The following is a 63,614-nucleotide window of genomic DNA, read 5'->3' as shown; positions in this document are numbered from 1 at the left end:
CCAGCATGATAAGGGTTGGAATGCACTTTTTACCTCCACTATTCGGAGAATAGGGGGACTATTCTACTCGCCCCGGTGTCGGCGTCGGCGTAAGCTTTCTAGGTTAAAGTTTTTCGGCAACCTTTGTTTTTCTGTCATATCTTTGTTACTATTGCTATATCTTACTGTACCTTCATATAAACATTGTCCAGCATACAAACAAAGTATGTGCAGGGGCTAGGCCCATTATACATAAGGTCAAGGTCACCAAGGTGTTATATTTAGAATATTTTTAAGGTTAAAGTTTTTCGGCAACCCTTGTTTTTCTGTCATATCTTTGTTACTATTGCTTATATTTTAGTGTAAGTTCACATAAACATTGTCCGGCATACAAACAAAGTATGTGCAGGGGCTGGGCACATTATACCCAAGGTCAAGGTCACCAAGGAGTTATACTTAGGTTATTTTTAAGGTTTAAGTTTTTCGGCAACCTTTGTCTTTCTGTCATATCTTTGTTACTATTGCTTATATCTTACTATAAGTTCGAACAAACATTCTAGCATAAAACTGCTGTTATTGTCACTTTTCGGGGGTGTTGTAACAGGAGAGAAAACAGGTGTTAACAGAGAGATTCTCGCGCTCACGTGCTGTTATAACACCTTTTTATATATGCGCGTTCCGTGGTAAAGCGTAAACGTATAACGGCCCCAAAACGGATAATTCAAAAGGAAATGACGTCAACGTGAAAAAACAATGTAGACTTTCCCGCGCATTTCATGGAAATTCAATGACGTTGAGGGACAATATATTCATTTACTTGGTATTTATGCGTTTTATGCTAGAATAGCGTTAGCACATGTCCTTTTCGTGTTACAATTAACAAATAATCAAGGCCTTCGAGTGGTTTATCGTCTGATTTACCACGGTTCAGAGTTCAGATGCGTAGGAATTGAACCACGAGGGCGTTAGCCCGAGTGGTTAAATACTGAAGCATCCGAACGATGAAACGTGGAAAATAAGACGATAAATCACAAGAAGGCCTTGATTGTTTTCATTCTGACATGCTAATTGAAATATCTTAATAGATATTATGCTTGACTTCATTTACCCGAGGCGTAATGTATCGGACGTGATGCGGCAATCTGACGTCATAATTGACGTCATAATGCTCTCTTACCGGTCCGCGCGTCAACCGTTGTTTATCGCAGAATATACAGAGCTGGCACCCGAGTCCGTTAGGGCGGCGGTACCAACGATTCTGAGGGATTCTGAAGATGTTATAACACGAAAAGAACATGCGCTAACGCTATTCTAGCACAAAACGCGTTAAAAACATGAAAATGAATATACTGTCCCTCAACGTCATTGAATTTCCATGAAATGCGCGGTAAAGTCTACGTTGTTTTGTCACGCTGACGTCATTTCATTTTGAATTATCCGTTTTGGGGCCGTAATGCGTTTACGCTCTGCCATGGAACGTGCATATATAAAAAGGTGTTATAACAGCACGTGAGCGCGAGAATCTCTCTGTTAATACACGTTTTCTCTTCTGTTAAAACACCCCCGAAAAGTGACAAAAACAGCACCTTTATGCTAGAACATCTTCAGAATCCCTCGGGAATCGTTGGTAACTCGCCCTACCGGGCTCGGGTACCAACCAATCCCTCGGGATTCTGCAGCTGTTATAACACGAAAAAACATGCGCTATCCCTGCATTGACCAACATACAAACAAAATATGTACAGGTGTTGGGCCTTTATACCCAAGGACAAGGTCACAAATGTGTTATACTTAGGTTACTTTTAAGGTTAAAGTTTTTCGGCCACTTTATTTTTCTGTCATATCTTTTATTACTATTGCTTATTTCTTACTGTAAGTTCATATAAACATTGCCCAGTATACAAACAAAGTATGTACAAATATTAAGGTAACCTACCTCCTTAAAGACAATGACTTGATATTAAAAAATATTTCTTTATAATCATCATCTGCATGTGTATTTACAATCCCCATAACTCTAATTGTATTTTTGACATAATTATGCTCCTTTCACACTTAAAGTTTTTTGGAAATCTTCGCTTTCTTGATATAACTTTAGCACAATATAAGATAAAGGCTTGAAACTTAAAATATATCTTTATCATCATCATCTGCATGTGTGGTAACAATCCCTATAACTCTGATTTGTATTTTTGACCAAATTATGCCCCTTTCATATTTAATGTTTTTGACAAACTTCTTTTTCTGGACATAACATTGGTACTATATAAGATAGTGGCTGAAAACTCAAAATATATCTTTACCATCGTCATCTGCATGTGTGGAAACAATCCCAATAACTCTGACTGGTGTTTTTGACAGAATTATGCCCCTTGGTGTATCTTCCTTTTAAAGTAGAGGTCTCTTATTGAGACATATGTTCATTTTAATGTCATATCGCCGAATAGTGGAGCGCGCTGTCTTACGGACAGCTCTAGTTTCTATTAAAATATGTCTTTTATAAAAAAAAAAGATTGAACACAGAAACACAATTTACTGGCGTATGTCTGCAGGCCAGGAGTGCGTTAATGGTCGTCAATGTAGGGATAACGCATGTTTTTTCGTGTTATAACGTCTGCAGAATCCCTCGGGATTCTGCAGACGTTATAACACGAAATGAACATGCGCTAACGCTATTCTAGCATAAAACGCGGAAAAATACTAATAAATGAATACGTCCTACCTCAACGTCATTAAATTTTCATGAAATGCGCGGGAATGTCTGAGTTGTTTTTTACGTTGACGTCATTTTGTTTTGAATTATCCGTTTTGGGGCCGAATGACGTTTACGCTTTGCCACGGAACTCGCATATATAAAAAGGTGTTATAATAGCACGCGAGCGCGAGAATCTCTCTGTTAACACACGTTTTCTCTCCTGTTAAAACACCCCCTAAATGTGACAAGAACAGCAGTTTTATGCTAGAATGTGAATTAAACGAACCATGGCGACTAGTTAAACGTTGCATAAAATAATAACCGATTCAAAGTAAGCACCATTTTGTTTTATTATCACATGTTTGACGTCGCTGGAGTGTAATAAAGCCATTAAATAAAAATGATAATACACTAGTGTAATAAAGCTTTGACGTCGACGTCGTTTACAGTATAGGAGACGTTGGTCAAATTGACTTGTTTATATAGTAAAAGAAAGTAGTACTTTTGATGTTTCGACAGGAAAGGCTAACATGTGATAAAAAGAATATTACATTTGTGACTTTCCACATTGAATTTATTAAACTCGTTGAATAAAATTGATAAAATGCTCGGCAGAGCCTCGCATTTTATAATTTTATTCAACTCGTTTAATAAATTCAATATGAAAAGACACTCATGTAATATCCTCTATTTAATCATGATTCTGACATGTCTTTTACATAAAATAGTACATGTTTGTTGCCGGTATGTGTATGACGCTAACGGTATGTGTATGACGCTAAATAGTACAAATGTCAACGTGACGTCAGTTACATGACGCTTTTTCATGAAAATAAAGGCATGTTCATATTAGAATATATGTTATCTTAAGTTGTCCAATAAAGTCTTTTTGTTCACATCAAGAACATTTCACTAGTACTGAATATTACAATGATCGATAGAAGAATTAGGCGACTTGGGTTTGACGTCACAGTAGTAGCTGAGTCTCTCACCAATGGGCCCATTGGGGTTCTGAAATAAAAATGATATGTGCAGTTAGCCATACAGACGCTTTTTTTTCTAACATGCGCCAACTAACCTAATATAGTGTTCAGCAACTGTGCAATAATTCTTATCACTTCTCATGGGATATCAATCTATGAACATCAATGGTGACCTTGAACGTCGTGCGGAAATTTGACGTCATCATTTTCTCTTGCTGGTCCGCACGTCAACCGTTGTTTATTACAGGACATCTGCATCCAATATATATTTTGTGTGGAAAGAAAACAGCGTTTTTAGTTTCGTATTAACATTAGAGTAACGATACAAAGGACGGTCGTTTCAACGAGATTGCACGCGCAATCTGACGTCATTTATTAAAACAAGAGGGCCATGATGACCCAGGATCGCTCACCTGAGTAATATGAGCTACATGTTTCAAATGTCAAACAGATGATAAAATATTAAGAAAGTCAATAGGTCACATTCACGGTCAATGAAATTCAGTTTTACGATTTGTGTGCAAAACTGTGTATGTCATCAAAATTTCAAGGCTGTATCTTAAAAAAACAAGAAAGTAGGTCAGTAGGTCAAGGTCACATTCAAGTGACATCATATTACTTGGGGTCATCAGGTAATTATAATTAAACAGTCTTGGAAATAAGATCAGATGATTTTTTAAGTATTTTTCCTATATAACTCACATAATAACTAAGTGACCCCAGGGCGGGGCCTCTTTTAACCCCAGGGGTATAATTTGAAAAATTTTGGTAGAGGACTATTAGACAATGCATCATACCAAATATCAAAAGCCTAGGTCGTTTGGTTGCAGACAAGAAGATTTTTAAAGCTTTTTCCTATACAAGTCTATATAAAACTTGGGACCCCCAGGGCAGGGCCTCTTTTCACCCAAGGGTACAATTTGAACAATTTTGGTTGAGGACCATAACACGATGCTACAAATCAAATATCAAAGGTCTAAGTGTTGTGGTTTCAGACAAGAAGATTTTTAAACTTTTTTTCCTATATAAGTCTAAGTAAAACTTGGGACCCCCGGGGCGGGGCGGGGCCATATTTAACCCTAGGGGGATAATTTGAATAATCTTGGTAGAGGACCACTAGATGATGCTACATACCAAATATCAAAGCCCTAGGCCATGTGGTTTTGTACAAGAAGATTTTCAAAGTTTTTCCTATATAAGTCTATATAAACCATGTTACCCCCGGGGCGGGGCCATATTTAACCCTAGGGGGAAAATTTGAACAATTTGGTAGAGGACCACGAGATGATGCTACACACCAGATATCAAAGCCCTAGGCCCAGTGGTTTTGGATAAGAAGATTTTTAAAGTTTTTCCTTTCGGTTGCCATGGCAACCAGAGTTCTGCATGAAATTCAATTCTTTGAAAAAATTTGAAATTTGGCCACCCAAGGATCATTCCTGTGAAGTTTGGTGTAATTCTGCTTAACGGTTTTCAAGAAGAAGATTTTTTTTAGAAATTGTTGACGCACGACGCACGACGGACGACGCCAACGGACATCAAGCGGTCACAATAGCTCACCTTGTCACTTCGTGACAGGTGAGCTAAAAAGTATGAACTGAATGGCGTCGTTTGAAAATTCTTTCAAAACTGGACACCAGAATTTCAAAAATAACAGTAAATTAGGACTAAAACTATTTTTTCTAACGGTAGAAAGCAATTTTTTTTTAAACTGAATCGATGCGACTACGGTTTTTTATTGGATTCAACGATACTTTTAAAAATTCAGGAATTGTATTTTCATCTGAAGCTATTTGCAATTGGCTGTTATATTTGTAGATGTTGAAAAGATCGATATCCTGACAATTATTTCGACTCGTGGAAAGCAAATCACTTTATTTTGTATCAAGCTCCCTAATATAAATGTAAATATAAGAATTGAATGATTTTTTGTGCGTTTGTATAGTTATTATTTACTAAGGTATAAACCGACATTGAGGCTTCTTGCAAATAATTCATGGACTTGCAAAAGGTCCTTATACAGTATATATCCATATAAACGCACAAAAAAGCATTCAAGTCATAGATACATACAGCTTGACATTCTTCTTTCAAATTTGCAATCAGACTTTCAGACTTTCAAACTGGCAATCAGATCGAGCTATGTTAGAATCAACATTTTAACTCTTTAGATCTCTACAAAATCTATAGATAATGTATAAATATTTTGTAATTTTCTGTACTAAATCTTTTTGCAATTTTACTTTTTATAAATAAAGACAAACTCTTTAAACTGAGTCTAAGTCCAAAATCTTCATAAAAGGTACAATTACCTGCTCATAGTGTTCAATTCATCTTGCGTATTTGCTTCTATCTCGGTTTCCTCTGGATACTCTTTACGAATTTGTAGAGCTCCTTTGTTGTCCTGCGGAACATTGTTCTCTTCTTTGTTCTTAGCATTATAATCAAACTGCTCTTGTACGTCAGCTGGTTTTGATGCCGCTGGTAGAGTCATTTCGGGTGGATCCGTTCTGTATGCTTGTTCCAATTTCGTTGGCTTTTGATTTATACGATAATGCTTTTTATTGATTAGTTCCTCTGGCTCAAGCTTTTCGCTAATAATCGGTTTTGATTTCCTTGGCTTTGTTTTTTCACTATAATGTTTTCTATGAATTGGCTTTGATTTCGTTGGCTCTGTTTCTTCACTTTTATATTTTCTATGAATTGGCTTCGATTCCGTTGGCTCTGGTTTTTCACTTTTATATTTTCCATGAATTGGCTTTGATTTCGTTGGCTCTGGTTTTTCACTTTTATATTTTCTATGAATTGGCTTTGATTTCGTTGGCTCTGTTTCTTCACTTTTATATTTTCTATGAATCGGCTTCGAATCCGTTGGCTCTGGTTTTTCACTTTTATATTTTCTATGAATTGGCTTTGATTTCGTTGGCTCTGGTTTTTCACTTTTATATTTTCTATGAATTGGCTTTGATTTCGTTGGCTCTGTTTCTTCACTTTTATATTTTCTATGAATCGGCTTCGATTCCGTTGGCTCTGATTTTTCACTTTTATATTTTCTATGAATAGTCTTTGATTTCGTTAGCTCTGGTTTTTCACTTTTATATTTTCTATGAATCGGCTTTGATTTCGTTAGCTCTGGTTTTTTATAAATTGTTTTCATTTTCGTTGGCTTAGTTGGGAACGGTGGCATAGTCATGCGATGGTTATGACTTCTGGGTATTATACGAGTTGATTCGCAAAAAGCTGCTGTTGGTTGACAACTGTTTCCACATCTACTAACTCTTCCCCCGGAGGTAATATATAAATTCGGTAGGATACCTTCCTTTAACTGCTTTAACCCAGACAAATGATATTTGTTGATGATGTATCTGGCGTTAGTCCCGGGACTTTTCCATTTGATGATATAACCATTTCCTTCAAGACGTCCCAGCCAGGCACTATAAAAAGGGGGAGGAAATTTCTTTTTGTTCACTGAAATATACAATATAGATATAATGTACAGCATTTTTTTTCTGAGTCGTGGCAACCATATCTCTAATTGTTCTGATGGTGAACCATGAAAACCAAAGAAACATTTTAGCCCAACCAATATTACCATTGTCTGTAACATGTGAAATAATGCCAAAATTCATGAAGTATAGGAAATAGTGCTATTTTAAAACTCAAGTAAAATATGAAACAGTGCCAAAATACTTCTGCTAACATATGAAATAGTACCACAGTTCAGTTTGACATATCGTGGGCTGAGCGCGAAACTATTGTAACTGTATATGAATAAAGAACAAGATACAATAGTTTCGCACTCAGCCCACAATATATTCATAAATTTTCATTTAAGAACTAATTATGCATTTTTTTTTAAAACTGACAATATTTTATCACATGAAAGGGAGATGTCACTGCCACTGCCACTAACTCAGAGTTGGGTACAGATCACAGACCACAAATTCACTTTATAAATTCGACATACGCAAATGGGGTAAGATCACACTAAAAGTCATATATGCACCGCTGTTTGTCTTTCAGATGCCAATGTAGGGATAATACACGTTTTTTTGTGTATTAACGTCTGCAGAAGCCCGCGGGATTGTTTGTGACCGAGACCGAAGGTCGAGGTCACAAACATATCCCAAGGGCTTCTGCAGGCGTTAAATACACAAAACAAACGTGTATTGTCGCTATTCTTGCATAAAAAAACGTTACACGACGACTAAATGCATTGTTTTGATATGTGATGACTTGACGATTCCGGTACATTTTTTATTTACCATTCTTGTTGTTCTTGGAAACGGTAAACATGTTTTAAATATCCATAACCGTGGCACACATAACAACAACACTACTAAAAGCGAGATTTGAAGGTTTTTGAGCATCTTATTTTTATTTTTAGTTATTACAAACGTTACATTACACATAATTTTGCATATAACTAAAAACTTTGATAAACAGGAACACAATTATTTTAGGAATAACAACTTTACATTCGAATTATTTTGATTACGAACAAACAGAGTACGGATGAGTACGAAGCTAGTGACTAGCTTTCGAGGTTTATTATATGAATTCTGCGAACAATCAGGTAAAAACAAACCGACTGATACTAACAAAAATCATTAATATAATACCTAAAACCGGGCAATAGCACAAGTTACACGCGATACTTATTTATTCACAGTTATTTACAATAACTGAACAGACGCTTTGTAAAGGGAGTAAACTCTAAGAGAAGCTAGTGCGTACATTGATGGGGGCAGTACGTTTGGGGTTGGAAACTGATACAGCTAAACATACTATGGATTACATTGTATCTATAATACTACAAGAAGAGGTTATTATGGAAGAAACAAGATGCAGATGCCAAATATCAGTCTGCGCAGAAATACATACATACGTCCCTGGCAAAGCATTTCAAAAAAAAAAAAATCATGTATTAACAGCACGTGAATTGCCTTGTTTGCACACGATTTTTCTCCCGTTTATACATGGGCGGATCCAGTGAAAAAAGTAGTTTTTATGCAAGAATGGCTTCAAATAAATTCAGACTTTGACCTTCTGCCAATCCTATGCTGTACTGACTAACAAATTTTGACAAAAGTTACTACACGCTTTGAAAAAAATAATGCTATTTTTCTTTTAGTTCTTTCACGTCACGTCCCTCGAGAATCGTGGTGTTTACAAGGATAATGTACTAAACATATTGATTCCTTTTTTTTTTTTACATGTTATTCATGTAGATTAATCGTTTACAGTAACCAGTAAACAGTGAACGTGACTGTATTGATTTTTCTCATGATATTTAGTGAACATGTAAGAATGAAAATAAGCCAGGCATTGTAGTTTATCTTCTGATATACCTCAGTTCAGCGTTTCGATTAGTTCAAATAATAAGACGTTTTAGGGCAGCGTGATAATTTTTGTCTGTCGCTGTCCCCTCTCGGTTTAATTCCTGCGCATCTGAACTCTGAACCATGATAAATTGGACAACAAACCACTCGAAGGCCTTGATTATTTGTTAATTAAAGAACACTGTAAGTAGATCTGATACCGAAGGTACGCAAAGAATAGGAATTAGATCTAATTGCATTAATCTCTAGAAATTCTATTAAGAGTAATTAAAAGGAAAAAAGTTAACTAACCTTGAACATATCTTTGTACAAGAGCATACTTTGCTGACTCGGAGATCCAGACCTGATTACCCCCGGTCTTGTAACATGTCTTGGCTGCATCAGCTAGCGACTCTCTTTTTTTACCGATATAAAAGCAGTGCTTCATAAATTCATCATACCCTTTAGGGCAGGTCACTGGAAGAAAAAATGTCGTTACCTTATATATTATAATTATCATATGAGCCGCGCCATGAGAAAACCAACATAGTGGCTTTGCGACCAGCATGGATCCAGACCAGCCTGCGCATCCGCGCAGTCTGGTCAGGATCCATGCTGTTCGCTTTCAAAGCCTATTGGAATTAGAGAAACTGTTAGCGAACAGCATGGATCCTGACCAGACTGCGCGGATGCGCAGGCTGGTCTGGATCCATGCTGGTCGCAAAGCCACTATGTTGGTTTTCTCATGGCGCGGCTCATATATAGATAATACATAGTGCAATTCATATCTATTCTGTTCTCTTTCGATATATTTGATCATTTTATACTTTTTTTTTTGTTCTGGCGTTGATACATGTCCATGTGTGAATACGAAAGAAGACTATGTTCTTGTTTATCTAAATGCCCTCAGATCTCTTTCGTATCAACTCTCGATGTGTAACTCCTTCCTACAGCAACAAGTGAAGTAACTCTTGTAAAAGTCTAATATGGATCTAACAGTCGTATATGGAAATTATACGGTTTTCGTGTGATGTTAAAAGCCAAAAGTTATAAGAAGGTAAGATAAATATGTACAATTATGTCATCTTTACATGCACATACAACAAAAATGTATATCGTAAAGTATACACTTATGCAATATACGGTAAAAACTGAAAACCGGATCCTATCCGGACCAAGCCAAATGTCCGTTTTTCAGATTCTCTTAGTTTTTTTTTTTCATTTTCAATCTATTCTTTGGTTGTAAAAGCAGATAAGATAAATAAAAAGTTAAAGATATTTTGAGTGAATGTTTACCCTACGAGTACATGTATTATTGAGTGTCGACAGAATTTATATTACAAGACCAAGACCCGACTGACCACCCTCAGATCGATAGTGTGAAAGCTGTCAAATTTTTGCTTTACTAAATTTACAATTTTCTCCTTGCTTAACACTGTCAGATTAACACTGTTTAAGATCTTCACCCCGGTACTGAAGTACTTCCGGGTCGTTGAATTCCTAGGAAGTAGTTCTATGAAATTGTAAAGTCTCCAATTTGAAGTCCTCTCTTTTTTTGCTTGCATTTTAAATGTATTTATTGACACTGTGTAAATTTTGTGTCATTTCTGGTGCCTTAAACAGATGTGTTGTCTGTTTTAAGCAGGACTACATTTCTGTGCGGAAGGATTAGAAAACTGCTCCGTACCAGATGGTCTTGTCAGATGTGTGTGAAAATGTGGACAGTGATTGTAAACATTGAAGATTGCAAAAATGTTCATTGTTTATGATAGTTGTTTTCTAGCCTAATTTGAGAATAGGATCGTCAAATCCATGAATAGCGCTAGCGTTTCATGTTTAATTTGCTGATCCTGTTCTGTCGTTCATTTCGCATGAACTCCGAAAAAAGTCATTTCTTAAATTTACATCGTATCTCCTTTCCATTTGTAAGCAAGATTATGTTATAAATTGCGCATATTTTGTTTCATTAAACATGAAAAATAACTTCTCAGCAATTCCGTCATCTAGACGGAACGTTCTCTCTGACTATACGCGGATGGCCTGTTATCACTAAGCAGCGTTGCCGTAACTTTGGCGGCTTTCCTTTTGCTAACGTCACAATTTTCAATAGAAAAGAATAGCGTGACTGTAAATAAAATATCTTGGACAGTGTTAATCGTTAGAAATACAGAGCTGTCATTGCTGTAATTTGTTGTGAAATTCACAGTTCGTGTCAGAAAATGCTTGTTTTGCTATACAGCAAAGAAGGAGAAATTACACCGGACCAAATCCGGCCGGAAGCGTTTCAGTAATACGTTTCAATCACTTTAGGTCAGAGACCACCAATTCAAAAAAGTACAGGGAACTTAAAAAAAACAAGAGGGCCATGATGGCCCTATATCGCTCACCTGTGATAAGTTGCTTGTTTGAACAAATTTCTTTGCTAAAGCTTCAAAAACAAGAAAGTAGGTCAGTAGGTCATATTTATGCTCACTGAAAGTCAGTTTTAAGATTAGTGTGCAAAACAATACATGTCATCCAAATTTCAAGGCTGTATCTTAAAAAAAAAACAAGAAAGTAGGTCAGTAGGTCAAGGCCGGGTGACCCATATCACTTGAGTTCATCGGGTAAATATAATTAAACAGGCTAGGAAATATGATCTGATAATTTTTGAAGTATGTTTTCCTTTATATCTCATATATCATGTCACCCCTGGGGCTTGGCCTCTTTTCACCCCAGGGGCATAATTTGAACAATCTTGTTAGAGATCAACTAGGTAATGATACATACAAAATATCAAAGGCAAAGGTCTTGAACTTTCAGACAAGAAGATTTTTAAAGTTTTTTCCTGTGTAAGTCTATGTAAAACTTGGGACCCCCAGGGCAGGACCTCTTTCACCCCAGGGGCATAATTTGAACAAGTTTGGTAGTAAACCACTAGACAATGCAACATATCAAATATCAAAAGCATAGGCCTTGCAGTTTAGGGCGAGAAGATTTTTAATGTTTTTTTTTTCTATATATCTCCATGTAAAACTAGGGAACCCCGTGGCAGGGCCTCTTTTCACCCCAGGGGAATAATTTGAACATTCTTGGTAGAAGCCCACTAGATGATGTTACATACTAAATATCAAAGCCCTAAGCCTTATGGTTTTGGACAAGAAGACTTTCAAAGTGTTCTCTATGTAAGTCTACGTAAACTATGTGACCCTCGGGGCGGGGCCATATTTGACCCTAGGGGGATAATTTGAACAATATTGGTAGAGGCCCACTAGATGATGCTACATACCAAATATCAAAGCCCTAGGCCTTGTGGTTTTGAAAGTTTTAAAGTTTTTCCTTTCGGTTGCCATGGCAACCAGAATTCTGACAGAATTCAGTTCTTTGAAGACAATTTAAAGAAGACCATCCAAGAATCATCCCTGGGAAGTTTCATCAAAATTGGCTTGGTGGTTTAGGAGGAGATGTTGTTTAAAGGAAAGTGTGGACGGACGGCCGGACGGAAGCCGGACGGTGAGCAATCACAATAGCTCACTCTGAGCCTTTGGGTCAGGTGAGCTGAAAATACTGGGAATGAGGAAAGTGTATACCTGAGAATAAGGTAACGTCTGTGCGTTCTGATTGGTCAGTCATGTAAACAAACCCAAGAAGTGATTTTTTGACTGCATTTACAGTATCTTATAATACATTTTGAAAACAAAAATCTACATTTTATGTGTATTGAAAAAAAGTTCTATCAAACGAATTTCTCCCGCCATGCCAACGATGTAAACAGGGGGCCTTCTCATTCACACGAAAATTACTTAAATAAAGTATCACTATCCATATGTTTTTCTTCCGGTAATTACTAAGATAGTCCTTGAAAAAAAATGTTTCGATTTATGGAAGGCCGCATAAGCCATAATGCTATAATGTAAGTTTATTGGGAAACAGTTGGTAGTCTCTAACCTATAGATGGGTGAGTGTGTACGGAAGTTTTATTTTAATTCCTTTGGATGGGGGCCAATGGGTGGGAGTTATAATGTTACAGTTATACTTACGTTTCAATCCCTTTGGATGGGGGCGTGTGGGCGGAAGTGTTACAGACGGAGTAGTCCAGTCATCTACAGAGAAAAAGAATAAGAAAATTCAGCGGAAAGAACAATATTTTCACACATTTCAAGCTGCATGTTTTTTCAAGTTAATACATTTACTTTACTGACCATTTAGATTTCTACGTTAGTATAATCATACATTTAATATCCTGTTATGAGGCAAAAGGAAACTAAGATCACTGTGTGAAACAATTGAATGAAATATTGCCATGTAATATAAAGTTACCTAATGTAATGCGACTTAAACATCTTAGCTGCAGTTGATAGCTCATTAGGAAGAGCACAGATCTGCGGATCTCGGGGTCGTGAGTTCGATCCCAAAGCGTGGCGTATGTTCATGTATTTATGTGGGGAAGTTGGCAGTTAATTGCGGAGATATGTTTGTACTGGAACAGAATCCAGGAACACTAGTTAGGTTAACTGTCCGCCGTTGCATAACTGAAATACTGTTGAAAAATGGCGTTAAACCCAAAACAAACAAACAAACATACATATATACAATGTTGTACAATAAAAACACAACGTTTGAATTAAAATATGCAAATTTAAAATCTACAGTTGTTGATTGTTTAAGAAATAATATATCTCATCGGTGATTTGTCGCTGAATAAATCACTGTTTGGAGTTCAGATGCGAAGGAATTATATCACGAGGGCACAGCCCGAGTGATATAAATCTACGCATCTAAACGACAAACAGTGATTTATTCAAGAGCAAATCACTAAATGAGATATATTATTTCGATTCTAACATGTTACCAAGGATTTTGAAGTACATCCTTGTCGGCATTCATTAAATATTTGCCCGTTTTCAATCGGTTTCTTTTCCAGCGCGCCGCTACGCCGTTTGACGCTGTGACGTAATAATCGTGACGTCAGAACAGTGAATTGTTGTTTAATAATTCACTGTTTCCAGCCTTCTTCGTTTAATAGGAAAATGAATCGGATCGTGTTAGAATTTACCTTTAGATATAAACAGTATTTAATTTCCATTTTGATAATTTTATAATAATTTTGAATTGGTGGGAAGAAATGAGAAAAATGTAAGAAATCATCATATTAAAGAGGAATACACCAACCAAATTCCTAATTGGGCCCATGTTACACATGAGCTTAAAATAACTTATTGATTGAACAGGGAAAGATCAATGCTGACCTTTGACCTTAAAGTGTGACCTTGACCTTTGAGCCAGGCCTCTAAGGTATTGCACTTGACAAGTCGTCTCATTAAAAAGAACATTTGTGCTGAGTTTTAATAATTCTTTTTAAATTAATGATGACAGAGTAATGGACTGGAGAGGGGAAAAGCCCTACTGACCTTTGACCTCCAAGTGCTTTGGAGTTAAGGACCTTTGTTTGCGCATGACAAGTTGTCATATTATGGGAAACATCTGTGCTATAAATATATTAAAATCTCTTATGATTGGCAGGGTCATACTCTGGACAGGGAAAAAACATTCTGAATTTGAGCTCCAAAACCGACCTTCATCTTTGAGCTAAGAATCTGAGTTTTATGCAGTACATATTGTCATATTATGTGGAACATTTGTGTTAGATAATATTAAAATCCCTTGACTGACAGATTAAGGGACCGCACAGGAAGATATCCTATTGAACTCCGTCCTCCTACTATGACCTTGAACTCTGAGCTAGGAATATGGGTATTGTCCAAGACATGTTTTCTCGTTACATTTTTGCCAAGTAATAATATAATCCCTAAGTGGATGACAGAGTTATGGACCCGACAGAAAAAAAAACACTGTTGACCATTGACCGCCAAGCGTGAACGTGACCTTTGAGGTAGAGGTCTTTGTTTTACGCATGTCACGTCGTCTGCTTATGTGGAACATTTTTGCCAAGTAATATTTTAATCCCTTAATGGATGGCAGAGTTCTGGATCGGAAACGAAAACAGACCGTGTTCATGTCGGGTAAACCTTTGACCGCCAAGTGTGCAAGAGGTCTTAAAGTGTGCATGACAAATTGTCTTATTTTTGGAAATATTTTGCCAAGTAATTTTGAAATCACTTTATGGATTGTCGAGTTACAGCCCGGAGACGAATAAAGACCTTTTGATCTTCAAGTGTGACCATGACCGTTTAGATAGGGTTCCGGGTTTTGCACACGTTGTCTCATTACGGGGAATGTTTGTGCAGAGAATAACAGCGTAATGGATCGGACACGAAAGGACGACCGGACGGACGGACAGACGGAAAAACTCAATCCTATACATTCCCGGGCCGAAACTTGTGGATAAAAATCAATAAGGTCAGTGTGTTTAAGAAGTAATATAGTCTTTAAATATATTCTTTTCTACTGAATTTAAACTAGTTTTATTTTCATCAAATTCAGTGATGTGACGTCTTGTGTCGCCAAAGAATAATGATCTCGAACGCTTGGTCCTGAATCCTACCTGCGCCTACGTCATCGGGATACGTTTGACGTGTATCCTCGCAGATTGTCGGATGTTTCTCGGAACAACTCGCATAACGCCATGATGACTTTCGGTGACTAAAAACCACGCACTGATTTCCATGCTTCTTAATTGATTCTTTGGTAGTGTCGTCAGTCACCGCCCTTTGTGTGGATTTCCAACGTCCGTTGTTTATATCAGAGACCCAGACCTCACCAGTTGGCCAACCGTTTTTGAAGGTATTTTTATGCCTAGTTCCTTTCTTTCCACTCGCGTACAGCTTAATGTTATCTGGAAAAAAGATCAAGAAATCACAAATTTCATTTAACCGGCCAAGGATGATTTTCAAGGAGAGATTTTCAAGAAGAACTTAAAGTGAAGGAAACCACTGTTCATAATTACTAGTATAAGACTTTTGAAAAGTAAACATAATTATAAGACTTTTGAAAAGTAAATACCACTGATATTTTTTCTCTGAATTATCTTATTTATTTTATTTCGAACATTTCATTGTCCGACTTCAGCAGGGTGAACATACATGATTAAAATTTTATTATACAGGGTTTGTGTGCCTTGAGGTGATATTTACATACCAGGAGAGGTATTGGCCCTCGGGCTTATACCAGTTTAGTATGCCAATATCCCTTTAAAGGACACAAGCCCTGTTTTTTTAACCTCTTACTGCATATGTCCCACTCTATTGTTTAACGGAAAACAAGAAATGTCTGTCAGCCTGTCAATGAAAGTATAAAATTCGGATGTTTTGTGCACCTGGAAGTGTGCCTGATATCGCAGGAAGTGTGTCAGGTATCGATATCAGGCACAATAGCTAACATGAACACTGATATCGGCCTTATGCTCATATGCTGCTCATATACGCTCAAATTCGGTGCAAATTTGTTACTATATTTAGTAACATATGCAATAATTATATTATCACATGATTCATTATATAAATTCCTAATCCATAGTTTGTGCTATATGACAATCACACATGTTTATTTTGGCTAATACTGAGTAAAGAATTAAAAATAAAACCATGACAATGAATTTCTGACGTCATGTAATCGTGACGTCTGGTTTTTGAGCAATAGTATACTCTTATTGAATGGCTTGCCGGTGTAATGAAGTATTTCGGCCCCCATAGAATAACGACCCCCCGGTCATTATTCTATAGAAAATGTGACTCCTTTCCTGTAAAATATTGACTCCCCTTATAAAAAACTGACTCCCTTTGAAAACTCTATAGAATAACGACCCCCCGGTCATTATTCTATAGAAAAACTGACCCCTCCAAGTAAAATACTGACTCCCTAAAGATGACTCCCTTCGAATCTCATAGAATAACGACCCCGGTTATTATTCTATAGAAAAAGTGACTCCTTCCATGTAAAATACTCACTGCCGAAATTACTACATTCGAACTCTCATACAATATCGATTCCCGGACATTATTCTATTTAAAAAAGTTACTCTTTCCGTGTAAAACATCGGCTCCTAAAAAGACTTTCGACGATAATATCTATTAAAAAGTGATCCCCACCAAACCTAACGGACAATTTTACTAGATCTACAACTCTAATACCCTCCATTGCCAATAGTTAACATTTTGATTGTACTACTACTACTGGTGCCGCTACTTCTATTGCTATTACTACATCTACTTCTTCTTCTTCTTCTACTACTACTATTACTTCTACTACTACTACTACAACTGCTACTACTGATACTACTATACCTGCCTCCACTAATACGTCTTGTACATCTACCTCTTTTTCTCCTGCTGCTGTTGTTGCTGTCACTTATTCCTCTGCTGCTGCTGCTGCTGCTACTACTGCAACTGCCACTACCACTGCCACTACTACTACTACTACTACTTCTACTTTCTATTGTTGCCGCTACCGTACTTTACTGCCACTGCTAAGTATTGCAACTTCTATTAATACTAAGTTCTATGCTAGCAGTTTCTTGTGCAGTTTTCTTCTGAAGAATTACTTCATACCGAAGTTTGCAGGGATTATTGACACTGGTGTGTTTTGTGAACGTATTGTGAATTGTTATTTTCCTGAAAAAAAATGTATACACCAAGATACAGCGTCTAGAAATAGAATCCCTTTTCTCGTTGCGGAATGCTCTGATTTCTGTGTCAAGTGATGGTATCTGGGGCTAATGGTCAAACGGAAGGACGGACGGAAGGACGGACGGACGGACAAGGGCAAATCTATATGCCCCCCTCCCCCGAGTGGGGGCATAAAATGCAGCAATTAGGCCTTAGATACATGAGTTATCACTAAATTTGACCAAATGACCGGGGGTCGTTTTTTATGGGAGTCAATATTCTTCGTGAGGTTCAGTTTACTTCACGTTGGGGAGTCATAGTACTATGATCTGGAGGTCATAATATGACCGGGGGATCACTTTTTCTATAGAATAATGACCGGGGGGTCGTTATTCTATGGGGGTCGAAATACTTCATTACACCGGTCAATACTCAAATTTGTTGCCCAGATATCATTTCGGACCTTCTGTAAGAAGAAGGTGAATGCTCTCATGAAAATTTATCAATTAAGAACAAGGGAGATAATTTATAACTGTTTAAAAGTAATCTTATTGTGCTATGCACCACCTCTCACTAAACCAAACTATCGAGAATCATAATAGATAAAAGTTATTAATAGCATCTTTGGCTATTTAAAAGTTCTCCTCCAGACAAAATACATTAATTAGGGGCAGGCGGTAAGGACACTAGAATTTTTTTAATTATTTAGGAAAAGTTTGACAGATTACAAATATTTTTTGTAATTAAAATACCTTTACCTTTGATAAAAATAGAAAGTTTTCTTGCTTTTCCTGGGGTAGTTACTGCAGTCTGTCTAGCACGAAAAGCGCTGCATTGGTCATAGGCTCGTTTTGCGTTAAAGTTGTAGTCAAGGAACCACCAGCAGTAACCCAAATTATCTCCATTTATTTCTATTTTGCTTTTTCTGAAATACCCACCACAACTTGCTGAAATGTAAATGTAAAAAAACTCAGTTTCTAAATAAATACTGTTTAAATAAAAAAAAACAACTCAGTTTAAGATATCCGGTCCATACATTAGCAAGTTCTATATAACAGTGCTATTAATTATAAAATGTAATAAATTATTGATGTCTGGTAAGCTCATATAATTTCGGTATCATTTGAAAGTGTATTGTCTACTGAAAAAAGAAAAATGTAAATTACAGGACTAAAATTTCTTATATTTAACTTAATAGTTTTCAATGATACTTCAACAGAAATCCATTTAATAGGATTTATGATTTCGTAATAAAAAAACATGGCTGTAGTGTATTCGTGTATATTATTATGAACATCTTATTTACTAATTCTCGTTTAGCGGACACAACACTCTTTCAAATACCAAAAAAAAAAAAAAAAAAAAAAAAAAACAATGGGTCACCAAGCATCGAAATGTTTTCTATCTAACAGATTAGTCAACCAGCAAATCGATTTCAATTAGTTCTATACAAAAACAACAACAACAAACGAACAAAAAAAAGAAAAAAGAAAGAAAAAAAAACGGTGGTGCCGCTATACTTTTTCGGAAAGCGCCGTACTATACTACTTCAGTTTGGTGGTCCGATAATTATACATTTTTCTGTGTATTATATCTTCTGTTTTGTACACCAACAACCCCCACCACCCCCACCCAAAATTGAGATTATGCCGTGATGAGCTTATAGATCTCAGTTGGCATAAAAGAAAAAAAAAATATTCTTTTAAAGGACGAAAATATCTTACCCGTTTCGAAATTTTCGTGGGCGAAATTTTTATTCACAGCCTACATTTTTCTTTTAAAAATACATTTCAGGCTGTACAATAAAACTTATTTGTACGGAAGAGCATTAGTGGTGCCAGGTGCGCTTTTTTATTAATTCGAAATTTCGAGTTAATAAGTCGAAATTTTGAGTTACGTAAGTCGAAATTTCGAGACAGTAACTCGAGTTAATAACACGAAATTTCGAGTTTATAATACTATCTTGCCTTTTTATACGCAACATTTGAAGTCTGTCCGTCTGTCAAAGGCGAAAAATGTAATGGACGAAAGTGGAATCATCTATCCATACATGCATATATTGTACCGAACATATAGGAACTTGAACATATGCTGCCGTACATCAATGTATGACCTACAATAGCCTCTAGAGCTTCTCCAGATTTCAAACTGTATCCAGATCTTCATTTACATGTATAGTATGTTCAGGTGGTAGAGCTCGAACTAGGTCGAAAACCTTCCAGATATGGCAAAAATAGTGAAATATTCTAAGTTTGAATACTTCCCGGTCACCTTCTATGACCTCTCCTCAAAACCTAGATCTGTCCAGTTACCAGATCTTGGTCAGACTCCTAACTACACATTCATTTAGGGTATGTCTATATTCCATTGCCATATGGGCTCAAACTAGGTCGAAAACCTTCCAGACTTAAACATGGTTTAGACACCTGGGGTCTTCCTCCAACATAAAAGCTGGGACTGATGCTCTTCCGAACATTTGTAACATGTGTCATAAAATTTTTCTAGGTTCTATACGTGTTTCAGGAATAACCTATACATGTACCTCAGTACCTGTGGTGGTTATTTCCCTGTATAATGTCCAGCTAGTGGTCACTTATAGTACATTGCTTTTTTTTATAGCTTCATACAGATCTAAAACAAATGGGAGTAAGATTGCTATTTTCGAAAATGTCTACTTATTTATTAATATAGCAAAGACACCCATTCAATCATGCTTTTGGCGATAAATAATCAAATCGGGAGTATACTCTTCAAGAGTTAGGCGATTACTGAAGAGGATGATGAATCAACGTATAGAAAGGGCTATGTATGTTTTATGTCTTATCACAGAAAATGAAACTTGTCCATTATGATTATCATTGATATTTGCAGAAACTCTCTGGTTTCGCTTCTCGTATGTAGGATTTCAATTTTTCCACAGGTGCTAGACACATAATCAAATATTTTACTATATAGGCCTATATATGTATTCTCTTATATACATATATAGGCCTATATAGTAAAATATTTGATTATGTGTCTAGCACCTGTGAATTTTTCCATTGACAATCTTTAGGTCATCTACACTTAAAACAGTTAGCTATTGATACATTGTTAAAATATGTCAAGTTATGATGATAACAGTAGCTGCTGCCTCCACATTCAACGCCCGGTAACCTAAAGACAAGCTGATAAAATATCTAACATCAAATTCAAATATTTGAAATGATAAGGGTACGCCAGAAAACGGTAGAAAATCTACTTACTGCCGTGCGTTGTTGCGCCGCTTGAATCAAAACAACAAACTAAGGACAACAAAATAACTAGAAAGGTCAGAACTGATTTCATGTTCTTAACTTAATACTTATTTCATTTCCTTTCTTTCGTGGCATTTTTCCGTAGCATAAGTTTACACTTCCGGTGATGTTAATAGCGTTAACGTGACGTCATAACTAGTGTTAGTATGTGAAATCGCGCCAAATAGCGTTCTTGTCTAAACACTGGACTGGGCCTGTATTCCTCGTGGGAATATTATCTTTTATGATTATCATTTCTAAGGCGCACATTGAATAAATTTTAAGCTCATTAAAAGACTGGTAACATATGGTAACTAAGCAAATGAGTACTCACTCTTAAAATTATGTTTCGATCAAAATAAGAAAGTTACCGCCAATTTTCGAATATTTCTTGCTATCACTTTCTCCGCTGACGCATGAATAAAAGAGCTATAAAAATAAATGTATTTTATAGTTCTTTGCATGAATACAAAATAATAAACAAGGGATTTATTGATGTGTGAACGTGTCGGAATAAAATTGCTTCAGTTAAGAGATACTGTAATTATTAAAAAAAGGGTTAAAAATGAGACATGTGAAAAAAAAACCCCGCTCACAAGTGGCCATGCTTTTCACAAATTAAACACGATCATGCTGGACACGATTGATTCTGCCTTTGCGACCAGTGTAGGCCTAGATCATGATCAGCCTGCACAGCCGTGCAGTGTGATCATGATCTGCACTGTTCGCCATTCAGTCAGTATCCTTTTGGTACGCACTTCTTTTAACAGCTAATGGTACTGTTCAAATTGAAAGATGGACAAGTTAATTATAAAAATTTAGCAGAGTAAGGATTAAACATTACAAGCAATCAAGGTTAAAAGGTCACAAGAAGAACTACGAGTGGAATACTGTTTGATTGAACAAAATCATCGTGATCGTGATCGAGTTTTATGAAGATTTGTTAGAAACTAAGGATTCTTGCACACATACACAAATTTCAGCCATATGCATATATGCATATGCAGAAAATAAGCCGTATTAACAACAAGTTAATGTTATTTTTACATATTTGTAAATATATAAAAAGAAAATATACGTCGACATCTGAAGATGTCATCTTTAACTTCTTTACTCGCGTGATATCTTATTGTTTGAATCCAGATAGAACACCATCTAAGAAACAGGAGGTTTGTAAAACACGTATATTCCATGATGACCAATCGGAGATAATCGAGCGTGTAATTTTCAGTCTGAAGTGGACTGGAACATTGACGCTTGACTACCTACTAGCCACTGACATGGAATCTACAAAGTTTGACGACTATAGGCACTGTTTACTGACCACAAAATCATGCTTAGAAGTGCGAAAACTTAAAGCATTCTCTATCTATTTCTGCGTCAAGGTATTAGTGGCATTGACCTCCTGACCACACGCTTATCATGTTATGAAGTTTTAACATTGAAAAACTATGACTTCGCTACATACTGAGCAGAAAACATTTTAAACCTAAAGGTCACTTTGGCAGATGAGCTTTGTTTCACTGCCCTCCAAAATAATAGTGGTCATCAACCGACCACATGCAATCATATGCAATTACATATGGAGCATGACCTGATCAAGGACGTCAGAAGTTATTGAGCGAAAACCGTTTTCAGCCTGAAGGTTACTTTAACCTTGACCTTTGACCTTGTGACACCAGTAACATTAGGGGTCATCTGCTGACCATTGGCAGTCATTTTATGAATATTGACCACTGCATGCTAAGCATTCTTAAGCTATTGCGCTGGAACCATCTTCAGTCTGAGGGACACTGACTTCGACTTTTGACCTAGTGATAACTCCTAAAACGATATTGGTCATCTACTAGCAATTGGCAACCATCCTATGAAAATTGACCACTGTAAGTGGAAACATTCTCCAAGTATTGTTTGATAACCAAATGAACTAATGACGGATAGATCGGCCAAAATGTGCAAACAATATTCTCCCTCTTCTTCAAATGGTGACAGACAACAAAAAACGCGAGAGGATATAGATTTGCCCTTGTCCGTACATAGGTCCGTCCTTCCGAGAATGTTGTGTCGCGCCTAACTCCAAAAGTATTTGACGTAGAACCACAAAACTTTACAGGAATGTTGGTCAGCATGTGTAGTTGTGCATCTGGGGTTTCGCGTCCGGATTCATCCAGTCTTGTAGGAGTTATGGCCCCTGACTTAGTAAAAAATTGGTCCATATGGGAAAATTAGACCCATCGATTTTTCACACGAGTGAAAATATTTTATATAGCGCAAAGAAGGAGCCCTTTACTTTATTTAAATTCATGCAAAAAATATTATAGGTATTTTAGCTTTGCAAACAATGTGATAATATTCAATGCATTGTCTTTCTTATGAATATTTTATTTTAAAAATGAATTTAAAAGAAAATGGTCTTTTTTTGCGTATACTTTATGTCTGTCTATCTACAATGAGAAATATAGTAAAACATGGATAATTTGCTGAAATTTCTTCTGTTTAACGAAGAATAAATAGATTCTTATGTGTGCTTAAAGACCTTTGCAAACGACTTGGCAATCTATATTCATTTAGCTATTGTTTCATACTAATTTCAGTTTTCTAGGTGAAGAAGAAAATGGTCTTTTTAAGCATTTTGCAGATGAGCATAGGTTTTTTTTTCCTTATCGGAAAGACTCGAACATTCTCGTATGTTTCCGTCAGTTCTTACGGAATTTAAGCTCCTTAACGGTAAAGACTGATATCTTCTCACCCGCTAAACAGCACACATGTACGGATTTATAAATTAGTGGACGCTCCATAATAATATGATTTGTTTACAGCCGATAGTCAATTTTAAACAGCTTGAGGATCGAAGTTTAGAATTTAAAAAAAGAAACGTTGAAATTTTATGCGGCATATTTTGGGCAAGTTAGAAGTAGAAAATCAAAATTCAAATTTTGAAAGGATGATGTTGGATTTCGCTTACATTAAATTTCGCACAGACTCGGAAATTGAAATTAAAATAAAAAGAATTCGTCGAATTTCGAGGCAGAATTGAAATTAGATCCAGCAGGATGACCGAAATTCAAATATTTTGAGGGGAGCGGTCGTCCAGTGAATAATGTGTCGGCCGCTCAACCCAGGGGTCGTGGGTTCGAACATCCGTGAAAGGGGTCACGACCATGACTTCTCATATGACACCAGTACTGGGTTTTCCCGGGAGCTGGGTGTTTAAAAGATAGTTTCACATTCAATACCAGTTTTAGATTCGATTGCTTTGAAAATTCGAGCATGCTTGAAATATAATACCGAGAATAATCTATTTAGATTTTTAACAAGGAGCTGTGTTCAATAAACGCTTGATGCCTCCGGTGGCATCCTTGTCGATACAAAGCAACCTAAGTCCAAAACGAGGTCAAGTTCAAGGTCAATGTCAAACTGAGGTCAGGTGATGTCTGAAGATGAGGAATGGTCACAGGTTACATCTGCATTAGTATCAAGTCATTCTAGTAAGGGGTATTGATGCTAGACGAAACGGTCCCATTTGGTTAACCTCATACGGATGGACGGACGAACGAACGGACGGACAGGACAATCATTATATGCCTCCCGCATCAGTAGGGTGGGGGGAGGGGGGAACTTGAATTTCGATATATATCAGATCTTGCACGATTTTTAATCTTTGAATCTTGAGCAGATCGCAGTTTCAGTATTATACTGAAATTCAGCTTTTCAAAATTTGAAGTACGATTTTCGAGATGGCTCGACACTAATTGCTTGCTCGATATTTGACTTTTTCATTTCAATATCGACGTGATCGAAGTTTGGCTTTTGGAATATTATAAATTTCGATCATTGAGCTGGCCTGAAATTAAAAGCTATTTTACAATCTTCAGGTGTAGCTTAGGATCAAAATTCGATAAGTTATGAAGTTGAATTTCGATCTTCGAGCTGGCATAAAATTCTAAGCTAGTTGGACACCGCTCACGACATAATAATAAATGTTCAGTTATTTGATTACATAAAAACTAAAATGAAAACTACTTAAATCTTTATTTCATAATCATGAACAGCAAAGAAAGTATTATAAAAGCGAGTTTCCATCTGATTTTAAGAAAGTAGAAATTACTTTTGGAAAGTCATTGTTTGGTTTTATAATAATGTGTTTGTTGAGAATACCGTTATAAATGGTTTTCTGATTAAACCACCAATAGCCATTTAGGTTTCTATTTTCTAATCTGTCTTAAAGTTTGCAATCACTGTAAATTAGACTTAATAGTATCCCTAAATCCATATGATCAAAAGTACTAATGTAACGGTACATTGGCGAAGAAGGGTTAGACATCGGCCTGAAATACGGAGTAGGCCGGAAACTAGCGAACAGTCTCGACAGCCGATTTACCTGGCCAAACGTATTATCGGCTTTTGTGGTGATTTTCACGATGGGTCTAATTTTCCCATATGATTTTAATGTTGTGTCGTGCGTAGCTCCAAAAGTATTTGACCTAGTCACCAAAGTTTACAGGAATGTTGGTCAGCATGTGTAGTTGTGCATCTGGGGTTTTGCGTCCGGATTCATTCAGTCGTGTAGGAGTTATGGCCCCTGACTTTGTAAAAAAATGGTCATTTTAATGTTGTGTCGTGCGTAGCTCCAAAAGTATTTGACCTAGTCACCAAAGTTTACAGGAATGTTGGTCAGCATGTGTAGTTGTGCATCTGGGGTTTCGCGTCCGGATTCATTCAGTCGTGTAGGAGTTATGGCCCCTGACTCAGTAAACAAGAGTGCCAGAATGTCACAATATACGCCCGTCACAGCAAATTTCTTTACACTAGCACCTGTATTTGCAAATGGAATTTTAATTTTCTAGTTGTTTACAATGTTTTTTTTTTTAGAAATTATTGTAATTCTTTTATTTTTCTAAGTCCACAAAAAAAATCCTTACCAGGTAGAGATACCTTAAAATACACCCAAAATTTGAAAGTAACATCAATGTTGTACCACAGAAAAGTGGTCTTGGTTTTTCAGTAGGGTCAATTATAAAAAAGTTACAGTGTAAGTTATTTATAGACACAACTAAGGGAAGTTAATCTTTAAAGAGAGAGAGAAAAAAAAAAAAAAAAAAAAAAATTAAAAAAAAAAAATTACAAGTCCATACAAAAATCCTTACCAGGTAGAGATAGCTCAAAATACACCTCAGAATTGGACGTAACATGCATGTTGTACTACAGAAAAGTGGTCTCGATTTTTCCCTACGACTTGTAATGAAAAAGTTACAATATAAGCTATTTATAGTAACAGCAAAGGGAAGTAATTCAAAAGAAGGGACCAGTGCATGACACTCCGTCTCATGATGGTGTACAATTGTGCCAAGTTACATCAAAATCCCTCCATGCATGAAGAAGAAATGCTCCGGACAAAGTCATTCTTGTATCTGACCTTTGACCTTTAAGTGTGACCTTGACCTTAGACCGAGGGACCTGGTTCTTGCGCATGACACTCCGTCTCATGCTTGTGAACATTTGTGCCAAGTTGTATCAAAATCCCTCAATGCATGAAGAAGAAATGCTCCGGACAAAGTTTTCATTCTTGTATCCTTGACCTCTAAGTGTGACCTTGACCTTACCCCTAGGGACCTGGTTCTTGCGCAGGACACTCCGTCTCATGATGGTGAACAATTTTGCCAAGCTACACTAAAGTCCTTTCATGCATGAAGAAGATATGCTCCGGACAAAGTTTTCATTCTTGTATCCTTTGACCTCTAAGTGTGACCTTGACCTTAGACCTAGGGACCTGGTTCTTGCGCATGACACTCCCTCTCATTATGGTGAACAACTGTGCCAAGCTACATCAAAATCATTCCATGCATGAAGAAGATATGCTCCGGACAAAGTCATTCTTGAATTTTTCATTCTTGTATCCTTTGACCTCTAAGTGTGACCTTGACCTTAGACCTAGGGACTTGGTTTTTGCGCATGACACTCCGTCTCATGATGATGAACAATTGTGCCAACTTTCATCAAAATCCCTCCATGCATGAAGAAGATATGCTCCGGACAAAGTCATTCTTGAATTTGACCTTTGACCTCTAAGTGTGACCTTGACCTTAGATCTAGGGACCTGGTTTTTGCGCATGACACTCCGTCTCATGATGTTGAACAACTGTGCCAAGTTTCATCAAAATCCCTCCATGCATGTAGAAGATATGCTCCGGACAAGGTCTGTGGATGCCGCCCGCCCGCCCATCCGCCCGCCAGGGGCGTTCCCATAATACGTCCCGTTTTTCAAACGGGCGTATAAAAATTGGTCATTTTAATGTTGTGGCGCATAGCTCCAGAAGTATTTGACCTAGTCACCAAAGTTTACAGGAATGTTGGTCAGCATGTGTAGTTGTGCATCTGGGGTTTCGCGTTCGGATTCATCCAGTCTTGTAGGAGTTATGGCCCCTGACTTAGTAAAAAATTGGTCATTTTAATGTTGTGTCGCGCATAGCTCCAAAAGTATTTGACCTAGTCACCAAAGTTTACAGGATTGTTGGTCAGCATGTGCAGTTGTGCACCAGGGGTTTCGCGTCCGGATTCATTCAGTCGTGTAGGAGTTATAGCCCCTGACTTAGTTAAAAATTGGTCATTTTAATGTTGTGTTGTGCGTAGCTCCAAAAGTATTTGACCTAGAGTCACCAAAGTTTACAGGAATATTGGTCAGCATGTGCAGTTGTGCACCTGGGGTTTTGCGTCCGGATTCATTTAGTATTGTAGGAGTTATGGCCCCTGACCTAGGAAAAAACTGTCATTTTAATGTCATGTAGTGGGGGCATCTGTGTTCCATGGACACATTTCTAGTTTAGTTTACTATTATCACATTCAGGCTATTTAACAAATTCGTAATATTTACATTACATTTAAACATGTAGATATGTATATAATAAAAAGGTTATTATCTTTGTATCGGGGAAATATGCACTTGTTCTTTAGGGGAAGAATATTGGGCTCTTAAAGTCGCACAATATTTCCGCTGCAGAACTTGTGCATATTTCCCCGATACAAAGCTAATAACCTATAAATGTCGTGCTAGGACACACATGCTGTACCAATAACGGTTGGACTTGAAACGTTCCTGAACAGACAGACAGAAACAAGGAGGGCAATCCTACAGTTTTCTTAACAAATGTCAGGTCTAGAAAGAAAGAGTTTCTATAAAGTAAGAGTAGTGCAGAAATATCAAAAAATGTGTATGCTGGTATAATTCATGTACAGATTGGAAAGACCAAAGCTGGGCCGTTAGTGTAACTGTACACAGTATGGTGACCTTTCTCTTTCAGCTACCTCTACATTTCATGGATAAACAATAAAAAAGATTTTACATCTTATGAAGCATTAAATTTTATTTTCAGTATTTACAGAAATGGCTTAAAATCAAACTTAACATAAACAAGAATGATGTCAACACTGTACACATTCCCCCTGAAAATGCTAGACAGAATAGTCCTGGTCCCAGTTGTTCGAAACTTTAACAGTTGATTAAGCTAACAGTCGATTAACTTTTAAAGTAATATTTCGACATTTTAGAAAACTTAGAAAAACAAATGTATGACTTAAGGATTATGAAGACTGAAACGTCTTTACAGTAAAATTAAAACAACTTACTAGTGTTTCCCACCAAGACTAGTATTTTGAATCAAAATTTAACAGGCGATTAGTTTAACAGTCTGTTAAAATTTCGAACAACAGGGCCCAGAGGGACAAACTAAAACAAATCTGACAATCAAGTGACAATACTCGTGCTTATCCACTTAATGTTGATCATGTTTACCTATAAGTTTCATTTGAATTGGAAGAAAACTGTAGGAGAAGGTAAGTACACAAGGTACAAATGTTGTTGTAAAATTGTTCTGTTAAAGGGGCATAACTCAATATATTATAATCTGACTTCAATGTCCAGATTATCTTCACTTGTCATATTCATATTCAATTTGATGCCTTATATCAAGTTTCAATTAAGTTAAATTTAAACTGTATGAGGCATTGATAACACAATGCTCAAAGCTCATATTCAACAATGTTTTAGTCTTAAGCTTAGACTTCTCATAAAATGTTATCATAACTTTGTTGATAGCATATTTTGTAGTGATGAAATTTTTCAGAGCTGTCAGAGGCTGCAAAACACACATTTATGCAAAATTTCAGCAGTATTTTTTGCTAATTTATCTATGACAGAACAAAAAGGAAATTCAAAGTTTCAAACATAATTTTGATGAACAGTGTTTATTATAAATCAAAAAGGGGTATAACTAAAAAAATTAATTATCAGTACAAACAGTATGCCAATATCCACTTCACGCTGAAGATATTTACCAAGTTTCATTTGAATCGGATGAAAACTGTTGGAGGGGTGATTACACAAGAAAGAGTGATGGACGGACAGTTCAAACACTATATGCCCTCCAACACAGAGGGTATAAAAATCAACATGTAATGCATTTCAAAAATAAATTTACAGTAAGTACATTGACAGACCAGTACAGACAAGAATGGCACAAATAACAAAAAGTTTCAAACAGCAAATTCTTGATTTTACCCTATATGCTTCTGCCCTTTTCAAAAAATATTCATTTAATATATGTAAATAAATTACTTAAAGACCTATTGTCATTAAGATTTTTTATTCCATGACTCCATCTATAAATCGCCAGTCCACAGTTTGTGCAATATGACCAGTCAATAGTTCACCACCATGTATTTTGTTGGGCAAAAGTCAAAACTTGAAAGAAATAATTAAATGAAATCTATTTTTGATGTCATGTAATAAAACACTTTTTTGAATGGCTTGCCAGTCAACTGACAAAACCTATTGACCCCTGGTCCTTCTGATCTCATGCAATAGTTTTTACTATTGACCAATAAGCTATTCAGTAAATGTATATATATTAAACTGCTTTTTTACAATTAAAAACTAAATTCATGTAAAAATGTTAATAATATTAAGAAGTTAGGCATCATAGTCAAACTGAAGGTCAAAAATGGATTTGTATCTAGAAATATGCACGAGTTCTGCAGCATAAATACTGCGCGACTCTAGGAGCACAGCATCATTCACCAAAAGAACAATTGCATACTTCTTTTTACAAATCTAATAATCTTTAAACAAGTGCATCTCCACTTATAATTATCTTTTATTACATATGTTACTGAATATGGTAACAAATTTGCACTATATCATGATCTTGCTCAAGAAATAATGCTGTACATGAATTTATATCACAGAGAGAATTACATCATTAAATAACACAAGAATAGCATATAGTGACAACGATAGAAGACATTTTCATAAGGTTAGAAAATGTTACAGAAAAATGTAGTAGGATTGCGTATTTTTATATTTACATATTATATCATTAAGGCAGTGGATCAGTAATGACCATCAACAAATTATGTATTCTTCAAAAGCGATTTATTTTAGTATATTCACGTTTTCGAGGAAAAATATTTGCACGTTGAGCTCCTTAACGTCTGAAAAATGCCGAGTTGCATCATGGGAATATGTAATCACACGTAAACTGCCAAGTTGCATTATGAGAATATGTAATCACACGTAAACTGCCAAGTTGCATTATGAGAATATGTAATCACACGTAAACTGCCAAGTTGCATTATGAGAATACGTAATCACACGTAAATTGCCAGGTGTCAACACAGGTCCACTACCTGAACATGTATATAATCATTCGGCTAAAGTACACAAAATTACAGTAATATTTCAAACTACTCAAAATGCAAGCCCCTATAATATTTTAAAACAGTTATCAAAATGAAATTGCATTAAAATACACAGAAAAAGTATTGCAGAAAAGGAAATTATTTTTTTTTCCACATATACCGTAACACATAGACAAAACTTTTCAACATCTAACTGTATATCATCACAGTAAACTAACATTGTTTAGGTTATAATGAGACTTTGCCGAGTTACCACAAAAACAAATGTCCAAGAACTGGATATTTCCATCCACACATAAAGCTTGTGATGGATTTTATTTCCTTGCGTATCATAATTCAATAAATAATAGCAAAAATATAATAAAATAAATGCTTTTCTTTTAAGAACTATTTTTATCATAGCATCATATGGATTTATGAATTTTTTTTATATCAATATAAATTGCAGCATAAGAGTCATCTTACATCTTGGGTATAAGACGAGTTTTTTCCAGCTGCAACGAAAAAACGCTGAAATCCTGTCCGACATGCAAGGAAAATAAATCATGAATAATGCACAACCTTATCTATATCTGCTCAAAATGGACAAAACCTTTAACATTCAAATATCATCTTTTTATGACTAGAATCAGCAGAAAAGAGAATTGCATGACATTTAAATGCATCTTTTTTCCCATTTTTAAAAAATATATATATACATAATATGAAAATGGGACAACCACAACTTCTTTGCACCAAAATTATATATCAGTCATGGCAGGGGAGAACAAGAATTTCATGACTGAAACAAAACTGGTGAAATATATTGAATATAGAAAGGTGCCATGTAAGCCCTATACTGTTCACCTGTCCATGACCTTTTTATCTTACTTCTGGCCAAATTTGTTGAAGATTCATCAAGCAAACCAAAAGAAGTTGATGTTCTGCTTTTAGGTCTGGTAACCCCTAATTGCAGTCAAGAAAAAGAATTTGAAAGCAATTAAGAGAAATACATCCAACTATGATATAGACCAAGTATTGTGGAGATTCATCATGTGGTTCATTAGAAGAAGTCTTTTAGATTTTTTCTATTTTCAACCCTGGCAACCCCTAACTGCAGTCAAGCAAAATGATTACAATAAATAAGAGGAAGATGCATGGCCAATATGCTACCTGCCAAGTTTGATGTAATTCTGATAAGTTGTTTCAGAGGAAGCTGTCTAAGCAAAATTGTTGGAGATGATGGCCGACATAGACACAATCCATGTATACTAACAGCTTGCCCTGAACCACTAGCTGGTTCTGGGCTAAATATACAAAAAGAGAAAACTGGGCTGCAGTTTCCAGTCATAATCTCACACATAAATCATTTAGAAAAACATTCAAAGATCTCAATAGATCTACCTATAGAATATCAAAAATATAAGAATACAACATAAAAACATAACACTATGTCAATGGAATATCAAAAAAAAAAAAAAAAAATATTCAGCAACAGTGCATTACACCCTTTTCCTTCCTTACATGGACATTGCAGTCTTGGTGCAAAATATTACACATTTTTATCCTGACCTGATAGACATTTACAGTATGTAAGTTGTTTACACTGTTGCTGTGGTTATATCCAATTCCAAGCTGTTCACCACCACAAAACTGGTCCCATGATGAGGGGAGAGTAGTATCCCCTGCGGTAATAGTATGGTTCCCGGACACAAACCACCTGACCTGGCTGGTTCCCCATGACAACAGCTCCACCCCCTGAAGCATCTCTCACAACTGAAAAACAATCATAATCATCTGAGTTACAGAAATTGTTGCATACGATTTCATAAATCATACAGTATACCTTCATGAATCACCCATTCTATTCATTCATTTAGCTTAAAGATTGACAATCACTTTAAATAACTTAAAATTCAATCATCTGAGTTACAGAAACTGTTGCATATATTCATAAATCATATAGTATATCTTCATGAATCACCTAATCTATTCATTCATTTAGCTTAAAGATTGACAATCACATTAAATAACTTAAAATTCAATCATCTGAGTTATAGAAATTGTTGCATACATTCATAAATCATACAGTGTACCAATCTATTTATTCATTTGGCTTAAAGATTGATAATCACTTTAAATAACTAAAAATTCAGTCATACGAGCCACTTTACAAATCAAACACTGTAGAGTAGCTTTTAACTACTGTTTGCTCCACCTTTTCCGTAACAACATTTTTCTCTGATTCCTATTTAGATAAAAGACAACACCCCACATATTATACACCATTGTTAACCATCATTCCACTGAACACAATTGATTCTGCCTTTGCAACCAGCGTAGGATCATGATCAGTCTGCACGTCCATGCAGTCTTATCATGATCTGCACTGTTTGCCATTCAGTCAGTCTCTTTTTGTTAAGCATCCCTTGTAACAGTTATTGGTACTGTCCAAACTGAAAGATGGCCAAGTTCAATTATTTATAGAAATTTGGCAGGGTAAGGGTTAAGAACTCTACATGTGGTATAGAACTGTAAAATTATTCAAAATATCTTGACAAGTTTTTATCATCAATAATCATTTCAGCCATTTTGCATACCCTTTTCTTGATGCCAACTTTGGCTTTATCTATCAACAAATTGTTAGAAAACCCCTTCTGGATATCTTAGTGCAGCCATTTTGCATACCCTTTTCTTGATGCCAACTTTGGCTTTATCTATCAACAAATTGTTAGAAAACCCCTTCTGGATATCTTAGTGAGCAGCCATTTTGCATACCCTTTTCTTGATGCCAACTTTGGCTTTATATATCAACAAATTGTTAGAAAACCCCTTCTGGATATCTTAGTGAGCATTTCTGTGATAAAATTTTTCAGGTTTCAAATGTGATATTTTTTTAAAATCTTTTCACAGTGAAAAACACTTTTTAACTGACATTACTGAAGATATATCTTAAAAATTCCAACTGTTACTACAGTAACTTCCATCACCATAAATCTTTAGAATGTTGCATAATCAAAACCTGATTCTTGCACAATAAAGCCAAAATAAGCGAAAAACCCTATTACTTTGTGGACAAGACAGTAAATGAACTTTTATGTGGTACAAGAAAACATTAAAATATTCTTTTATGATACCTAATTTGACTGAATCAGGATTATATCTGAATTATCAGAAATAGACATGAAAAGTGCAGAAAAGGCATTCACAACAGCTTTGGCTGCCTGCTGTTAGGCGAGATACAAACCAGCAATCTATAAATTTTCAGCTGGCAATAGATCTATCAATGAATATGTTGCATGCAGATCAAAACGTCTTCTGTTAAAATTTTCCAATTATACCCAATCCGCGTCCCTCGACAGTATCCTATCCTAATTAAATCTGTCTCTCAAACAGAAAACAGGTCAAAACCCAAAGAAGAAATGTAAGAGTGTGTTTTTCTAGAACAGTGCCAAAATGCAAGACTTTAGTGCAGTTTGGTACATACAATTGACTTTTCCAAGACTTTGCCCTACTCTGTTGCAGTCTATGTTTGTTCTGTCTATGTTGTCTGTATGTACACATTAATGGTTTCAGTTGGAAGAGACTGGGTTCTTAGAACAGTCTTTTCTTTAGGATATTTGTCCTTAATTTCATAAATGTGAAATCATTAATATTCGTGGTGAACTACTTTTTGTGAATTTCAGGGTCGTCAATCCACAATTTTAAATCCCATTGAACAAGTAAAGTTCCCCATTCCTTTTAAGTTCAAAAGTTGCAATCCACAAATTCATATCCACTGTGACATAAAAAAGCTGTTTTGGCTCAAACCACAAAATGTTCATGCTCATGAAAATAGATTATTTCACAGGTAGTTTGTAAGAAAATACATGTACCATACTGTCCAGGGGCTGCTATTATCTGACCAGGATAGCCATGTGTGAATGTTTGCGGGTAGACAACCTGTGCCCCTGGGGGTACAGCCACCCCTGGAGGTGCTGCAATCTCTCCAGTCCTGTTCATTGTCCTGGCTTCTTCAAGCGCTATCTGCCAGGCTCTGTAAAAAAATATTTTCATTAACATTTGTAATGTCACTTTGCACATACCTTTCAAATATTAATAAAAATCATTTTTTTGTAAGTCGAGCATAATTATTCTTATAGACAAGCCAGACGCAAAATAAATATAATGAACACTGAAAATTTGGAGAACATAATTATGGATGATGTCTGTTTGTTTGATTTTTGTGAAATATATATCATCACAAAATAAAAATGTAAAAACTGTCTCACATCTCAGTGAAATAGATTCCATATTCACAAAAAACAACATTTTTTTTTTATTTTATGCTTATTTATGTTGAAATATACATGTAGCACAAACTAATATCCCAGCACCAGAAACAGATGTACATAAAGAAGAAACTATTGGTAAAACCAACCGATCATGTTTCCCGAAATATGATTATTGCCTACTAGTATTAAAAGCAATAAAGCAGTGAAAAAAGCTTCCAGAGAGGTTTCTTAGGTCTCCAGCAAGTAGATATTGAGAAAAAGCATGCACAAAAAAATGTTAATCTCCTCTTGGGAGTGAATTTTCCTATAAAGTCTCACTGAATATCAGCCAAGGGTTTCTGAGGAATACTTTGGACAAGGATGGCACTATAGTTTACTAATGTTGAATAATCAAAGAGCAATAACTCATTGAAAAATCATCCGCACAGAACATGAAGACAGTATGCTCATTTCATTATTGAAGTTAAGCTTATTCCCCTGCTTATTCCACTGAAGTTTAGATGAATTACAGAGATGGTTGCTGAGGAAAAATCCAGACAAAAAAATCAAACGTGAATAACTCAGTTAAAATCACCCGACCGAAACATATTCCAATCACGTTTCACTGAATTCCAGCCAAGTGCTGCTGAGGAATACTCTAGACAAGAAATGGTGCTATAGTTCACTAATGTTGAATAATCAAAGGGCAATTACTCAGTAAAAAATCATTTGACCATATATAACATGAAGGCAATCTGTGCATTTTCTCTCCAAAGCGGAGCTTCCTATGAAGTTTCCAATAATTGCAGACATTGGTTGCTTAGGAATAATCCGACAAGAAATGGTGTTATAATATTGAATAATCAAAGGGCAATAACTCAATGGAAAATCAAACAAACAAAACAAAAAGAAAATTGTGCACGTTTCTTAATGGGAGTGAAGCTTCCTATGAAGTTTCTCTATATTCCAGCCAGTGGTTTCTGAGAACTAATCCAGACAAGAATTGCGGGACAGACGGACAGACAGATGGACAAAGCTGCAACTTTAAGTTTCCCCTTCGGGGATCATAACAAAAATACCCAACCTCATATCATCTGGGGATTCAGCACACAATTTCAGATCTTCATCGCTACGTAACTGTAGATACAACAGACATTGCTTGCCATAGCCTTCCGGTGCACTGAATTCACACTGAAACATAAAATGCATGTCTGTGCATTTGCAATTTCAAGATGTATATTACCAATATATATGAATTTTATACCTATACGCAGTTACTGTCTAACAGGATATATTATAGGCGTATTTGTGCAATTATTGGACAGATTTTAGTTTTGTGTGCTTTGTTGGCAAATAAAACACGGTTTTGAGTTCAGATGCGCAGTTATCTAATTACGAAGGCCAAAGGCCTGAGTGATTAGTTATGATGCATCTGAACAAAAAAAACGTGTTTTATTTGTCAACAAAGCATGCAAAACTAAAATCTATTTCCATTCTAACATGTTTGAATTACACCAGGACGGGATACTAACCTGGAATCCATTTTTAGGCGTAAATGGACGGAGATTAAACCAGAATAGCCAAAAAAAACAGATCATTTTGCAAAACGTGTTTTAACTGACAAGATAATTACATGGTAAAATCCTTTTTAATTTATATAAAAGAAAATCTTAGAAGTGTTAGAATGGGACATATTACATGAACTTTTGATGTACTCAAACAAGATACATTAAACTTCATCCTGATAAATTTCTAAAATGGACTGGTCCATCTTCCAATTTGGGCAGTACAATTAATTTTGTTATTTTGTGTTCACTGAAAACTTACTGACGTGCAGGTTTATCTTGGTCTGCATTGGTCGCAAAGGCAAAATCACTTGCCACCAGCAGACTAAAGGTAAAATGTATGCATCGTGTTTGTTGGATAAATTTAAGTAAAGTTCATATTTCAAAACATTTATATTTCATTAGCTCATTTTTCATGACATGACACACTTTATATACTTGGCATATGTAAATACATATTCACTGACAGAACAAATTACATGACTTTAGGACATATATTTAATGTGCGTATCAACAGATGAATGCGAAAGAAGTCTAAGTGTTTCATTATTTTTATGCATTTATATATCTTTCTCATTCACCTCTTGAATTACGCATTTAGAATTTAAGTTCATATTCACAACAGTTTATTCTCATTCAGTAACAGGACAGACAACTCACGTCTCCACTAGTTTTGATGCCTATACATGATGCACAGACAATAAACCTTCCCTCCGCCTGATGTTTATCTTGGGACTCAAAGTAAGCCAACTCTCCTGACCTGTACAGTACAAACCAGTTCTTCTTCCAGCGATGCAAAACCGTACCTGAAAAACCAAATTACTCGTATAAATGAAGCAACCCATCTGCTTAGCTCAACAAGAAAAGTGCAAATCCACAGATTTCAGGGTAGAATAGCTCTTAAATTATATTTTTTGTTTGTTTCTGAAGTTGTGAATATAGCCTGGTGTCCAGAATATAAACATCAGTTCTCTAAGAAAATCTCCTACACAGACTGACTTTTGTCTGAATGAAATGAAATAAGACCAAATATCTGAAAAATGTAGAAATATTATTGTCAGTCTAGCCACAGTGACTAGACTTAATAAGTTATCATGAGATTAGAGTTTGATCCCCAGGCAGGGCAAGGAGTAAGTTCTCTGTGTTGATTTGGTAGAAGACATTTATGTCATCACTCTGTGTTGACAATAACAATTATATTTTATATTTGTTTTGACTTTTATTCATGATTTCAAACTATCTTCTCTATATTGTGAAATCATTAAATAATTTGACTTGCCTGTTGATTCCAAAGTGGTTTAACTGGACATGATTTTGCATTTTTCTGAATTTTAAGATAAAATTAAATAAAACTTATTGGATTCAGGATCCCTTGAAATACACAAGAATTAATCGATAACAAATTATCACTGGAATATATACAGTTAATTACTACAAGTCATACTGTGACAATAATTATAATGAAAATGCAGGAAATGCTTACTTTTTCTTTGCAGCCATCCAGCTTTTACAATCTGTATCTCCATAATTATTGGTCAGTCTGGAAATATTAATATATTAATGCAAATATCAAATAAAAATAGAATGTATCAATTCTTTTGTTAATTGCTTGCTATAATAATTATTATAGAATTAACACTGTGTTGATATTATATCACAATGGTATTAGAACTGATATAACAAGGTTCTCTCTGTCACCTTGGCCACTTTAAACCTGAAATCTGGCTGCACACACCAATGCTAATATGAGCAGGATAGCTTTCAACACAGTCATGTACTTGAGATTGATGATTCTGACAGCACTTTTTTTTTCATATTCTTCTATATACTTTACTCTTAGATTTTCATACTTTTATCTTTGTCTTACTTCATCCTTGAACTTGTGAATTTTTTTCTAAAAAATCCATGATTAAAAAAACAAAACAAAAGAAAACTCCGGCCTTACTTGACATCCAGTCTCTCAAGATGACGACTAAATTTTTATACATCATCATAATCTATTATTTTTTATTACATCATAATTATAATATCTGTTTATTCAAGAATTCAATTCTTTAATTCATCCTTCATTAAAAGATTCATTTTACTGTAGAAAATATTTCTTCCTTTACTTCTAAGATCAAAATATTTTCCATCATGTGAACACATGATGCAATATATTCGTGAGTTATTAGGTGCTGGTATTTGTTGGGAATTAAGATGTTGTTTTCATAAGTAAAATTTATGATAGTAAAATTTATGATATTTTACCTTTAAAATACATGTAAAACAAACAGATTTCTTTTCATTTCATGTTTCTCAATGATTTAACCAAATTTTGAAAAGTTTGGATTTTTAACCCCTATATACTGAAAAACAAAACAAACAAAAATATCATTTTGCATGAACATTGTTATGATGTGTTTCATTCTTCCTTGACATCATCAAGATTCAAGCTGTGCTGGCGTCGTAAGGTTGTAAAAGCATGACATTAACATGAATAAAATTTGTAAATTTTTGTTACATTTTTAACCACTGAAAAGACATGTTTAACAAAAGAATCTTTGTTTGTTTTACATGTACTGTAAGATCAAAATTATCTTTGTTCTCATTAATACCAGATTTTGAAATCTATATTATTATTCCCATGACTCACTTAAACATTATAAAGACTGGTAAAAATATTCCTGTCATTCACTGATACAAATGAAAAAAAAAATATTATAATTCATATTTAATTAAAACATAATAGTATATAGGAAGCGGTATCTGCACAGGACCGCTATCCAGTTCCCAGAAAAGTTAAATATCGACTTTATTTTGGCATTATTGCATCCATATCATTCAGATGATTGTTTTTTCTCAGTTGGAAAACACAATTGCCAACACATTAGTAAAAACATTAACCTTACCTGTGTTGACAAAACAACCTTATGTCCCTTTGGGACATGAAAATTGTACTGCACATGCACAATATTTTGTTATAATTTTCATAAATTACTTCATGAATTTTAATACAAAATTTAATGTAATGCATTTCAACAAAGAGCTATAAAATAAACAGATCGGCAACTTGAAAGGCATATAGAGCAAATCTCGCCAACATCCCGTGACAACTGAATGAGATCTCTTTGTAAGCGTCTGTTGATCATGATTGATCAAGTCAGCTAACGCTTTGAAATAAGGTTACATTCGGATCATTTGTTTATCATGATAATGGTGCATTTTTAATGTTATTAGTATTTTCTACACGGGGAAGGAATGAATTTATGATTGAAAGTCTGAGACATCAACAGTTTTCGTTTGAAAAAGGACTCAAATTGGTTTATTACGTGCTGGGCGTACCGCCAGTTTTATACTTCAGTAAGCGTCTGTTGATTTGATCATGAATGATCAAGTCGGCAAACGCTTTGAAATAAGATAACACGCTAACACGAGATGACGCGGGATTATCCCAAGTTGCCATTCTGTGTATTTTTTAGTTCTTTGATTTCAAGAAAATCAATAATCTACTAGAAATAAAGTTAATGCTAAGAAAAAGTAAGACGTCAAGGGTAGCCAGCCATCACCATTTTTTCTAGGATTCAGTGGCTAGGGGTCCGGTAACCGGACCTCTAGACCCATACAGGGCTGTCTTGAGGTCCGGTAATCAATATGAATACTGAGAACTGTATTGACAAAGAAGAGACTATATTTTGTCTTTGAAAACGTGAGATTAATTCAGAAGTTTGCTCTCGAATTTTCTTGTTGTTTTACATACATTGAAAGTGACAGGAAACAGAAGTATTTATTTATTCTTTAATCCCAGGAAAAAATTGATAGCAAATTGTATAAATAATAATTATAAATAGCAATTTGTACGTCGTAATCGGAAGCTTTTATCAATACAAATACTTGTTTTTCTCAGGACTGATATGATAATGAATCAACTGAAATAATAAACTTGAAAAATTGTTGAAAAAGACGTTTAACCCGAACACACACATAATATTTTCCTTCACGTGGACTGTATTAATAAAGCTGCCGAATTAATCTCTCATTTTTAAAGACAAAATAAAGTCTCCTCTTTGTCAATACTATTCTCAGCATTCACACTGATTACTGGACCTCTAGACAGCCCAATTACCGGACACCTAGCCACTTCCTTCTTGAAAATATAAGAAAGAAAAATTTAATTATGCGAAGTTAAGAAAGAAATGGCCCTTCAGGATAGAGATGATTGAAATAAATATTTCAGTGGAAAGGACCGCAGTTAAACTAAATGACTACAAAACTGGCAGTGCTTATTTACACCAAAGAAGTATAAAATACACAGAATGGCAACTGGCTGTAATCTCGCGTGAGCTCGTGTCAGAGCGTGATTCGGCGTTATCTGACTAAAAGCAAACATCGGCGAGCATGGAGTTACAATTTTTACCTTTAAAACTACATTAAAAATACATGTTAGCTTCTAAAACAAAATTAGTTTAATGTGAAAATAATTGGTCTTAAGACACGAAGTACACGTTTTTTTTTGCCATCGAAAGAAGCGTGGTCATACGGTGATAATTATTTTACCGATGAATAATTGCTTTAGCATACAAAATGGCGCGTGGAGAAAGCGCCACTTCCGGTAAACGAGATCTCGTTTTTTTGTCACGGGAGGTTGGCGAGATTTGCTCTATATGCCTTTCAAGTTGCCAATCTATTTATTTTTATAGCTCTTTGTTTACACATTAGAATAATTTAGTTAGGTCACAATAAATTTTTAGTTAGGTCACAATAAATTTCTGTGTCATTTTTTTTTCTTTCAAAATTTAGACAGTGAGTGAGTTGGGTTTTACGGCGAATCGTCAAAATTTAGAATGTTGACAACTTTTCTTTCACATTTAAAAGCATTGAGCATGAATAAAATTTGCTATCTGATCTATTTAAAATTACTGTACTGTATAAAATGACAATGCAAGAATAAAAATGTTTATTTAAAAAAAACCCCGAGATTTACCAAAATGTTTCTCTTTTTTTTCGCTTCCGGGTTTGTTGTTTGTGTAAGATTAGAAAACTAAGCCGTGAAAATCACTCTAAATTACTTAGGCCTGTATACACTAAATCTTATGATCTAGAGGCATTGATACACTAAATCCTATAATAGGTTATAACACACTAAATAGTTGTTGTTCTTTATTCTATATAAAATTGACCTAATTCCAATGACCGCAGCACACATCAGGACCCATTTTAAATTTCTGTAACCTACATTTTCTTGAAGAATATTGTCAGTACTAACTAAAAATCAAAAGAAAAGTAGGGGTCATGTTTGATGCAAGAAAAATAATTTCAGTCAAACACACAAACTGCAAAATCAGCTAAAAAATGAGACCCCAAATTATACTGGTGGTGTATGATCTACGTTTCCATGAAAAAATTTGTAATGTTGTTTTTTCATTATGAAAATGCTACCTACATGTCAAGCATAGATCTGCCATGTGATTTTAGCAAATAAATTGCAAAGAATATAAGGAAAATAGCTCTACAGAGCAAAAAAACTGAGGACTATTTGTATCCGCCATTATGCGACTACCATTTTTTTTCGCGCCATTTTTCTTTTTAGTGTCTGTATGCCTAATAGAAATGAACAATGTTCGCAGTGCTGTCACACAGTAGATAGGTCCATTTCTGATTACAGAACCGTAACTCATTTGAAAGACGAAAAAAGTATGAGTCATGTATCTTCTGCTTTGGGAGCTTTTTCCTGTCACAGTTGTTTACTGCAAAATGGTATTACTATACTGTCCATCCTCCCCACGTCACCTTCCATGGTGCACCTCAAATTCGCCGGTAAAAGAAGACAAGTCGAAAGATTTCATGCGGCCAGAAGTTATACAGACCAGAAATTGTTGACAGTATTACGGGTGAATAACGTACTTGTTTTTGTTGTTGTTGTTATTATACCATTTCGCTTTAATGTAGGGAATATTACCCCATTCAACATAATTTCTAAGTAGATTTACGAACTATGTATTTCCTAATTCTGAAAGTTATTGTTTTGAGCAAAAATAACTATATTTCCCTTTCATGTATATCAACTTTTAGCTTTAATAACTGGTCACTTTCCTTGACTATTGAAACATTTTACTAGAGCTTTCACAAATGTGACAAACATTTCTCTGTATATCATATAGAGTGCCAGCTATATTGCAAAAACGGCGTTCCATAAATACGATAAGCCAATTGCATATCGGTAAAAAGTCACGTGAAATCTCCCAGTCCCCATGTGTTACACTACTTGTTGCATTCCAATATACCTGCGGCCTTTACATATCGGTAAAAAGTCACGTGAAATCACCCAGTCCCCATGTGCTACACTATTTGTTGCATTCCAATATACCTGCGGCTTTTTAAGGTAATAAAGGCGAGTTGCCGTCACTCAGAGAAGCACGAATCTAGGAGCCCCGGAAGCAGGATGCATAGTCAACAGCTGTACCACGGCGAGATGAACGTCCTTCGGCTACTGGAACCCTTTCTGTGGCCACTACCGTCGATGTCAGTCATGTATCGCTATATAACTAGGTCAGGCGTGACCCAGTTAGCGATACATGTTCCTCCTCCACGTACGGTTCCGGAGAAGAATAAACCAAGCAATGAACGTCATTGCTATTTAATAAGTTATTTATCATCAACCTTTCTAAAATAAAAATAATGTATTAACAGCACGTGAATTGCCTTGTTTGCACATGATTTTTATCCCGTTAATACGCTGGGCGGATCCAGTGAAAAAAGTAGTTTTTATGCAAGAATAATGGTTATTCAATTGCTTGAATCAATTACTTATATAAAATGTCGACGTAAAAAATGAAGCCTCTCATCCATGGCGGGCCAATAACCGGTTATCATGCCGGCTTCCAATCATTTGGCCTGAGGTACAGGATTTTGTCCTGTGCAGTTTTGTTACTATTCATAGTATAAGGTATATAAGTACCTAAACACAACAACGATTACTTGATTGCTTGAATCAGTTAATCAAATGAAATGTCGACTTTAACGAATTTTTTATCGCGGCGACACGGGGCAAAATGACGTCACCCATTCCTGACGGGCCAATAATCGGTTCTAGCGTCTGCTTCCGATTATTATGAACGATTCCGATCATTTGGCCTTGGTTACAGAATTTAGTGCTATGCAGGTTTGTTACTATCTATAACATGGTATGTAATAGTTAGACATATATTCTGTTTAAAATATACAGTGTTCACGGGCCTAGTCGTCATACAGAGCTATACAGATCGACCCATTTAAGATTATAAATCCTTACCTTATTTTGAAGAATAAGCAAATTGAAAATGCTTTGTCTTGACTGAATTTTAAGTTAACTTCTATTAGCACCGAACATATCTGTTTTTAAAAACCTAATTGTCCTACATTGTATAGTGATACACCTTACATTCTGTATTTATAGGTTATTAGCTTTGTATCGGGAATTATGCACGAGTTCTTCAGCGGAAATATTGCGCGACTTTAGGAGCGCAATATTCTTCCGCTGAAGAACGAGTGCATATTTCCCGATATAAAGATAATAACCTTTTTATTACATACGCATCTACACGTATAAATATAATGTAAATATCGTATATTTATTCAATAGCCTGAAAAGAATTGACAATACTGAACTAAATAGAAAAAAAAATAGTGCAACAACACACTGAATTACGTCACGCACCCGATATGAAATTCAGGCGTCAGTGTATGGAAAAATATTGACGTTTCCGGTACCAGTGTAACTTAACGGGGAAAAGAAACGAGTATGTAATAACTATATATATTATATATTATGCCAAATTTATATTGCGCCCTTTTCATGATAAACACGTTCAAAGGCGCTTAACATAGCGCAAAGGCAGCCACTCAGAGCGCCAAATTCATCCACTACTACATGTAGTACGAACACAGAGCGAACTGACCAGAGGGACTGAGTTCGACAAAGCCCATCAAGAAGAGAGAGAGAGAAATACTTTCAGATAAAGGCCAGCCTAACTCTTTACGAATAGACAGTCTAGTTCTTTAACGTGTCAGGTGTATAGGACCGATACACGCGAAGTCGACCTTCCTGGGAAGAACCAGTATACTGGCCTCTTAGTTTAGTCTATGTCTGGCTCAGTTTCAAGACAGAAAGTCCGACCAGCCGCTTGTACTTGGAATGAAAACATAATTCATCCCGTTTCTTTTTCAAATAGGTGTATAAAACCTTTTTTTGTCAAATTTGACGTATATTTTATTTTTGTTTTTGTAGCGATGACCTTGATACAACCGACTCAAAATGCAACCGACCCGTAGAATCTGCGCAAGTACCAAAATAAAAAAAAAATAGTTTACGCGGATGCACGATTGGGACAGAATTCAAATCAATTTTGTTAATTCTAAAAAGCTTCGCAATCGAGTAAATATGGAATTGTTGGAACTCACCAACTCACACCATTACCACCGTCAGTGTTGACAGACCACTGCCTCATTTTGAATAACAGGAAGGTAAGACATGAATATCAACTCACTCGATCTATCTTATTTATCTATTCTACAAATAAATGTAGATCTAATTAAAAATAGAGCTGAAAGAACTTTAAGCTAACATTTTACATTTTCTCGGGATAGAAAGTACATTAACACATTGTCGAGTTTATTTATCATCGTCACCGGCCGACCATATAGGCGAGCATATACTATGCTAATTGTAGCAATCAGATTTCTTCGTAGTGCAATTTCTGCTTCGTTGTAGCAGTTGTAGATCCTGCATTATTATTGACATCTGCGTCATTACACATGTCTGCGTGATTATAGTTGCCTGGGCCTTATCGAAACTTTTCGCTTTATACTCATAAGGTTGCAAAGGCATCTATGTATAGCTGCTCCTATGCGCATTCTATAGAGACATTTTACAATTAAATCCAACTTTGCAATCATCAGCCATATCACTTTAAATATAGTGTATTTTGTCCCGGGCACGATTTCTCAATAATACAGATGGCAGAGTTTTATAGGTATGCATATCTGGCTACATAATATGTATATGGAACTGAGGACTTCAAAGACTGAGAAATTTTTGTGCAAAAGAAATAAATGTTTTAACTGATTTCCCTAGCGCCTTAGAGTCGGATACGTCTAAAATATTTCTAAATATACTGGACGCCAGTCTAGACGGAATCAGTTTCAATCCAGCCAGATTAAGTTCAAATTTGCGAAAAGAAAATAAAAGTGAAAAATAACGGGACACTATTCTAAACACCACTGCTTACGTCGAAGTCTCATGCTGTCAAAGTATGCATACGTTCTAGATCAGTCATTTGCCCACAATACGAGACAAGTCTTACTAGGAAAGCAGTTTGGGTCATTCTCGCCTTAAAACTTAGTGTCCTGAAACCGACAGTTTACTCGTCTTTTAATGTACAAAAACAATAAAAATGCCATTTGATATCCTTAAAAGTATGTGTTATTATTTTCCATTTTACCAAATTCATTGTTTGATTTCATTCTTTTTGCTTCAACGGTATCAACGCATTTTAGTGTGGACTTTTCACATTTACATCGCCATGTCCGCGTAGTGTCATGATCTTTCACAAATGATGTCTTCTCCTTACATTCTAACATTCTGTTAATTGTATTGATTATACTGTCCTGTCTGTGACATGTTTCTGGGAGTTAGGCCTTACTTTAATAATGCAAATTCAATAGTTTACAAGAATACTACAATGCCATGATTATGAGAGCTTTATACTCATAAGGCTTTCCTGGAATTTCCTTTTTCCTTAGTGCCAAAGCAAAGATATCCACTTTCAGCTGGTCAAATGCGCTTTCCATAGAGACCTTTTACAATCAAATCAAACTTTGCAATCATCAGCCAGATCACTATAAGTTCCGGTCTGTTTTCTCAATAACAGGGGGTGGTGAAATTTTATAGAAATGCATATTTATCTGGATACATAATATGTATATGGAACTAAGGGTTTTCAAGACTGAGAATTGTTTGTATAAAAGAAATAAAAGTTTTTATTGATATTCCAAGCGCCTTAGAGTCGAATACGTCTCAAATATTACTTCATACACCGGACGCCAGTCAAGACAGAATATATCCTCCATCCAGCTAGATTAAGTTCAAATCACGAAAAAGTAACTTGAAAAATAACGGGACATATTTCTTAACACCATTGTTTACGTCGAAGCCTCAGGCTGTCCAAGTGTGTATACATTATAAATCAGTCACTTGTATATAACACGAGACAGGTCTTACTAGAAGCGTAGTTTGAATCATTTTCAACTTAAAACTTAGTGTTCTGAAACCGACAGTTTACTCGCCCTTCGATGTACGAAAACAACAAAAATGCTTTTCGATATTCTGCAAAGATTGAGCTATTTGTTTCCAATTTAACAAACTGTTTTATTTTATGATTTTTCCTTCAACGGTATCAACGCATTTTGGTAGACTTCACATTAACATCGCCATGTCCGCATAGTTTTCAATCTTAAATTTCGTGTTCTTTCATTAATGATGTCTTCTCCTTACATTCTGTTAATTATACTGACCTATCTATGGCCTGTTTCTGTGAATTAAGCCTTACTATAATTTTGTATGAATAAGGCAAATTGAATTATTTACAATAGGACTATACTCGTCAATCTACAGCCATGATTTTGAGAGCTTCCTACTTATAAGGCTTTCCTGGAATTAATGCCAATGCAAAAGTATCAACGTCTAGCCGATCCTATGCGCTTTCCACAGAGACCATAAATATACAATTAAATCCGACTTTGCAATCATCAGCCATATCACTTTGAATATAGTGTATTTTGGCCGCGCCACTTTTCTCAATATTTAACAGAGATCATGGTGGAATTTTATAGATATATATATATTTATCTGGCAACTTAAAGGACAAGGACAGCCTGGCAACAAGATAATTTCATATGAAAGCCATCCTCAAGCCTTTCATAACGCTGAAAGAAATTTTAAAATCGGACCACTATTTGCAGTTTGAAATTTAAGAAAATTGCTGATCACGGAGGTAGCATTTTGTGTGTATATAACGTCATTTACATACTGCTGAATTCTTGATTTAGCAAATAACCTTTTAAATAGATTAATTTTACACATTTCTTGAGTGTAAGATGTAAAACATCATGATTTCTTTCATTATGGCTGGAAAAAGTAGATAAATTATTTTACAGAACTTAGTAAATACAATTCAAATATGTGTCTAGAAATTGAATAAATCCACCATTTTGCTTTTTGTTGCCATGGAAACTAAATGGCAGACATTTTGATCAAATATTTAAATGCTCATAACTTTCTCATTTTTAAGTCGATTTTGAAATTTCTTTCACTTCTTTAAATGATTAAAGAAATCCCGGCAGATGGAATTAACATCAAAACAACACTGCCTTTCCCTTTAATATGCGTACGGACCAGCATTTCCAAGACCGAGAATATTTTATGTACAAGAAATAAATGTGTTAATTTATTTCCATAGCGCCTTAGAGTCGGAAACGACTAAAATATTTCTTAATATACCGGACGCCAGTCAAGACGGAATTGGTCTTCTATTCAGCTAGACTAAGTTCAAATTTGCGAAAAAAATAAGTTGAAAAATATCGAGACGCATTTGTAAACACTGTTGCTTATGTCGACGTCTCAGGTTGTCAAAGTATGCATACGTTATAGACCAGTCACTTGCACGTAACACGAGACAGGTCTTACGTACTCACGTAGGAGCGCAGTTCCTTAAACCTTAGTGCCCTGAAACTGACTGTTCACTCGTCTTTTAATGTACAAAAACAACAAAAATGCTAATCGATATTCTGACAAGTATGTGTTATCATTTTCCAATTCTCTAAATTGTTTGATTTCAAGATTTTTCCTTCAACTGTATCAACGCATATTAGTGCAGACTTTTTACATTTACACCGCCACGTCCGCATAATTTTCACTCTTAAATTTAAAGTTCTTTCATAAAAGATGTCTTCTCTTTACATTCTAACATTCTGTTACTTATACTGACCTGTCTATGGCATGTTTCTGTGAATTCGTCAGAACTATAATTTCAACAAACAAATTAAATTATTTACAAGAAGACTACAATCGTGTATATGCAGCCATGATTCTGAGAGCTTTATACTCATGAGGCTTTCCTGGAATTTCCGTTTTGTTTATAGCCAAAGTAAACGTATCTGCGTCTAGCTGATCCTTTGCACTTTCCAGAAAGACCATTTATTATTAAATACAATCTTGCCATCATCAGCCATATCACTTTAAATATAACATATTTTGGCTCGGTTTCGTTTTCTCAATAACAGACATGGTGTAATCTTATAGATATGTATAATTATCTGGCTACTTAATATGAAACTAAGGATTTCAAAGCCTTAGTAATTTTATGTAAAAGAAATAAATGTTTTAATTGATTTCGCTAGCGCCTTAGAGCTTGAAAAAACTAAAAATATATTAATATACCGGACGCCAGTCAAGACGGAATCGGTCCTCCGTCCAACTAGATTAAGTTCAAATTTGCGAAAAAGTATGTTGAAAAATAACGGGACATATTTCTAAACACCATTGCTTACGTCGAAGTCTCAGGCTGTCAAAGTATGTATACGTTATAGATCAGTCACTTGCATATAACTCGAGACAACTCTTATAAGGAGCGCAGTTTGGGTCACTTAGTTTCCTGAAACCAACAGTTTACTTGTCCTTTATTGTACAAAAAAAGAAAAGAAAAAGAAAAACAACGAAAATGCTATTCGATATTTTGAAAAGGTATGTGTTATAATTTTGCAATTTTCAAAATTGTTTGATTTCATGATTTTCCCTTCAATGCAATTTAGTGGAATTTTCACATTTACAACGCCATTTCCTGATAGTTTTTCATCTTAAATTTCCTTCATGTTTCATAAACGCTGTCTTGTCCTTACATTCTAACATTCTGATAACTATATTGACCTGTCTATTGCCTATTTCTGTGAATTAGGCCTTACTAGAAGTCGAATTCAATAATTTACAAGAATACTACAATCGTCAATCTATAGCCACGATTATGAGAGCTTAAATTCATTCTCAAAAGTCTTTCCTGAAATGTCCCTTTTGCTTAGTGGCAAAGCAAAGGTATCTCAATCTAGCTGATCCTATCCGTGTTCCATAGATACCTTTTACAATTACATTCAACTTTGTAATAATCAGCCATATCACTTTAGATATAGTGTATTTTGTCCCGGGGACGATTTCTCAATAACAGAGATGGTAGAATTTTATAGATATGCATATTTATCTGGCTACATAACATGTATATGGAACTGAGGACTTCAACAACTAAGTAAGTTTTGTGTAAAGGAAATAAATGTTATAACTGATTTCCCTAGCGCCGTAGAGTTGATAAGTAAAAGTTATTTCTTAATATACCGGACGCCAGTCAAAACAGAATCTTCCATCATCATCTAGATTAAGGTCAAATTTGCGAAAGAAATCAGTTGAAAAATAACGGGACCAATTTCTAAACCCCATTTCTTACGTGGAAGTCTGAGACTGTTAAGGTATGAATAGGTATAGATTAGTCAGTTGCACATGACACGAGACAAGTCTTAGTAGGAGCGCAGTTTGGGTCATTTTCGCCTTAAATCTTAAGGTCCTGCAACCGACAGTTTACTAAGTATTTAATGTACAAAATCAACAAAAATGCTATTTGATATTCTTGAATATATGTGTTATCATTTTCCAATTTACTAAATTGTTCGATTTCACGATTTTTGCTTCAATTAATTCAACACATTTTAGTGGATTTTTCACATTTACATCGCCATGTAAATCACACCGTTACATCGTGCCGTTTTCTGTCTTAAATTTTCTGTTCTTTCATAAACGACGTCTTCTCCTTCCAATCTAACATTCTGTAAATAATACTGACCTGCTTTTAGCCTGTTTCTGTGCATTAAGCCTTACTATAATTTGGTTGCAATCAGGCAAATTCAATTAATTACAAGAAGACTACAATCTACAGCCATGATTATGAGAACTTTATACTCATAAGGCTTTCCTGGATTTTCAGTTTTGCTTAATGCCAAAGCAAAAGTATATACTTCTATATCCTATGCGCTTTCCATAAAGACCTTTTAACAATCACATCGAACTTTGCAATTATCAGTGATATCACTTTAAATATAACGTATTCTGGCCCGGTTACGTTTTCTCAATAACAAATATGGTAGAATTTTATAGATATGTATCTTAATCTGCCCACTTAAGAAATATATGAAAGTGAGGATTTCAAAGACTGAGTAATTTTTATGTAAAGGAAATGAATGTTATAACTGATTTCCCTAGCGCTTTAGAGTTGGCTATGTCAAACATATTTCTTAATATACCGGACGCCAGTCAAGACGGAATCGGTCATACATCTTGCTGATTGAGGTCCAATTGCGGAAGAAATCAGTTCTTACGTCGAAGTCCCAGGTTGTTAAGGTATGAATAGATATAGATCAGTCACTTTCACATGATACGAGATACGTCTAAGTAGGAGCGCTGTTTGGGACTTTTGAATATTTACAGAGCAAATGTTGCTATACATTGCATATAAAAAAGATATGGTACTGAGTTTTATTTCAGCTTTCACAAACTTATCCGTATAGGACTCAACGCAAATGAGAACCTTACACGATGTTACAAGTCTTAGTAATATGGGGATACTATGACCAAAGTCCTTATCTGGCATTGAAAATACATCTGTGTATTAAGCTTTTGATCTACAATTTGAGGGGCTTACTTCCGAATCGGTTCAGTGGTTAGGGTAGGATAACGGTATAAATTTGAAGTGAAAATTGAAATTTTACATAGCAAAAGTTAATATACATGACCTGTGAAATATATTTGGCGCTGGTTGAATAGTTTCAGACAGCTATATGGCACTGTTTTTAATCAGCGTTCACAAAACACATCCGTATACGACTCAACGCAAGTAGGAACCGCACACGATATTACAAGCTTGCGAATGTCTTTAAATTGTGTTTTGTTTTTGTAGTTTGTGTTAATGTTGAGTTCTACATGAATTTCCAAAAGCTAAATCAAACCGAGCTTGCAACATTTTCGTTTTTGTCGTGTTGAGCGACCTGTGGAGTTTCCACTTTTCTATTTTTAGTAATATTGCGCTACTATGATTTATGTGTTTGTCCCTCTCCATCATTTAAAATATATCTTTGCATTAAAATTGTGATCTACAGTTTGAAGGGCTACGCCGCCGATTCAGTTCATTGGTTAGGGCAGTATGACGGTATTAGTTTGGAATAAAATTTAATATTAACAGCGCAAATGTTACTATACGTTGCATATGAAAAATATGTGGTACTTGGTAATTTCTTTCAGCTTTCACAAAACACATATACGTAAATGAATCAACGCAAGTAGGAACCGCACACGATATTACAAGCCTTAGTAATATCGTGCTACAATGTCTAATGTGTTTTTCCCTCTCTATCATTAAAATATTTCTCTGTATTAAGATTGTCTACAATTTGAGGGGCTTTACTGCCGATTTAGTTTAGTGAATAGGGCAGTACGACGATATCAATTTGGAGTAAAATTTAATATTTACAGAGCAAATTTTACTATACGTTGCATATGAAAAATATATGGTTCTGAGTATTTGTTTTCAGTTTTCACAAAACTAATCCGTATAGGACTCAACGCAAATGAGAACCTCACACGACATTAAAAGCATTAGTAATCGTGCTACTATGACCAAAGGTTTTGTCCTTATATCGCAATAAAAATACATCTGTATATCAAGCGTTTGATCTACAGTTTGAGGGGCTGTAATACCAAATCTGTTCAATGGTTAGGGCAAGTAGGGCAGGATGACGGTATATTTGGAGTAAAATTTGAAATGTTACATAGCAAGTTAATATGCATAGCCTGTGAAATATATTTGGCGCTGGTTGAATAGATTCAGCAGTCACAAAAATCATCCATATACGACTCAACGCAAGTGAGACCCTCACATGATGTTACAAGCCGTAGTAACATCGGGCTACTTTGAATTAAGCGTTTGTCCCTCTCTAGCATTGAAAACACATACGTGTATTAAGCTTATGATCTATAATTTCAGGGGCTTCACTGCCGAATCGGTAAAGTGTTTAGAGGAGGATGACGGTATCAATTTAGAGTAACAAATTAATATTCACAGAGCAAATGTTACTCTACGTTGCATATGAGAGATATATGGCGCTGTTTGATATTATTTTCAGCTTTCATAAAACTCATACTTATACGACTTAACGCTAGTAGGAACCGCACTCGCCATGACAAGCCTTAGTAATATTGTGCTACTATGACTTATGTGTTTGTCTCTCTCTATCATTTATAATATATCTTTGTATTCAGATCGTGATCTACAATTTGAGAGGCTGTACTGCCGATTCAGTTCATTGGTTCGGGCAGGATGACGGTATCAATTTTGGAGTAAAATTTAAAATTTACAGCGGAAATGTTACAATACGTTGCATACGAAAAATATATGATACTGGGTAATTTCTTTCACTTTTCATAAAACTCATACGTAAATGGCTCAAAGCAGGTAGGATCCGCACACGATATTTCAAGCCTTAGTAATATTGTGCTACTATGACTTATGTGTTTATCTCTCTCTATCATTATACGCACGCGATATTACAAGCCTTAGTAATATCTTGTCCCTCTCTATGATTTAAAATATATCTTTGTATTAAGATTGTGATCTACAATATAAGGGCTTCACTGCCGAAACACTTGGAGAAACTTTAAACTTGACCCCACTACTTGTTTTACATTGACTTGTATAAGAAAAAAAGTCTCTGCATTAAGATTGTTATCTAAATTTGAGGGGCTTCACTGTCGACTCAGTTCTTCAGATAGAGCAGGACGACGGTATCAGTTTGGAGTAAAATTTAATATTTACAGCGGTATGTTACTATACGTTGCATATGAAAAATATTTGGTACTGGGTAATTTATTTCAGCTTTCACAAAACTCGTCCTTATACGACTCAACACAAGTAGGAACCGGACATGCTATTACAAGCCTTAGTGATATCGTGCTACAATGACCTATTTGTTTGTCCCTCTCTATCATTTAAAATATATATTTGTATTAAGATTGTGATCTACAATATGAGGGGTTTCACTGCCGAAAAACTGGGAAAAACTTTAAAATTGACCCCACTTCTTTTTTACATTGCTCGTATAAGAAAAACAGTCTTCTTATCTAAAACCTAAAAGCCTAGAGCTTAGAAATGTGACATTTAGCATTGTGCAGAACTCCTCTACCAATCAGGTACCCATATGAGTCAGGTGAGCGATATAGGGCCATCACGGCTCTCTTGTTTAAATGTCTGATAGTTCAATGTTATTTGTCCTCGTAATCACATTAAATTTTAAATAAACCAAGATTCTGGATAGACTTTTTGAAACTGTGCTACTTATATCTATGGTGGCTGAATACTGCCAATGTCGTTTTGGCGCGTAGGCGAGGCGAAAACACGACAATATGAAACCACGACACATATTTTGCATAAACACGACGTTTAGAGGCCGCCGACACGACATATTTATTTGTCGAGTTTTCGTGTTGGCGGGTATGAATATGCCGTGTTGGTGCCCTTTATTTGTCGTGCTGTCGTGTTTTCGTGTTTTCGCCCCGCCGACACGAAATCACAAAAACACGACAAGTACATTATCTGTCTAGGTTGTCTTGTTTTCGCACCGCCAAAACGAAATGACAGAAATCAGCCACCATATATATCACCTAAAAGTAGCTATAACTTGTACATGCTGCTCAAAATTTTAAAACCTGGTACAGAAGTAGTTCCAATGTATTGTACATGTAGTATTAAACTTAATTTCATTTGCAGAGTAATGCTCCGTTATTTTTCTTAACGGCATATCACTTTGAATAAAATGACTTCTTTTTGTTTATTTCATTGGACATAGATTAACCACAAACATGACTGTCTCTTAATTTCTTTGTGATAAGTCTACTCTTAAAGGCTGCGTTGCAAATTATCGAAGTTAAGCAACATTCCGTTTATGCTTTATTGAGTTTTAACGTTTGTATTCATAGTTTTCTTTATTTTTATCCATATGCTGCCAATTATATACCTTATTCCTACTTTTACTGTTTCCTTTTGTCTTTTTGAAGGTAAGCGAGATAAGAGAATACTAGCAATTTATTTTCTCACAGCTTAAGCGCGAGAACTGAGTTTTAAAGTTTGTATTTATAGTTTTCTTTATTTTATAATAAATACATGAGTCTGCCAGACCGCCGGATAGGAAATTTTCAGCTTTAATTAAAGTGTTTCTTTTTATGCCCCCGAAGGGAGGCATGTTAGTTTTCAACTGTCCGTCCGTTCGTTCGTTCGTTCGTTCGTTCGTCACAACGTTAACTTTTTGCATGAAGGCACTTTACTCGCAAACCACTGCACCCAGGACCTTCAAACTTCACACGCTGATAGTACTTATTTGAGTATACCATCCCTACTGACTTTGGGGTCACCAGGTCAAAAATCAAGGTCACAGGGGCCAACGTTAACTTTTTGCATGTAGGCCTTTTACTGGCGAACCACTGCACCCAGGATCTTCAAACTTCACACCCTGATATTACTTATTGAGTACACCACTCTTGCTGACGTTGGGGTTACCAGGTCAAAGGTCAAGGTCACAGGGGCCAACGTTATCTTTTGGCATGAAGGCACTTTACTCGCGAACGACTGCACCAAGGATCTTCAAACTTAACACGCTGATAGTACTTATTGAGTACACCACCCCTACTGACATTGGGATCACCAGGTCAAAGGTCAAGGGCAAAGGGGCCAACATTAACTTTTTGCATGATGGCACTTTACTCGCGAACCACTGTACCCAGGACCTTCAAACTTCACTTGCTGATAGTACTTATTGAGTGCACCAACCCTACTGACATTGGGGTCACCAGATCAAAGGTCAAGGTCACAGAGGCCAATGTTATTTTTTTGCATGAAGGCACTTTACTCGCGAACCACTGCACCCAGGACCTTCAAATTTCACATGCTGATAGTACTTATTGAGTACACCACTCCTACTGACTTTGGGATCACCAGGTCAAAGGTCAAGGTCACAGGGGCCAACGTTAATTTTTTGCATGAAGGCACTTTACTCGCGAACCACTTCACCCAGGACCTTCAAACTTTACATGCTGATAGTTCTTTATGAGTACACCAACCCTACTGACTTTGGGTCACCAGGTCAAAGGTCAAGGTTCTGCGGGGGCATTTGTTACCATTAGTGACAGCTCTTGTTTGTTTATTTCTTTGAACATAGATTAACTAAACCATGACTGACTCCCAATTTCTTTGTAATAAGTGTACTCTCAAAGGCTGCGTTGCATATTTTCAAAAGTAAGCATTATTCTTTTTATGCTTTCGTGAGTTTTAACGTTTGTATTCATAATTTTCGTTATATTTATCGTATAGTTCAAATCATTCTTTTATAATAAAAACACGAGTCTGTCGGGTCGCTAGGCCGCCATTCCGCTAGGCCTCTGGATTGGAAATTTTCAGCTTAAATTAAAATTTATTTCTTTGAAGATTGATTAACCACAAACATGACTCTCTCTTAATTTCTTTGTAGTAAGTGTACTCTCAAAGACTGCGTTGCCTATTTTCAAAGTTAAGCAACATTCTTTTTATGCTTTCGTGAGTTTTAACGTTTGTTCATAGTTTTCGTTATATTTATCGTTTATTCCAAATCATTCTTTTTATGCTTATCCTTCTACATCAGATCAGAAAACTTGAGTTCTATTTTGTCAAATATGTGAGATGCTACATGGTTGAATTATAAGAGAGGTTAGCATATACACAGACATGTATGATTACATAATGTGATCTACGGGAGATCTAATATAGCAACAAACGTCCTGTCGGCCTCGTTTTTATTTAGTTTCAACTCAAATGGGACGTTCTATGATTGAACTTGAGAACTATATTTGCATGTAATTATTGAAGAAATAATTTATAGCAAAACCGTGTTATAACACTATTTATACACGATGGGCGGTTATACGTTTGTGAAAGAGTTTGAATCGGAAATAGAGGATGTTCTGAATAACGCTCCCCTAAAAGAAAATACTGTAATTCAGAGAGCACCCAAACCGTGGTTCAATAAAGAATTGCAACATCTAAAGCAACAAGTTAGAAAGTCCGAGCGTACATGGAGGCGTTATGGTAAAACATATCAGTTTGAGTCGTATAAACAAATAGGAAATAAATACAATTTTGAAATCAAGCGTCAAAAGATAAACACACTCAGTGAAAAGATAGAGAACGCTAAAGGTGATTCCAAGACTTTGTATGAATTGGCATCTGAACTAACTGGTACCAAATCTGAAAACCCACTGCCTCAAGGAGAGTCTATTAATTCATTGGCCAAACAATTTGCTGACCTTTTCTTGGCAAAAATCTCAAAAATACGCCAATCCCTAAGTGAATACCAAAACTTTGAACCTCAAGTAAAGGATATACAAAATTTAAAAAATTTACTGAATTGACTCAAGATGAAGTGAAAAATCTCATCAATGAATTGAATACTACGTCTTCAGAGTTAGATATTTTGCCAACACGTATTCTGAAATCACATGTAGATGAACTTCTCTCTAGTATCACTAAATTGGTGAATCTCTCATTACAACTAGGTATTTTCCCTGTGAAATACAAACAAGCAGTTGTTAGACCTCTGCGAAAAAAGTAGGTCTTGAACTAGAGCTTTCCAATTATCGTCCTGTGAATAATTTATCATTTCCATCAAAACTTATTGAGAAAGCTGTTCTTTACAGATTAAACAAACATGTAAATTAAAACAGTCTTTGCCTAAAAACCTGTCTGCACTTCTGTGAATCTGCGCTACTTCGGCTGGTCAATGATCTTCTTAGTGGTATGGAGAAAAAGTAAGTCACGGCCCTTATTGCGATTGACTTAAGTGCGGCATTTGACACTGTCGACCACGACATTCTTCTAGATGTTGTAAAAGCACAATATGGCGTCTGTGATACAGCTTTTCAATGGGTAGACTCCTATTTAAAGCCTCGTACTTGTAAGATTAATATCAACAATGTATATTCATCAGACCGCCATCTTGAATGCAGTGTGCCCCAGGGCAGTTGCCTTGGTCCTTGGCTGTATCTCACCTATGCTGGAACTCTTTTTGTTATGTCATTCCAAAATCAATATCAGTCTACAGTCTTGCTGATGATGATATAGATCTAGCAAATAAAAACTTTCGTCCTACATTCTGTTTCCGTAGAATTACAAGCGATCGGAAGCCTTGAAAGGTGCGCAGCTATAATCAATGACTGGATGAATAGAAACAAACTGAAAATGAACACTTCCAAAACTGAATTTATTATGTTTGGTAGCAGACCTCAATTGAACAAATGTTTTACAAATTCCATTTACATTCCTGGTGATGATGTAAAAGCACATTTAGATATCTCGGTGCATTTCTTGACGAAACCTTGAACTTTAAAGATCATGTAAATCGCAAATGTCGTTCAGCCATGTTGAATTACCTACGGATTAAGAACATCCGAAAATACTTAACAAAAGCAGCCACTGAAATTTTAGTTTTGTCACTATATAGTTATTTCACATCTGAATTATTGCAACGTCATACTGTATGGTGTAGCTAACGGTGAGGTGCGTAAAATGCAATGTATTCAAAACATGTGCGCAAAACTTGTCCTTAACAGGAGGAAATTTGACAGTTATAAACAAGCATTGTATCACTTACATTGGTTGCCAGTGAAAGCAAGAATTGAGTTCAAGATACTGTCTTTCATGTATAGTTGTCATACTGGCAGAGCACCTCTGTATTTAACAGAATTGTTTACAGAGTATATTCCTAGTAGACAAGGTTTGAGATCGTCTGAAAATTCTGAATGTCGTTATGTTGTTCCATACAACAAGTGCAAAAGATTCAATGATAGAAGTTTCTGTACTACTGGTCCAAAACTTTGAAATGAGCTGCCGTTAGAACTACGCAAAAGTAATCACTTGACACATTAAAAAAAAAATAAAATCTTAAGACACTGTATTTCAGAGACTTCGCGGCATTGTTTTAAATTTTTCGATAACTGTTTATTATGCGAAAACAGCAGGTGATAGTTCTTAAATTTTTGTAAAAGGTTTTACATTCAACATTTATATTTCCAAGGTTTGTTTAATGAAACGCACTTGTTGGTAAAGCTCTATGGGTAGGATAGTGTGTAGTATTTCTGTATTTCTGTTTTAAATAGTATATGACGGCACCATTAACCGGGGCGTCGGGGGAAAGGGGGGGGGGGGGGGGGGTGGGTGAACCTCTATATGCAGCTCGTCTGGGGGTGCCATGTGATGCTTTAAGCATTGGTATTCGCAATAGGGGTAAAATGACCTCAAGGGGAGGGGTGCGGTAATGACTGTTTGTTACAATAAGGCTGTTATCATTATTATTGTCATTATTGATTTTATTGTTATAATAATTGTTGTTATTATTATGTACAACGCCATTGAATATATCATTGTATAAAAATAGGCGTTTAATCAAATTATTCTGTTTCAGTTTCAGTTTTACGTTGGGCGTAATAGTTTTACGGGGGCGCAGCCAGAGTGTAATTATTTCGAACGACATATAACCGCCCGTATAAATAATGCTCAAACACGGTTTTGCTATACATTATTTCGATTCTAAAATGTCATTTATTGTAAAATTTAGATCAATTGTGATAAAACTATTTGTTCACACATGCATGGCGCCAAATGGTAGGTCGTCACGCTCCTTTGTTTATACACTCCAAGACTGTAAATGGTAATACGTCTTGCGGAAGAGTTGCGGAAGAGTTCAATTTAGGCGAAAATGATGGCGAATTATTCTGCGAAGCAAATAGCCAACTTAATATGTGTGTGAATTAATCAAGACAGCTGTGCAGTGTGATATTTCGTTTTAAACATGCTATTAAGTAAAATGTTTGATCAATTTGATAGCGCTATTTCTAGTGGCATACATGGCGCTAAATATCACGTCGACGTGACGTCAGCATAATATCGCTGTGATGATATAAGCACTACTAGTCATATTAGAATTAACAAATAATCAAGGCCTTCGAGTGGTTTGTCGTCTAATTTACCACGGTTCAGAGTTCAGATGCGTAGGAATTGAACCATGAGGGCGTTAGCCCGAATAATTAAATACTGAAGCGTCTAAACGATGAACCGTGGTAAAGTAGACGATAAATCACAAGAAGGCCTTGATCGTTTTCATTCTGACATTCTCATTGAAATATTTAATAAATATTCTGTTGGACTTCGTTTACCCGAGGAGTAACGAATCGGACGTCATGTGGCAATTTGTCGTCATATTTTGATGTCAAAATGCTCTCCTACCTGTCCGCGCGTCAACCGTTGTTTATCGCAGAATATACAGAGCTTGATCTCCTTGTTTGTTTAACTGGAAATCAAATCGAGCCATGTAAGAATTAACAAATAATCAAGGCCTTCGAGTGGTTTGTCGTCCGATTTATCACGCTTCAGAGTTTAGATGCGAAGGAATTGAACCACGAGGGCGTTAGCTCTAGTGGTTTATTAACTAAGCATCTGAACGATAGTTCGTTAATGAGGTTCATCAGGATGGTAGATGTAGTTTATGTAAACGTTTATCGTGACATATCCAGAAAATTATATACATGGTTGAAAGTTTCGGTCGATTTCACCGACCTTCCTCAGAACTGTGACGACTTCCGGTTACGGACTGGTTGAATGCTGGGCAGGTCAGAGTGAACTAATTGTCCGTAAATGGTGCTAAAGGAGTAGGCCCCCTGTTCATCACTGGTTTGCTGCTCGCGATCCAAATGGCTTCCTTCACTTGCCTAACTCTCTGGTGGTCCTCCCTATCGATTACTTTCGCCCCCTCCCAGTTAATTACATGGTTGGTTATTGATGTGTGATCAGTTATTGCACTCTTGTTAAACGTGTTCTCAGAGTTTTTTCTTTCTGATCTAGTGTAAATAGCTGGTACGTTTAAAGAGTCTTTTTTGTGCTCTGATAATCTCGTTCCAAACTTTCTACCAGTCTCTCCAACATATATACTTTCACAATTCTTGCAACTAATGCTGTATACACACCCACAGATGTTTTCTGGGCTGACTTTGTCCTTGGGATGCACTAATAAATTTCTAAGAGTTTGGTGGGGGCGCATGGCTGTTGATATGCCATATTTCCTATATATTCTACTCACTGTCTCTGACACTGTCTGTACATAGGGCAGAACTACCATCCCTCTGCTCTTTTCCTCCGAGTCCTTTTTACCCTTTCCCTTCTTCTTTTCCGGTTTGTTTTTATCTTTCTCAACCTTTTCTATGGCCCATTTCGGGTACCCACATTTCACTTAAGCTGATGTTATATGTTTTTCTCTGATTTTGTCCTCCTTTCGAGTGACCACACTGTTACATCTGTCCAGCAGAGTTCTTATCACACTATATTTGTGTTGTAAGTGATGGTGAGAATCAAACTGAAGATATTGGTCAGTGCGAGTCGTCTTCCTATACACAAGTAACTTGACCGATCCGTCCGGTTGTCTTACAATAAGTGTGTCTAGAAAGATGAACGATGAATAAATTGGACGACGAACCACAAGAAGGCATTGACTGTTTTCATTCTTATATGTTTAATGAAATATTATGGTTAAAATTATGCTGGGCTTAATTTATTTATGTTGTAATGAACAGACGTCATGTAGCAATTTGACGCCATAGTTGACGTCATAATGCCCTCTTACCGGTCCGCGCATCAACCGTTTCTTATCGTAGAATATACACAGCTTGACTTTCTTCTTTGTTTAACTGGCTATCAAATCGAGACATGTTAGAATTGATATTCTAATATGACTAGCAATGCTTAAATCATCATTACAATAATATGTTGACGTCACGTCGACGTGACATTTAGCGCCATGTACGCATCGAGAAATTGATCTTTAAATTTGATCAAATATTTTACTTAAAATCATGTTTAAAACGAAATATCACAGCTGTCTTGATTAATTTGCACACACATACGGACTTGGTTATTAGCTGTGTAAAATAATTCGCCATCATTTGTGCCCTAATGGAACTACTACGCAAGACGTATTACCATTTTACGGTCCTGGTTATATAAACAAAGGAGCGTAACGACCTACCATTCGTTCATTTGTACATAAATTCATGCGCCAATAAACAATTCTATCATATTTGATCTAAATTTTATAATAAAAGACATATTAGAATGGAATAATTTATAGCAAAACCTTCTTGAACACTATTTATACAACCTGGCTGTTTAACGTCGTACGAAATAATTGCACTTGGGCTGCGTCCTCGTGAAATGATTACGCCCTACGTATAACCGCCCATCATGTATAAATTGTGTTAAAACACAGTTTTGCTATAAATCATTTCTTAATTAAGTGTGTAAACGTCGGGGACATCTTAAATGCCTGATATGTTTTAGTATTGATCAGCGTTATCATTATTCAATGCAATTTAGTTCTCCGCTTAACCTTGTGCAAATAAATATCAATGTTTTGTAAAAGTAAATCAGGAAGTTTATTGATAATTCTAATATTTTGTATAAACATGTCTTAACCCTTTATAGCGTTCGATATAGATTACATGAGGTGGAATTTGGTATTTAGGTACACATAAGGTAATTTGTTCGTTATTTACTTCTAAACTATAGCTTTAATCACGCTAACTGGGTCTTGCTAACGAGCACGCTAATTAGGTCTTGCAACCGAGCACGCTAATTGGGTCTTTGTTCCATCCGTGGTTGAAATTTTCCAAATTCATATGTGATTTATCTGCAGATGTTTTTTAACAGTTTATAACATCTTTATTTTAAGTGGGGAGATATTACCCTTCAGAGTTAACCCCAGTCACATTGAGACGCGTAATGCCTTCATCTATTTCAAAAATAGTTTTGAAAATTTAAATAATGTTAATACATGTATATAGATAGCTCAGGTAATGATAATAATTCAATATAAGTTAGATAATGAATACCGTTTCTTCTAGTTGTAATATATTAAGGAACTTTATGGTGATTTGGTTGAATTCCACACTTATTTCATATTGACTATCATAACTTTATTGCATATCTTTATGGCATAAAGGTGTATGTACTTCAAAATTAAGCATGACGTAATTTGATCATTAAGCAAGACTTTTTTGATACCAGCATTTGCGATAAATTTTCGCATAATATCTACGTTGCATGTTGAATATTTGCATTCTAAGCATATAAAAAAGAAAAAAAAATGAACACATTTTTATTAATGAACTAATCAGTTTTCCTAATCAAAGTTATAAGTACACAATTTTAAAATATGTAAAAAAATTCTTTGTAATCCGACATTTAGTTTTTTAGGAATATTCCATTTTTATCATTTTTTTTTCACAAATAGATCTACAAATAATTACTGCTCCTATGTTGAAATACAATGGATCGTCTGAATCACCGATTTCATAAAAGGTCGCATTCGTCAATCGTCAATATATATTGTTAATCTTTTCTAAAAAAAACAACATACAAATATACGTTTAGACGAAATTATTTAAGTAGCTAGTAGGAAAATAATCTACTTCCTAGAATACGGCAATGAATTATAGGAAATACTCTATAACAAAATTTGTATAAAAACCTTTGTCCTTATACAGAGTTATTGACTTTGCGCAAGGTTGAATCAAACAGAGTAAAACAAAACGATTTTAAACAGTTCGCTCCCGGGATTCACTGCAGCGTATGTGAAAAGTCTGTGATTTCCAAGGAAGGTATGTTATAGTTAATTTTCGTTAACTGGTAAATTGATATTGTTTTATTAATGAAGACTTGACAAGCCATAAATATTCTTTTCACCAGGGTGTGTTTTACTATGAAGAATGAATTATGCGCTATATAATTTTCTTATCGATGTAAAAAATTCCTAGAGATGATATTGCGACAAACGTGTATATTGTTTCATTATAACTTGAGTGTCATTATTCTAACATGTTTAAATCGTGAGACGATAAATGTAAAATCTATTCCAATTTAAGAACATTCAAATAAATTTGCCATGGATAGGCAAAAAGTTATTTACAGCATAATAAAAGCTTGATAAACAAACACTAGTTGATTCACATTTTGATTTATCTAAGCAGTCGCAAATATTTGGAAGTCATCATTACCCTAAGCAGGAACCTTTATTAAGAAAAATATGCCTACGAAAAAACTTCAACAGGCTGAATTACAAAGTCATTATCTAAATTTCTTTTTCTTTTGTTGGCAAT

At 35.6% G+C, this 63,614-nt stretch overlaps 3 protein-coding genes across 5 annotated transcripts in view; 1 reads left to right on the top strand and 2 right to left on the bottom strand.

Annotated features, from left to right (window-relative positions):
* Positions 1–3,533: 3,533 nt before the first annotated feature.
* On the bottom strand, positions 3,534–20,939 carry LOC123555603 (uncharacterized). Its single transcript, XM_053547604.1, has 7 exons — positions 20,767–20,939; positions 18,280–18,468; positions 15,463–15,753; positions 12,998–13,060; positions 9,291–9,455; positions 5,970–7,125; positions 3,534–3,685 (listed from the first exon to the last, which is right to left on the bottom strand). Exons 1-7 carry the CDS (start codon positions 20,846–20,848, stop codon positions 3,568–3,570), a joined length of 2,064 nt encoding a protein of 687 aa, XP_053403579.1. The 5' UTR covers positions 20,849–20,939; the 3' UTR covers positions 3,534–3,567.
* Positions 20,940–28,137: 7,198 nt separating this feature from the next.
* Positions 28,138–41,300, bottom strand: LOC128558438 (pleckstrin homology domain-containing family B member 2-like). Its single transcript, XM_053547603.1, has 6 exons — positions 41,250–41,300; positions 37,770–37,826; positions 36,947–37,092; positions 35,806–35,912; positions 34,344–34,504; positions 28,138–32,244 (listed from the first exon to the last, which is right to left on the bottom strand). The coding sequence occupies exons 2-6, from the start codon at positions 37,810–37,812 to the stop codon at positions 32,108–32,110; spliced, it is 594 nt and encodes a 197-aa protein (XP_053403578.1). The 5' UTR covers positions 37,813–37,826; positions 41,250–41,300; the 3' UTR covers positions 28,138–32,107.
* A 20,572-nt stretch (positions 41,301–61,872) lies between these two features.
* The window catches only part of LOC123554878 (calpain-5-like), a 17,066-nt gene continuing 15,324 nt past the window's right edge, over positions 61,873–63,614 (top strand). The window contains exons 1-2 of one of the 3 annotated variants that reach the window (XM_053547602.1): positions 61,911–61,992; positions 63,003–63,116. The gene's annotated coding sequence lies outside the window, so the exon portion shown is untranslated. Of the gene's footprint in view, positions 61,993–62,957; positions 63,117–63,614 lie in introns of those variants that run through there. The other 2 variants (XM_045345278.2, XM_053547601.1) reach the window with 2 other exon arrangements.

Source organism: Mercenaria mercenaria, chromosome 7 (genome assembly GCF_021730395.1).
Source record: "Mercenaria mercenaria strain notata chromosome 7, MADL_Memer_1, whole genome shotgun sequence".
Classification (NCBI taxonomy): Eukaryota; Metazoa; Mollusca; class Bivalvia; order Venerida; family Veneridae; genus Mercenaria; species Mercenaria mercenaria.
Note: the sequence above shows the minus strand (reverse complement) of the source record. Positions and strands in the feature narration are given on the sequence as shown.

Bases quoted from the DNA above. Each gene is read 5' to 3' on its own strand.
- LOC128558438 (XM_053547603.1), bottom strand. From the start codon at position 37,812: ATGGAGATACAGATTGTAAAAGCTGGATGGCTGCAAAGAAAAA. The intron at 37,093-37,769 runs GTAAGCATTTCC...TTGGTTTTTCAG, and splicing joins TGGATGGCTGCAAAGAAAAA to GTACGGTTTTGCATCGCTGG. The intron at 35,913-36,946 runs GTGAGTTGTCTG...TTTATGTTTCAG, and splicing joins GCATCAAAACTAGTGGAGAC to TGTGAATTCAGTGCACCGGA.
- LOC123555603 (XM_053547604.1), bottom strand. From the start codon at position 20,848: ATGAAATCAGTTCTGACCTTTCTAGTTATTTTGTTGTCCTTAGTTTGT. The intron at 9,456-12,997 runs GTAAGTATAACT...TTTTTCTTCCAG, and splicing joins CCATCCAAAGGGATTGAAAC to TGACCTGCCCTAAAGGGTAT. The intron at 7,126-9,290 runs GTTAGTTAACTT...TGTATATTTCAG, and splicing joins TGTACAAAGATATGTTCAAG to TGAACAAAAAGAAATTTCCT.